The sequence below is a fragment of the Hakea prostrata genome, chromosome 10 (genome assembly GCF_041222555.1).
Source record: "Hakea prostrata isolate BN-2017 chromosome 10, UWA_Hpros_2, whole genome shotgun sequence".
Lineage (NCBI taxonomy): Eukaryota > Viridiplantae > Streptophyta > Magnoliopsida > Proteales > Proteaceae > Hakea > Hakea prostrata.
In genome coordinates this window covers 25,495,984-25,568,072 of record NC_142609.1, presented here as the reverse complement: position 1 = coordinate 25,568,072, position 72,089 = coordinate 25,495,984, and the positions used below count along the sequence as shown (strand labels likewise).

General features: G+C 39.0%; 1 protein-coding gene across 2 annotated transcripts; it reads left to right on the top strand.

Moving 5' to 3' along the window:
* Positions 1-20,449: 20,449 nt before the first annotated feature.
* On the top strand, positions 20,450-69,089 carry LOC149002356 (uncharacterized). Of its 2 annotated transcripts, none has more exons than XM_089137918.1 (5): positions 20,450-20,784; positions 38,101-38,249; positions 47,192-47,278; positions 67,513-67,671; positions 68,194-69,089. In XM_089137918.1, the coding sequence occupies exons 1-5, from the start codon at positions 20,652-20,654 to the stop codon at positions 68,290-68,292; spliced, it is 627 nt and encodes a 208-aa protein (XP_088994044.1). In that variant the 5' UTR covers positions 20,450-20,651; the 3' UTR covers positions 68,293-69,089. The 2 variants fall into 2 exon arrangements, with proteins under 2 accessions (XP_088994044.1, XP_088994043.1); XM_089137917.1 differs by having other exon boundaries at positions 38,092-38,249.
* The last annotated feature ends 3,000 nt before the right edge of the window (positions 69,090-72,089 follow it).

The following is a 72,089-nucleotide window of genomic DNA, read 5'->3' as shown; positions in this document are numbered from 1 at the left end:
TTAGTTTATTCTCTTTAGAGCTACTTTTCCGCTGGTTGTAAAGTGGGATCTTTGCCTCACTTTACTTATCTGTTTGATACTCTGATTACATCTATTATTCTGATTCATTTATGATTCATTCTTTCTTTATTAGATCTATGATTTATCTTCCGCACTCTTGTTATGATTGTTCATGATTATGTTATTGTTTATGTGGGAGGTTGATCACTCGATACCTGATCTTCGGGCTGTGGATCACACTCTCGGGTATGCCAGATAGGGTACCGGCTGGGAGGGCGTGACAGATCCAATTGACATCCAATCTTCCCGATTCCTTCTCTAACTTATTATTGATGTCTGTTTAGGGCCTTAACAATTATTTTGGACTATTTCTTGGTACTCTCAATTCATCATCAACTCAACCTAAGGTAAGGATGGTTATCTCCATAAACATATAGATCATCAACTTATGATTTATGTTCTTATTTATGAATAGAATCTCTTGATTTCTTTTAATCGTTATAAGACTGTGATATATGTGTTAGAACAGTAGTATTGAAATCTTTATACTCTTGTCATGTTACATTACTATTCTTGTTTACTTATGTCTATGATGATTCATTTCAATATCATGATTTAACTTGTATTATGAAGATGTATTGGATGCATGAGAAGTGATGAACTTGAATATGTGATTGCCTACGTATAACTTGGGATTGGGGAGTGTCCTATTGACGCTTCTGTCCTTGGGCACCGGAGGGAATAGTATGGGATGTTCTCCAAAGGTGCCTATCGACTCTTTCCCGGGTTATTGGATGACATACATAGGACTGTCTAGTGGTTTGGCTAGGATGTCCCTGTCGTATCAGACCCGAATCGGAAGGGCATTGAGACCGAACGACCCGTGGAAGCAAGTGGGGATTTGTGGGCACTCAAGACCGGTAACCAACCCGTGAGAGGTCATAAATCTCATTGTGGGAACCATTTATTGGTAGGGTTGCAAATGGATAGACTTGGGCTCACGGGCGCTCAAGACCGGTAACCAACCTGTGAGAGGACGTGAGAGCTTCCCGTTTACTATTTGTGGATGACCAATAGGGTTGATGAGTCCGTAATCCGGGATTACGCTGACTCTAGTGAGAAGGATACCGGAAAGGATCGCCGGGGGCGAGGAATGGACGTATCTGGATCTGAGTTGATATGACTGAGTAGATGACTTGCATTGGGCTAGGCTTTACTTGTGACATGCGCCAATACTTATACCAAATGGTGATGTGAGAGAGTGGTGACTAAATCCCCAACCATGGTTTTTTTTGAGGACTTTACCGATATTCCCCTGGGCATTCCCAAGATATGGAACGGGAGAGAGACGGACGACCCAGAGAAGTATGGTGCTATGACTTAAAGCATGTCTACCTTAGAGACTAGCATTCATAGAGTTAGAACCATACTTGCATCATGTGTTCCATATCATATTGCATCATGTTATGCCTTGTATCATATGGTTTATATTTTATGGAATGACTACCTTGCTGAGTTCTTTCGAACTCACTCCTTTTTGCAACATATTTTGTTAGACTTTCCTGTAGGCACTACCACTGTTGACTGTGGCAGTCAACCCTCTGGAGGCCGAGTTGAAGACTTGTATCATACTGGTGGCGATGAACCAGTTGATAAAGACGAGTAGACCGAGATCGGGACTTGTTTGTAGCAGTTCAGTTTTATATTTGTGTGTTAGGGATGGGATGTCACCTCATTCCCTTTTTAACATTTTATTTGGATTGTCGGGACTATAGCTTAGTTGTTTCACTTGTTATTTGGTGAATCGGTTGTAACCTTTACTTTTAGTCGTCTCATCTTCCGCTATTATTATAGGATGGGTTTCCTCCCTCCTTTTCACACTTGATTGTTTATACTAATGAAATCCTTTCCGCACTCTGATGTTATTTGTGAATCCTTCTGAGGTACTTTCTCGACTTTTATTATTAAATTATTTGGATACAAGGAATTGTTCTTGCTTTTGATTATATTATTGCGCTAAGTGACTATGATCGTTCCTAAACTTGATCGGCGGGACTGTAATTCACTCCCCGGGTAATCCAGATAGGGTATCCCCTTGGTGGATTTAGGGCGGGATGTGACACTCACGGTCCCATCGGCGAACAAGACGATGCCGATTGCCATCAATAGGAGCTGTCAAAGTAGTCCAAACTTGTGAGCTGGCTGGCCCATTGGTCATAACCTTCTCCAGAGACTTTTGAAGTTGCACCAAATGAGGAAGGGTCCTCCGTATCATGGCACGGGTTCTCTTCCGAACCTGCAAAGTCATCTAAAAACAAGTCCCGAAGGGTAAGTTCAAAAAGAACTTAGCAAGTATCCAGTCACAATAAATGTCTTCACACACACAATCCAAGGCAAACATAAATGCAATGATATGAAACAATAAATGCAAGTATGCTTCTATCTCTATATATGTATGTTGGTCTCTATTGGCAGACACGCTTTAAGTCATAGCACCATACTCATTTGGGTGGGTCTCAAATCACTCTCCCTCAGCCTTCCCGGCATCTTGGGTTTTACGTTTGGTAAATGGGTCCTGAAACCTTCCTGGACATACCTTGGCTGGGGTTTTTTAGGTCACCACTCTCTCACATCACCATTTGGCCTGAGTATTGGCGTGTGTACAGGGTTCATCTTAGCCTAATGCAAGTCATCTACTGAGTCACATCTACTTAGGGTTAGATACGTCCATTCCTCGCTTCCTGCGATCCTTTCCGGTACCTTTCCCACTAGAATCACTGTCTCCTTCCCAGCTATGTAGACTCTTAACCCTATTGGTCATCCACACATAGTAAACGGGAAGCTCTTGTGTCCTCTCATGCTTCCCGCAATCTCAAGCGCCCACGAGCCCAAGTCTACCACGTGCAACCCTACCAATGAATGGCCCCCACAATGTGATTCATGTCCTCTCATGCTTCCCGCAACCTCGAGCGCCCACAAATCCCCATTGTTGCCATGGGTCACTCGGTCTCAATTCCCCTTCCGATAGGGTCAGATATGACAGAGGTTTCTTAGCCAAACACTTCTAGACCAATCCTAGGTATGTCAACCAGTAGTCAGGGAAAGAGTCAAGGGGCACCATAGGAAAGCGTCCCATACCACCTCCACTGGTGTCCAAAGACAGAAACACCAAAAGGGCATTCCCCATTCCACAACTACAACCTAGGCATTCACAACATATCATGATTCCATACATATCACATCATAGTCCAAATCACATCAATTCAATATGTAAATCACAATATGAACATGCTACTGTAGTTACAGAAGTGATACAATGCTAAGAAAGTAAAACAACAGTAGTTAAGTCATGCATACAAGTCATATCATAACAAGTATGAAAATATGCAAATTGTGAGCAGAATACTCACCTCGTATTCTGAAATTATAATCTTCAAGTAAGAGATCAAAAAACAAATCCAAAATCACCTAAACAAGCTTAAGAAAATATGCATAGACCATAAAAAACAAATCCAAAGGATATGAGTCGAAATGGAGCAAAACAGAGCAAAATTGGAGCTACTAACTCTGTGGTTCGATTGGCTGGCAGCCTGGCCCAGTTGACCCACCATTCGACCCAGTGAACAGTACGGAATAACAAACCCTAAATCGGTCATAACTTCTTCGTTTGAAGTCGATTACTCCAAAATTCGAAGGGAAACTCCACAAAAAACATACTAAGACTATCTATGAAGTTTTAAACATCTAATGAGGTCAATAGAATAGAATTATAACAAAACCTGTCATATCCATCCAGCCGGTACCCTATCTGGCAATACCCGAGTGTGTGATCCACAGCCCCAAAGATCAAGTATCGAGGAAATCATCCTCCCACATATGCAATAACATAATCATGAACAGAATATAATCAATGTATAATAATAATATAAACAAGAGATCCAAATAAGGAAAGAAATAATAGTATAATCAGAGTGCGGAAAATGATACCGGATGTATATAAAATCAAAAAGGAGTAGAGTGAGGTAGAATCTCACTCCACAGATACATCGGAATGTAGCTCATAAGTCTAGAAGAAATACAACTGTCTCAAAGGGAAGTAAAGAAAAGAAAGTCAAACTAAACTAAGAGTCTTCTATTTTATAAAGAACATCTTCATAGATGTAGCTTCGTCAATCAAACTCGGACGTTCCCACTCCAAATTAGGGCTAATCATGATACGTGTCATGATCACACGAGGAATCATTAATGTAATCTTCATTGTTGCCAACACCGTGCGTGTAGTACGCTTATTTAGCTTGCCCTTCCTCATATTGGCCTTCACAATATTCAGTACCTGCAGAGTAATCTAACAAAAGAGATTGCACAAAAGGAGTGAGTTCAAAACAACTCAGCAAGGCAAGTTAATCCACAACTGCAGAACATAACATGATGCAATGCGTTATGAAACAGACAATGAATGTATGAATCTAACTCTATGTATGCTAGTCTCTATAGGCAGACATGCTTTAAGTCATAGCACCATACTTCTTTAAGAAGGTCTCATCACACAACGCCGTTTGGTAGTGGGTCCGGCATCCCTCGGGACAATCCATGGCTGGGGTATAAGTCACCGCTCTCTCACATCACCATTGGTCTAAGTATTGGCGCATGTCAAGGTAAAACCTAGCCCAATGCAAGTCATCTACTTAGTCATATCAACTCAGAACCAGATACGTCCATTCCTCGCCCCTGGCGATCCTTTCCAGTATCCTTCACACTAGAGTCAGCATAGTCCCTGACTACGGACTCATCAACCCTATTGGTCATCCACAAATAACAGACGAGAAGCTCTGATGTCCCCTCATGGATTGGTTACTGGTCTTGAGTGCCCATGAGCCCAAGTCTACTATTTGCAACCCCACCAATAAATGGCCTCTCACGAGTAACCACAATGTGACTCATGTCCTCTCACGGATTGGTTACCGGTCTTGAGCGCCCATGAATCCCCATTGCTACCACGGATCGTTCTGTCTCAGTACCCTTCCGAATCGGGTCTGATATAACGGGGTATTCCTAGCCAAACACTTCTAGACAAGCCCTAGGTATGACAATTAGTAATTCGGAAAAGTGTCGAAGGGCACCATTGGAAACGTCCCATACTATTCCCACTGATGTCCAAGGATAGAAATGTCGAAAGGACACTTCCCAATCCCAAATCATACCTATTCAATCACATTCTCAAATCAGTCATACATAACTGATATCTCATCATATAGAAAGAATCACATAAACATGATCAATTGCATATGTAACTGATAAGAATGAGTATTCATAACCAAGAGAATACATGAACATGATGCTACTGTAATCAACATACTTACATCAATAATAGAATAATAAAATAAATACATTTATGGTAGTGAATCTAAGAGAATCCAAAAATAGAAACTAAGATTCACGCAATCTATGTAATTATGGAAATAATTGTCCTTACCTTAATAGCTTTGATGAATATCCAAAGATCAAAGAGAGAGGTTCCAAACTTAGCAAATAAACCCTAAACAATCATAGATACAACATTAGGAAAGAGGCCTAAAAGATTGAAGATCAAACAAATCAAATCGAGCGAAAAGCAGAGCTACTGCCTTGCTTGGTCGATTGGTTGGTAGCTTGGTCCAGTCGACCAAGCAATCGACCAACCGAAGCAATACGAAGCAAAAATGTGAATTTTGATCCGAAACTCAATCTACAAGATCTGAAACACTACGAAACTTGGAGGAAACCTCTATAACAGTATTCTAATACTAAAGTAATATAGATTAGCCACTAACAATGATAAAAAACACTACTTACTAATTTGGAATCATGACTCTCTAATTTGGTAAAAATCCCTAGTTTTCGATGAAAGTATACTATGAATCCAAAGGAAAAGTAAAGAAGATTAGATCTCATTCTAGTAGATGACAAGCAAGAGATCATACATGAAAACATCATGCAAAACAGATCTATCATGCTTAAGAAATCGAATCTAGAGAGTGATCATGGTTTCATGAGGGTTTTACAAGGATCATGGCGAAGATCAATGTAAATGTCATAAAACCTTGAGAATGGAAGGAGATCAATGAAGTGATGGTTGCTAACAGAGAATGCAGCATCATCTTCATAGTCTCATCATAGAGATTAAGACGTAGTAAGAATAAATCACAACACAGAAGAGATCACTAACTTTTGATTGAAGAATCGAAGATGAGAGGCTTGAGATCTTGCAAAAGTTCTTCGAATTCACCAAGGAAAGGCTTTGAGAGAGTCTTCCCACGTTCTCTGAGAGTTTTGGAGGCAGAGGATACTAAGAAATACGAAATTCACTTAAATAGAGAGCTAAAAATCCTAAACAGAGGATTTTCTCGGACTTCTGGCTCTAAAGGCTTTGAGAGAGTCTTCCCACGTTCTCCGAGAGTTTTGGAGGCAGAGGATACTAAGAAATACGAAGTTCACTTAAATAGAGAGCTAAAAATCCTAAACGAGAGGATTTTCTTGGATTTCCGCTCTGTTGGTCAATTGGTTGGTCGATTGGCCCAATCGACCACCCAATCAACCAAGCCAGTCAACAAGGCCAAATACAAGGATTTGAAGGCCTAACTCAAGTCCAAACCTAATGAGCTTCTCCTAACACAACATATGACTTACCTAATATAGAGAAATGCCTTCGAATCATGTCTAACTATACATCAAGTCCATCAACTAGACCCATCTTCATCAAGGTGCAGTTTCCTTTCTAGTTCTGAACAAGCTTCCAAGTATGGAACACCATCATCAACTTCCATGGGTTCTGGGTCAAACACCATGTCTTCCACTGAGATGGCCCATAATTGGCTTCTTGCTTTACTTCGGGTCTTCGGATCTACAAACAACAGGGTTTCCGGGTCAAGGTCAGGGTTAGGATAGGGCTGGATTTCACAAAACCCCTATTAGGCTAAAACCATGGATCAACACAAAAAGGCTAGAATGAAAGGGGGTTCATTCAAAGAGGCAGTCGACAAAAGATTAGTCATAGAAAACTAATAAGAAATAAGTCTAACACTAATTAGAATAGAAAACTACAGTAAGAAAAGATCATGCCAACAAAACCCAATCAAAATCATGAAGAATCACCATATGGCTTCAATGAAAGCATAGAGTGAATGAGGATTCAATCTAAGACAAAAGAGATCAGAGGTTCGCTCATTGCAGTTGCGCAATACCTTCCTCATAATCAAAACAATAAGAAACAACAGTAGAGAGAAGAGATTATAGATAAAAGAGGTAGAATACCAACCTTGAATGAGATGAATCAAAGTAGAAGCTCTTGGTTGAAGGCTTTGGGATCTTCCTTGGCTTGAGGAGGAAGCTCTAGGGTTCTTCCACATTCTCTAGAGGCTTAGGAACATAATGGGGCTGATTACCACGAAATTCCAATAAAAAGAGCACCAAAAACCTAAAAATCCGGATTTGACACAAAAGCCCCTGCCTGTGGGTCGATTGCGGGGTCTACTGGCCCAGTTGACCCACTAGTCGACCCAGGTTGACAACAAGCCCAGAAATAGGGATTTCAAGCTCCAAACCTCAAAATTTTGCATGGAGCTTCTCCCAACTCAACAAGCAACTTACCTAGCATTGAGGGGTACCTTCAAACCATGTCTAAATAGGCATTAAGTCCATCAACCAAGCTCTTCAAACCAAGGTGTAGTTCAACTCCAAAACAGAAAAGGTTCCAAATAGGCAACTCCATCATCAATCTCCATGGGTTTTGGGTCAAACACCATGTCTTCACTGAGATGGCCCACAAGGTCTTCTTCCTTCACTTTGGGTCTTCGGATCTACATTAAGGGAGAGGTCTGACGTGACTTCCTAGGACCTTCCAAAGATATCAACACTGTACTCAAGGTCAAAACAAATAGGGTGTCCAGGTTAGGGTTTGGGCTGGATTTCACTGTCTCCTTCTAAATTTCTACTCGTGAAACTTTTATTTTAGAGTAGATCTTTGGTTTTCTCATGCATTTAAACTTAGATTTGCATCCGTTCATCACATCTACAGTAAATTTATCAACGGTTTTCTCACTTCTTTTTCCTATCTAACATATTCAGATGCACACCACGAGGGTAGGCCTGCACTGATGGGTGGTCCTGGAAGTGGTTTGGGTCATGACATGGCGTCCAAAACCTAGACTTGTTTGGCATTGAGGAGGCAGAGCTCCTTAACTACAACCACTCCAGAAACTCTCTAATAAAGTAAGATAGACTCGTAGATGTGAGAGCCATAGCACCTTTTAGAGTGGAGAGAGGTTCCACACACTTGGATGGGGTTGCATGCTCAATATGGATGAGTCAGCTTATCCTAAGCTCATTAGGTACTTCTACAGTAACTTGACCTTTGAGGAGAACATTGGTGGGGATGGTACACAATTTACCATCACCTCCCAAGCATGAACACGTTTCTATTGTGACACTTTCACGTATCCTTGGTGTGGCATATGTTCCTGGAAAGAGAAGATGGATCCCGCCAGGCGGTGATAATGACACACTTCGCTACACTAAACACTTCTTGATCTTCACCATGCTTTGTAATCAGGAATGCGACAAAGTCCACTGAGGTAGGTACATGCTTCCTTCTGCTAGAGTCATTTCTCTTATCGTGGGTAGGAATATTGTACCCATGGGAGGGCACTGGGATGAGATTTCTCTTATACAAGCTTTCGTCACCTTCACTCTATAAGTGGGGTACTCCCATTGACTTGGCCAATTAGTATTGAGCTTACCTAAATACCCATGGGAGTGATTCGCTACCTTGCCAAGATCAGGTTTACAGAAAATCCATAACCACACACAATCAATAACATAATAAAAGGAGCAAGGGTTTAAAGTATTAAATATTATAGTCATTTTTTTAAAATATTATAGTCATTATAGTTATCTAAAAAGTTAGTCAACTGAAGTCAAATATAAGTATCAAGAAGTAAATGTGTTTTAAGTGTGTTTATTGATACTATCTTACCAACCAAACAAAAATATAAATAATCCCAATCAAAGCCACCACATTCCTAACACAAACCATCAACACTCAAAAAGATTGAACTCCATAGGAATAGTCCAAACACGGGCACAAGTCTCTATGTGCCTCAATATCTTCTCCTGCTAGTTCTCATAGCCCCCCCCCCCCCCCAAAGCGCTGAATTCTCTAGGAAAGTGGTGTCCTGATCATAACCTGTATAAGAATTTTATAAAAGGGTTCTGTAAGAGAATCTGTGACTCAGAAACTCATAACTCAGTAGTTACCCATCTTGACTCGGGAGTCAACTCAATAGTTACCCACCTTGACTTGGCAGCCAACTCAGTGTTAGCAATTAGTGCGCTTACTAGTTTCTATAAAATTGTATGACCTGAATATCTTTCAATATACGAAATTCTAGTTTCATCATGGTATCAGGTTCGTAACAGGGCCTCTGCCCTTTTCTTTTTCTTTTCGATCTTGGTTGGTTTCATCATCTCCGTGATGTCTCTGTCGCCTGCTATGCTTCCAGCGTCCTCGCAGCTGGTTTTGTTACCGAATTTGTCATCGGCGCTTCCGATTAAGCTGAATGATTCCAATTTTCCTTTGTGGAGAGCACAATTTCTCCCTTTTCTCATTGGGTATGATCTGCTGAGGTATGTTGATGGGTCGTTTCCTTGTCCCTCTCTTCCAGCCACTGATTCGTCTCCAGAGGTTCTTGCATCTGGTTCTTCGACGATTTCTCTTTGGAAGCGACAAGATCAATTGGTGTTAGGATGGCTAATTGCATCGTTGTCTAAGGGCACTCTGCCTCACATCGTTTCTGCTAAAACCTCGTCTGAAGCATGGGAAACATTGAACACAGTATATGCATCACGCTCCAAATCTAGGGTTCTTGATTTGAAAGAACGGTTGTTTCATGTGCAGCGTGGCTCCTCTTCTATCTCTGATTATATTCTTCAGATTCGAAGTCTTGGTGATGCCCTAGCAGCAGCACCGATACACCCGCTTCTGATGTTGATTTAGTTCTTGCCACTTTGAGGGGTCTTGGTGAATCTTTTGAAAGTTTTTCAACGTCTGTAAGACTTCGTGCAGATCCTATTTCGTTTGCAAATCTTTGTGGTCTTTTGTTAACTCATGAGTTGCATCTGAGTTCTTCGGCCTCTGCTTCTGTTAGTTCTATTTTAACTGCAAATATTGCTGCTATGAATGCCTCTGTTGATGGGAGATCTCGACCTTCTACGAGTCGAAATGGTATGTCATCTTCTGATTTTAGGTCTGGTAGGGGAAGAAGACCTTGGTTTCATCGTTCGTATGGCAGAAATTCCGGCCGCTTTATAGGTGGTTGATCTGCGGGAAGATCTGTTTCTTTCTCTGATCATTCTAGTGCAAATGGTTCTAGTTCTGGTGAGAATTTTTCTCCCTCCTTTTTACATGAGCATCGGCCAGTATGTCAGTTGTGTCAAACACCTGGTCACTTGTGTACCCAATGTCCTCAACGCTTTAATCATGCGTTTGTTGGTGAGTTTTGTTGTGCTTCTACCATTTCTTCATCAAAATTGCTCAGTAATGGTTCTGCTAAGAATTTTTCTTTCAATTCTTTGACATGGATTTTGGATACTAGGTCTAATAGTCACATGACTGTAGATCTTGCTCATCTGGCCATTCATGAGCCTTACACTGGTGCAGAGAGTGTTTTTGTAGGTAATGGTTGTCCAATTCTAATATCTCATATTGGTAGTTCAGTAGTTGCAGCTTCAGGACATCAGTTTCTTTTGTCAAATGTGCTGTGTGTTCCTGATATTAAATATAATTTGCTATCTGTCTCAAAGTTCTCACTGGATAACAATGTATGCTTTGAATTTTTCTCCAATTCCTTTGTAATCAAGGACAAGAGGACACATTCGGTGCTGTTGAAGGGGATTGCTATTAATGGTCTCTTCACTATGCTCTTTTCAAGTGTTGATCAACAGCCATTCTCCAAGTCTTCTCGTGCAGCAAACTGTTAACAATTTTACTAGTCTTGTTGTGTCTCTCGTTGATTGGCATCGGCGGCTAGGACACCCAAGACCTCCAAGAACTAAACAAATTATGCAACAACTTGGTTTGCCAAACGTCTGTTTTTCCTAGTTGTGATGCTTGCAAGTGTTCTCATAGTCATAGACTACCATTTTTGTTGTCTTCTTCTGTTAGTCGTATACCACTTGACCTCATTCACACAGATCTGTGGGGACTGCCCCAATCATCTCTTTTGATAAGTTCAGATATTATGTGGTGTTTGTTGATGATTTTACTAGGTATACATGGTTGTATACTCTACGGAATAAATCTGATTTGTGTGATGTCTTTTTGCGGTTTAAAGGCCTGGTTGAGAATTATTTTTCTTTGAATATCTGTTGTTTACAAAGTGATGGGGGCACTGAGTTTCAATCTCTCTCTCGGGTGTTAGTAAATAGTGGCATCACTCATCGTCTCTCTTGCCCATATACACCGCCACAAAATGGTGTTGCCGAGCGCAAACATCGCCATATTTTGGAGTCTGGTTTGGCATTGATGTTTCAAGCTTCTTTACCTCAGAATTTATGGACTGCTTGTGTTAGAACAACTGTATATCTTCTTAATAGATTGCCATTGGATAAGTTTGGCACTAAGTCTTCTCTTCAGGTTCTATTTCAGAAACAGCCTGCTTACAATGAATTAAAAGTATTCAGATGTCTCTGTTATCCTTGGCTTCGGCCCTATACAGCTTCAAAGCTTGAACCTCTTTCCAAGCCATGCGTCTATCTTGGGTATCATTCTTCATATAGAGGCTATTTATGCCTAGAACCCACAACTGGGCGAATCTATACATCTCGGCATGTTCAGTTTGACGAGAATATTTTTCCTTATAGAAAGCTTGTAAATTCTTCTTCATTGCCTTCTGCACCTGAATGGCTTTCGGTTGTCTCACCCACACTAATACCTTGTAATTCCAATTGTTCTTCTGTAACTGAAAAGTCATTTTGTTGTAGTGGGCCAAATCCTTTGGCTAGGCCTTCTATTTGTAATCCATATGATGTATTTTCCCCAACCCCATTACATATTAGTGAAAATACCCCAACCCCACTTGTTGTTGTTGGGCCTCCAGCTGCTGATGGGCCTACTATTGGCTTTCCAGTGGGCTGTTAGGTATCTCTGCCTAGTCCGAGCATGGTTGAAGTTGGCCAAAGCGATGCTAATCCTAGCCACATTTTGACTAGTGGGCCTCATTCTACACCACTTGATTTAGTCAATAATCATGTGGATTCCTCAAATACTCAAGATATTCCCACGGGTCCTTCTACTATAAACAATGATCCAGTTGTCTCTTCTCACATTCCACTTATTCCATCTAGTTCTATGAGTAATTTGGATTCAGTTCATTCAATGACTACTAGATCTAAGACTGGGTCGCTCAAACCAAAGGTCAATTTTAGTCTTGCTGCCACGGTTCAAGACTTGGAAGTACCCACTTGCTACTCAAAGGCTGCTTTATCTCATCATTGGCGACATGCCATGCACGAAGAACTTAATGCACTTGTTCAAAATGGAACATGGATTCTTGTTCCCTCAACACCCTCCCAAAATGTCATTGGTTGTAAATGGGTGTTTCGTGTTAAGAGAAAGCCTGATGGGTCCATTGAGCGTTATAAAGCTCGTCTTGTTGCCAAGGGATATCACCAACATCCGGGCTATGAATTTGGGGATACATTTAGTCCAGTTGTGAAGCATACAACCATTCGCCTTATCATATCCATGGCTATTCAACATGATTGGCCTATAAGACAATTGGATGTTTCTAACGCTTTCTTGCGTGGAAATCTTGATGAAACTGTCTTTATGGCACAACCTCCTGGATTTGTTGATTCTGCTTATCCATCACATGTTTGTCAACTTAAAAAGTCCTTATATGGGCTTAAACAGGCACCTCGAGCTTGGTATCATCAGTTGACTTCGTTTGTTCTTTCTCACGGGTTTAGTGGAAGCAAGACTGATACTTCGTTGTTTTATTACAAGACGGATTCCGTTACCATCTATTTTCTTGTTTACGTGGATGACATCATTATCACAGGGAATGACCTGTCTGCTATTTCTTCTTTGATAAAGGCTCTTGCTACAGAATTTGCCATCAAAGATTTGGGAGACTTACATTATTTTCTTGGGATAGAAGTGACTCGTTCTTCTGAGGGTTTGTTTATGTCTCAAAGAAAATACATTACTGATTTGCTTGCACATACTAGCATGGGTTTGGCCAAGTCAATCTCTACTCCTATTGCATCAGGTGTTAGTCTTTCTTTAAGTGATGGGACCTTATTATCTGATGGGACTGAGTAATGTCATACGGTTGGGTCATTACAATATCTTGCTAATACCCGTCCTCATATTGGTTTTGCGGTCAATCGCGTGGCTCAATTTATGCATGCTCCCACGGATACTCATTCGAGTGCCGTAAAGCGGATTCTTCGTTATCTTAGTGGTACTTCTACTGTCACACCCCACCCAGCCAGTTTCCAGACACACCCGAATACCCGTGGGGCGATACTCTCCGCAGGATCTCGGTTCGCGGCCAATCCATAACAACAATATTATATAGCATAATCCAAGAGCAAGAATATAAAAGAAAGTAAATCTAAGGTTATTACAGCGGAAGTCTCAAAGTCAAACGACGTTCTAACAACAAAAAAAGGAGGAAACAACCTAAACCCAACCCAAGTAAAAGAAACTCCAAGCCTCAGAATGGCTAGAATCCAAAATCACAATCTGCACAAGTACACATCCCATCATGCATCTCCGTATTCTCGCTCGCTAGTCCCACATAGGACTCTACCAGCAGCAGACTCTCCAAGTAATATGAGTCGTCACAACCTGCAACAGAGTCTAAAGAAAAGACAATATTCACAGAGGATGAGTTCCACAGAACTCAGTGAGTCTAACATATCATACATCATGCATTCATCATGTACACACACACATATCAGCATATACAATCGATGAATAAAAGAATGAACATGAAGATATGATTATAACTTTTACCATGTAGTCTCTACAGTAGACATGCTTTAAGATAACACACCAGCCTCCTCTGGGTAGTCTCATCACTCACCCTCAACAAGAGACGTCTATTGGGTTCACCGCGGTAGTTGGGTCCTGTCACATCAACCATGGTTGGGGATTAGGTCAACACTCTCTCACATCACCATTGGCCTGAGAACTGGCGCGTGTCAATGATTTACTCTAGCCCAATGCAAAGTCACTATGTCTCGTGCTACATGTGATCTGAATACTTTTCCTCATGCCTAAGCGCCCTTTTGGTCCAATATCGTTCTCACCTATGAATGGAATCCTCAACAGGAGGCATCTATTGGATCCCATTCCTTAACCCTGTAGTCATCTACATATGCTAAGGTGGATGCCGTCATGTCCCCTCACGCCGCCTAACCGCCGTCTTTTGGGCGATCACGAGGTCCGTTCTAACACATGTCACTATACCATTGCATGATACCGTGGGTGTGTTTGATGCACACAGAACCCCATCCACTGATATCACGGGTCACTCAGCTTCAATACCCCTACCGAAAGGGTAGTAGCACTCATGGGATTCTTAACCACATGCATCTAGACAACCACACCGACTATGAAAAGTGCTCTGGACATCGAGGACAAGGGTCCCATACCACAACCGCTGATAACCCAAGCTAGGAATACCAAGATATATAGGTAAACCCCATTTCACAGTCACATACATTCATATGCATCAATCAAGTGAAATAACCAATCACATAATCACATACGATTTACCTTTAATCATTCAATCAGAAATACAGTATGATACGCAGGATTATCGAGATTATAGAAGGTAACAGAAATTATCATGCAATACTACATTATTCACAGTCCAAATACACAATGAATTACATAATATATGCGATTTTATCCTCACCTGTTAATCGAGAATTCATGCGTAAAGTCCCACAAATTCACAAAATTAAGGAATGCCCAATACCCAATTAACCTAGCAAATAAACAAGCTAAATTAGATTTATATCGGGATTCAATTTGAACACAGATAAAATGTGGGTTAACCGGGTCTTAATTCCAATCCAACAAGGTGGGTCAACTCAGTCCCAAATCGACCCGGTTAACTCGGCGGGCAGCTCACCGAGTCAACTCGGTCGAAAATGCTCGGTTTCGCACGAGGTTCAAAGTAGACGTGTGCAACGGCCGTGCGAATCTTTCTATGGAGTTAGAAAATTATTCCCTCAACCTAAGCCCTCCCATATCACATTTAAATGAAATTACCCATAAAAAACCTCATAAATTTGGGCCAAAATTAGGTATGTTGAAGCAGACTAACCTCTTTACGCTATCTAACTTCCAAATCGCGATTCTGCACCGTCAAACCACACAAACTCTTCCTCCCCAAGCTTTTTCTCCTCTTCTCTCTCCTCTCCCACGAGTTCACCCTCCTTCAAATCCAAAAATCCCGAATTGGGTGATTGGGGTGGTTAAAAAGCTTTTAGGAGGTGAAATGACCATTTTGCCCTTCACTGAAAAAGGACCGGTCAGATAATTTATCTTACCGCCTCCATCCGACCGCCCCCATATCTTCTTCATCCGAAGATCGATCGCGATGAGTTTCGGAGGGTAGGTACCTTATACAATTACCAACTCAATGGTATATTTTATTTGAGATTTGAAGTCCTCTTGCATAAGTTTCTAGGCACACCAAAATGTCACTTTAATGCCTTCAGGAGTACTTTTGTCTCTCCTGGTGAAGTCAAACAAAGTGCCTGGGTCTTCATCACTGTCATTCAAGTCCATATGATCAATTTCTGAACTTTTGGGCTCAACTCAGATGATCAAGAGTTGACCTCATCCTGAACTTCGGGTACACGGACCTGAAATGCCGGGTTTTTAGGTTAGGATTTTTAGGGATCTCACATCTACTATGGGGATCTTTTTTTCTTAGAAATCTTCTATGTCTTTATCTGCATATTCTGATGCCGATTGGGCGGGGTGTCCTGATGATCGGCGGTCTACCACAGGATTTTTTGTTTTTCTTGGCTCTCATCTTATTTCCTGGTCCTCCCGGAAACAATGCACAGTTTCTAGATCTTCTATTGAAGCTGAATATCGTGCCATAGCATCTGTGTCTACCGAGTTGATTTGGATTCATTCCTTGGTGAGATTGGAGTGTTTCTTCCATCTGCTCCTCAAGTTTGGTGTGATAATATTGGAGCCACTTACATGACCTCTAATCCTATCTTTCATGCCCGTACTAAGCATGTGGAGATCGATTTTCATTTTGTTCGTGATCTCGTTTCTTCTCGCTAGCTTATCGTCCGATACATTTCTACTATTGATCAGTTGGTAGATCTCCTCACTAAGGGACTTCCTCGTGTCAGGTTTACTTTTCTTCGTGACAAACTCACGGTGATTGATCCATTACGCTTGAGGGGGTGTGTAAGAGAATCTGTGACTCAGAAACTCATAACTCAGTAGCTACCCATCTTGACTCAGGAGTCAACTCAGTAGTTACCCACCTTGACTTGGCAGCAAACTCAGTGTTAGCAATTAGTGCGTTTACTAGTTTCTATAAAACTGTATGACCTGAATATCTTTCAATATACGAAATTCTAGTTTCATCAGGTTCTCATGAGGGATGAGTTCAAACGAACTCAACGAGATCAACAATATAATATACCACACATTAAACACATGTATAAAGTTATGAAGCACAAATGAAATGTAAACATGTAATGTAAATACAAGTTTTCTCGTATGAATCTAATTGTACCTTTTCATTCTTCTTCCTATTGCCTTAAGTAATCCCCCCTTCTTTTCTATCTTCCCAAATTTGACTTCTTTGTACCTTTTCATTCTTCTTTACTTATTTCACTTTGACTTTCTTGGTTTTTCAAATCTGGGAGTTTTTGTTCAAAAAGGGGGAAAAAAAGAGATAAAATTTGAAAAACCCTAAACCAACCAAAAGCTATAAAATATTTGTAAAAAAGCACAAATAAGTGATTCACCAATCAATTTATAATTCAACAATTTAACGTTTTGAGGTTTTTTGTGCCCTTTTTTGTTGATTTTCTGCCACGTTTTCTCAGTGTCTTGGCATGGAAGACTCGTAGAGGATGGGGCAGAGAAAGGGAACTGTACATGAAGTAGCGCTACCAAAGAATGGGAATAGATAGGCAGCGGCTGTAATAGAACCTTGTCTCCCTAAAACTCGATCACTCTATATCAACTTACAAGTCTCCAACTAGTGAGGAACAACCCTACCTTGTTTCCTCTTGAATTTAAGTAAAAGGTTTGTAATTTTAAAGGATTATTGATGTCTTCATCCATTTTGAAGACTTTATTGCAAATCAAATTACTCTTCTGATAATGGAGAAATCTCATGGCTCGAAGTTTGCAGTTTCGATCCAAAGAAATTTTGGATCTTCTTTTTTTTTTTCCCTCTACTTTCTTAAATAGAAAATCTTAGATTCGAAGAACCAAGAAAATCAAGACGAAACAAGGAAGAAGAAAGAAAAGGGTATTGTACAATATAAATTTAATCTAGGAAGACAAAAGAGAGACATAGAGAAACTTAGGTCAATGTTCAACACTAATAAAAGTTCAATGTGTGGGTTTGAAAATGTAAATCTTAAACATTAGAAGCCCCAATGATGCAACTTAAAAAATTGTTATTCACACTTAAACCCAACGTATTCATCTACAAGCATTGAATCTTTTGTTTCTTACCGCATGATGCGTCCAAAATTTGCTCAGCCCTTGGATCTCCACGTGATGTCCTGCAAAACGAAAGCGTCAGATGTGGCCCGACCGCTGGGGTCGGGAGTCCACCTCCGAAGGCTAAGTCAGTTCATGAACTTAATCACAAACGGCTCTGCTAGAAGCACAGAGCTAAGGAATGAAGAAAAGGGAAAGGTGATCTAGATAGCAGATCGCTGATAGTTTGGGTCTATCAGTATGTATCTGAATTCGAGTCTCAGATAGTATTCTTTTTGATCGATTGATCCGTCCCTCACCTTGTATGGTAGTGAGGTTTATATAAAGTGTACCTTCGAATCTCCTTCGTTGGATGCACTTGAGCCTTCTTCGGGTAGTCGTTGGATCTCATCAGTTAGATCTGTTGAGCGATAGACTTCTACTAGTTTGGGCTAGTAGAGGACTCCTGAGATAACCGTTAGGTTATGCGATAGTTATCCCTTTGATAATGATTATCCGCAACCGCCCCCGCTTTGAGTCGGCCATCATCGGGTGATTACCCTAATCCATAAGTAAGATTAGGGCACGCTTGCGTCACGAATAAGCTTTCCTCTTACAAAAAGCCATCTTCCGGATCCGGTTCGCTCGGGAGCGATTCGGTTTTCTCCGTCTCGACCGGAGTCGAGGGTCGGACCAGGTATGAACCCGGTTCGATCATAAACTCTCCATATCACCGCAAAAAAAAAAAAATCCTTTTGTTATATATGTATCGCAATCTTAACAGTGGTGTGACTATAAAAAATGTTAAGGCATTTTTTTTAATTTTTTATCCAAGGTTAATCCGGGCCAGCTTGCACGCACCACAACTACATCCTCAGGGGAGCTTTTATAATTATATAATCCATGAAAATGTTAAGGCATTTTGGCTAAACCCAAGGGGTGGTTCAGTTGGTAAAAAGAAACAATATCTCCAAGTAAGAGGTCAAGTCAGAGTTTGAATCCCCTTGAGACCAAGGGCGAATCTTCGCTTATATTATATAATACTCGTATCCCAATATATAAAAGGGTAATTTTCATACGGACCTCTTGAAGTTTCATCTATGTCATTTTTAGTCCAAATAAACGAACACTTTGCATTTACCTCCCCTGAGGTATCTAATAAGATCAATTTAAGACAAATTGAGATTTTTATGACCAAAACCATCATATCTATTCTACCATAAGATTCATATCATGTCTTCACAATTAAATCCAACGGTGAAAATTAAAAGAGTGGGGTATTTGCATTTTGTAAATTTATGAATTATTAAATTTTCGAATATAAAATCAAATAGGGGTGGGTTCACTTGGAAACACTATTTTTTATTTCACACTTTAAGGACTTAAAGTTTTTTTATTTACTTCACCAAAAATTTTTTTCTTCTTAATTTACAAAACCAACCCCTTATTTACATTCTCAAATCCGTCTTGATTTTGCTTGCCCAGATTCTCCGTCACTAAAAGCTCGAGAGCCTAATTAAGCTGCTGACGCTTTCATGGGTGATTTTGTAGCCTTCGAAGGTGACTTTGGCTCTTTACTAGCAGCTTTCTCTGTCTTTTTCTTAACATAAGAGGGTTAATGTTAAGAACACCTCCGTATGCAATCGTTACACCAGCTAAAAGCTTCCCAAGCTCCTCATCGTTCCTCACCGCTAACAAAATATGGCTTAGTATAATTCTATTCTTTTTATTGTCCCTGACTGCATTTCCAGCCTACTCCAAAACCTAAATTCACAATTGAAATATTCAAATCAAAATCAAAACAGAAATAAATTACACAAGTTAACTTCAATCTCACGCTTGAGAAGTTGGAATGTGGGACAATAAGCAGGAGTAAAAAAAAAATTCTTCCCCAAAAAAGAAAGGGTCAAGAAGTGATCAATCGCGCCAATAAAACTTATTTATAGAACCAAAGGTAAAAGATTGCTATAAGTAGAGCATCAAAAAGAAAAAGCAGTTGAAACTGGGAAGAGATCTACAGTAGCTTAGCTGCTAGATATTCACGTACGGTTGCCAGATACACCGGCGCACCAGTTCCGACGCTAAACAAGAGGGATTTGAAAGTCGGGTGAATGAGGGGTTGATTTTGTAAATTAAGAAACTGAAAATCCTTAAAATGTAAAAACAAAAAATAGGTTTTATACATACTATTTGATTTTATATTCAAAGATTTAATAATTCATAAATTACAAGATGTAAATCACCCCACTTTTTTGATTTTTACCATTAGATTTAATTGTGAAGACATGATATAAATCTTACAGTAAAATAGATATGAGAGTATTTTAATCATAAAAATCACAATTTGTTCTTAATTATTCTTATTGGATATTTTAGGGAGACAGATGCAAAGTGTTTGTTTATTTTGATTAAAAATGACATAAATCAAATCTCAGTAGTCCAGATGAAAATTACTGAATATAAAATTTGTCTGTTTTCCCTCTCAAAAAAATGACAGTGTATCTTAATTGACTTTTCCAGGACCACTTGAAAAACAAATGCAAAGTATCATTTTATTTTGGCTGAAAATGTCTTTTGTCAAACCTATCGGACCCAAATGAAAGTTACCTTATTTTTACCCAAAAAAATATATATATATAAAAAAATGAGATACTCGTTTAATCATTCTGATGGCCAGAATTCCAACGTTATCTTTCTTCGAGTGGTGGTCAGTAGCTCCCTCATAGTCACCAGTAGTGGACAGTAACGGCCCAAAGCCTCAAATGTCAATGTAAAAGAAAGTCGTTAATTTCTTTCTTTTTGGTAAACAAGAAGTCGTCAATTAATCACACAGATTTCAGTTTCTGCGGTGTTTACAACGGTTGCTCTGATCTTTCTGCCTTTTGGAGCAGTTCTTGTGAAAACTCTAATGGCTGTGGTTTTGGGTGTTAGTATTTCTCCATCACTGCTTTTATTTGACATTTCTGCCCGCGGGTTGTCTTCAATAGCAGGATCAGAAAGAGGCCTTCTTCTTCCCTCTTCATTGTCTCGTAGAGCTCTAGGTAACTTGTTTTTTTCTTTTTCATTCCTTATTTACAAGTGCGTTCCTCTTTTGGTCTCGAGCGTGTAATATGGAGCTATTATAGTGAGAAATGCTGAATGATTTACGATGGAAACCGTCTCTCCGGGATAGAATTGAATAAACTTCTTGAATGCATTTTCATTCTGCAATAGAAAATTGGTCTGCGCCTTGAGTTCAGATGGGAGGAGAAAGATTGCTTGGAGCTAGAATCACCATTACACGCTCAGTCTTAGAAGCCCGAGCCTTGAGGATGTTAGTGGATATGGTTGTAATGGGCAACAGTGTGCAAAATCTTGTTATTTTGGTTTTAAGTATGGTGGATGCAGTGGGTATGTGCTTTGGTGGATATGGCTGATGCTAGGATTGGAGATCCCCCTTTGGGCCTTCCTTTTCTGGGCGAGGTTGGGATTGGGATACTAACTTGAAAGGCTAATATTAGAGTTCAAAAACTTCTCCTGATGAATAAGTGCAGAAGCTGCACAAGTTTTAATCTCTCACTCAGACTTAAGGTAGTGAAGGAAATAAGAAAATGACACAAGAAAAATACAAGACTTTTACAAGACTTTTGGGGTGGTTTGCCCAACTTCCATGTGTCTACTATCATGAAGGTTAGAAAAGCTCTTGGATTTCCATGGCTTTCATTGCTTTCCTATTAATGTAGCCCTGAATTGAGACGCTCAATCAACGAAGCTGCCAAGACTTAATGAAAAACATAACCAGCTTAGGGTTTTTGGGTAGGGGCTGTAAAGGGTTTATGGTTTCTAGGTCTGATATGGAGATTTGGCTTTTTGGAATAGGCACCATAGCTGTTAGTATAGGTTGAAGTTTAAGGCTCAGTGGAGGCTTCCTAAAAATTATAAGTTGAGTGACGATGGGAAGGACAATGTCAAAGGAGGGGTTTCTAGGGTGATATGGCTGGGTTTTGATTGAGTGAAGCGGATGATGAGGTATCGATAAAGGTGATTCTCATGGTTGGCGATGAGTTATGTTGATTTCAGTTTCGGGAAGGAGAGATAAAAAATCAGTGCCTTAATGTCATAAAAGAAGGAATAAAAAAAGGTGAATTGGTTCAAGATTACCTTGTTGGAGGGGGGTGGGGCTTGTAGTTGATAATTGAGGGGTTGGAATGGATAGTGAATGCTGAATCCTCGGCTACAGCAGGAGCTGGCTTAACTTCACCAAGATCCCTAAAATAGTCCTCCCTACTTGGAACTGATGAAGGCTAACCCTAATCTTACTTTGATTAATCATATGCAAAGGAATTAAACAAAAGCTGACAAAAACTGAACTAGTGGTCTGCAATTCTTCCCATCAAACTGGGGGGGTTTAGATAGGCTTACAACTGAAGTCCTAATAGAATTAGTACTTTGTAACTTATTCCTAAAAGGACTCAACACCTATTCCCATAAAGACTCAAAACTAATGACTCATGATTGGACTAAATAACCAACTCTTCCAAGTAGCCAGCCTAAATCACAGTCTGCTTTACATGACTGAAAGACTGTAATCAGAAGATTTAAATAGAACACTGATAAGACCTAACAGGACACATGTCCCTGACTTAAGTTGGGAGTCATGTAAAGCTTTGAAAAGAGAAACTATGGAAAATCGTACATACTTCTAGTCTTGCTGGCTGGCAAGCTTGCGTCTTCTCTTGATGTAGGTCTGCGGGTTTTCACCTCCTATACAGCAGTTAAACCCTTACAAGTTGTAGTTTTTGCATGGCTCATGATGAACCCAAAGTTCCCTAAAATCACACAGAAACTTGTGAAATTATCACCATGTGATACTTCTTGTGTACCTGAACCTCTATATTACGGAAACAGCAGTTTCAAAACTTTTATACAAGTGAGAGAACAAGAATACAACATAATAAAAAAGAAGATTTTAATGTTTTATAAGGTCATGAATAGAAAAGTAGAAGAACAAATCTGTCACAAACGTTAAAAGCCAAAATATTGAAACAAATACTTGATGAAAAACCCATTGACAATGTTGTAGCAGTTGCTATTTGAATATCTGGGCCCCCCTTTACTTAGACCAAAGGTGTCATGAAGTAAAAACCTGAGGTTCAAGCAAAAGCACTGCATAGACAACTGTTCAGGTAACTGCTGCTGACCTTCAATGGTCTAAAATGTGGTCATTCGATCTCCAACAGTCAGAAGTGTATCAGTTGGAATTTCTGCCATGCAGGTGTCTCTACTGGTTTGCTGACATTTGCATGAGTCAGGCAGACATCTGCGAAGGATCTTGGACATCTTGCAGATGTGCTCTGGCTCAGAGACCCAATTTATGCCTGACATTTCTTAGGCATCTAAATGACCATAGAGCTTTGGACAACTGCAATTATAAAGAAAAGCTAGCTGGATGGACATTTACTGAGTTAGGTACTGTTTACGCTCCAAACCACCAAGCTGAAATTGACCGTGAACAGTGGGTTCAGAGACGGTCCATAAAACCAATACTGGCTAGCTTGAGTGAGCCACCAAACAAACAAGGTTCATGTAGTAGGTGGTTTGGAACTGTGCTTTCTCCATTTCCACAATTAAAAGGGGTGAGGGAGGGGCAACTATGCACACTACCAAAAGGAAGTGGAACATGATTTCAATTCAAAATGGTGTGCAAAAGAACTTGACTCTCAAGGATAACTACCCCAAAGTAAGAAGAAGAAGAAGGGATCAATCAATCAGTGGTCAAACTGACTTATTTTATTTGTATTCCTTCCCTTTTTATTTCATTGCTATGGCATTCTAGGAGTAGGTGATGTCCCAAATTCTAGGGTTAGGGTTTATGGAAATATTTCCCTAGATTAGGGTTAGCCCAGAATCCTTCTTGTTGAACCAGCAGTTGGATACCCGAACCTAGGGTTTAAAGGTTGCTAATAAACCTAAATGGGATGGATAAAATTGTTAAATATGAGTTGGATTGTTATGGGTTGTGGATATGGAGAAGAAGATAAATTTTGGGTCTAAACAGATATACTTTGAGATAACAAGAGATGGGCAACTGTGTTATGGGTGAGGTTGATTTGGTTTAACAAAACTAAATAGGTTGGTACGAGAATAGTTAGGGTTTTGACAAATCCCTATGGGATGACCTTGAAGTACTGATGTATCCAGCCCCAGCCAGCCTCACTCAAAAAGGGTCCAAGCCCACCCGTGAGCCGGGCCCAACCAAGGGGGCCGAATCCATCCAAGGGTAGATTGGTCATTTCCTACCCCTGGATGGAGTATTAATGGTGACTAAGTCCAGTCTAATTAGTTAAGTCAGTTTGTTTCCTAACTTGGAGTCTTACTGTCTTAGTGGTTTGAGTAATTGTGGTATTTGTTTGTTTCCTTTTGGGTTTGAAATTCCAGGTTGGCAAGAGTCTTTTTGGGTTGTTTTAAATTAGGAAAGAGTTGTTTCCTTCAAGGAGAATCTTGAGTTGTTATTTCCTTTTAAGGAGTCTTATCTTTAGTTGTTTTTAATTAGGAAAGAATTGTTTCCTGTAAGGAGACTTATTTGGAGTTTGTTTCAAATTAGGAAAGAGTAGTAGAGTCTAGTTGGGTATTGAGTGGCTATAAATATCCTTGTCCTCTATTTATTTTGGCAGTCTTGAATATTGAATAAAGTTGAGTTTTGAGAATTGTGAAGTAGTGGGATCTTAAGGGACACCCTGCGGCTGGGTATTGAGAACCATTCTTCATCCTTCAAGCTTCATTCACTGATTCAAGCATTCAACACAGAATTTTTTGCAAGTCTTCAATCACAAGTGAGTAGAAACCCCATCCCCAACCCCAGTCTTCTCTACTTCTGTCCGCAATCTCCCAGCCCTTCCCCCTCAGTTTTCAGACCTTCAGAGCAGCCTTAATCCCATCGCAAATCACCTCTTCCCCTTCTCCTACTGTCCTAGCAGGTTCCAGCCCCTTTCCCTTGCATCGGAAGCCCTCCCCTCTCCTTCTTTTGTCCCACTGTCTTCATGTCTTATCACTAGTAGGATTACCCCATTCCTTAGTCAATTCATGACCATTCTACCTCTAACAGAGTCATCCTTACCTGTAGAACTAAGATATAATCAGTTTCACCATAACAGCCCCTAGTTTTGGAGTTGAAAATTTTCTGCACTTCATCTTCCTCACAAAGAAGTTGCAGAATTTTGGAAATTTTCAGAATTTTCTAAAACATCCCAAACCCTCTCCCCACCTTTCCAATTCTGTCCTAGCCTATAGATTACCAGCACCTAAAACCTACAGAGCCAGCAGCCTAGCCCCTTTTAAACCCTAGCTGAAATCTCAAGAAAGCCTAGTTAGTTGCTGTAATTCTAATTGAAGATCCTGGAAGCTAACCCTAGCCCTGGGTTTGCATCAGGTACCCAAAATCAACCTAGGGTTGAAAGAAATAGTGGGGATGGTTTTGGGAAGGTTTAGGGAAACTATGGGCTTAATCTCCGATGGAAGGAAGGGTTCTTCGTAGGTTCTTGGGCAGTCTTGTTTCTCTCTTCTTTCTTTTCTTTCTTTCTTCTTTTCTTTTCTTTCCTCTTTCTTCTTTCTTTTCTTTTTCTTTTCTGGTTTTTCAGATCTGCTGCAAGACAAAGAAGGGAGAAAGAAAGGGGACCGAATGGAAGAAAAGGATGGGGAGGGGTGACGTAAGGTTAGGGAAGGGGTTTCATTGATGCCGCAGGGGTTGGGAAAGGTTTTTTTGGTGGCTGCGATGGATGGGGGAGGGCTGCAGGTGAGAGAGGGGGTAAGGGGAAGGGGACAGGGGTTGCTATACTTGTGAAGGTGCTAAACTGTTGACTTGATGCTGGAGATTGGAAGAAGTTGGAACATGAAGAAGATCTCTCAAAACCTCGATTGTAGCCCTCGCTAGAAGGCCATAATCCTTTCCCTCAATTCTCAGATTTTTATTCAATTCAACTTGAGTTTACAATGAATAGGGTGGTCTATTTATAGCCTTAAAGTGGAGGGAATGACTTAGACTCCAACTGGGAATTAAAACACTGACTCAACTAGGGAATCCTTTATAGATTAAGATCCGTCCTTACAACCAATTATATAACAGCCACACAAATAAAGAATTTATCTTGCATAAATATACCTAACTATCCACAAGGAATCTTAACAGATTCTTAGTGGCATTCCAACTCTAACTAGGACTCACTTGACCAACTCAAACAAGGGATTAAAAGCAGACTTGGACTCCAAAATAAAACAAAATTACTGTGAATAAAATAATCTACTAATAGGAGGGGACAATGATCAAATTGTCCCTAGGGAGTTTTGGCCAGCCCCCACTTGGGTTGGGCCCCAAGGCCCAAAATTAGGGTTTCGGCTAGGGGGGAATTTCATGCTTACATCAGTAGGCGTCATTTAATCTTCTTCGAAACCCCCTCCTCCCCTGTACTTATCAATACCTTAGGATGATTGATTAAAAAAATTAATGTTTTGGTCATTCAAGCTCATAGATTTCTTTATTGTCTGTTGAAGTATACGTAAGTTTGGGATTTTTACTGTTCGCGTTACTGTTCACGTGAACAGTAAAAAACAGCTTTTACTGTTCACATTACTGTTCACGTGAACAGTATTATGCTATTGTTTTTATTCTATTTTCTATTTCTGATGTGGGAGATTTGCTACATAAGTTTTGGGAGTTTTTAGAAAGCATAGTTTCTATTTTGGTGGTAGTTTCTATTTTCAGAACTTTCTATTTTAGGAGTTAGGAAGTTATTAAAGCTGTAATTTTTTGTTTCCTTTTTCTAGAGGACAATTACTTGTCTCTCAAGTCGTATTAGATTCATTGGAAACTATAAATAAAAGGGCTCTGTGATTCTAGACTCTTTAGCTAAGAATTACAGGCCTTTTCTACTGGTTCTTCATCTCTCTTCTCTTCTTCTTCTTCTTCTTCTTCTTCTTCTTCTTCTCTCTTTTCTCTGTTCAAGTTCAACTGCTATTTTGATTATTTAAAGCTTGTTTTCTAACATGGCATCAGAGCTTTTTGGAATCAAAATCGTGTTGTTCTCAATATTCTCTTTTGAAGTTCTTTTTTTTTTCTTCCTGTTTTCCTTGGTGTGCAGCCACTTAATGCTGTATATTATGGACTGTTAGATCAGATATTCATGTAAACTAATCTTCTCTACCTATTACCTTACTCTTACACGTTCCAGAACTTGGATACCTTTGTTACCTCTTTTTTGCTGCAAACTTTTTTTTTTCTTCTCCTATTCAGTCCTAAGGTTGCAGATTTTTTTTTCTCCTATTCAGTCCTAAGGTTGCAGAATTTTTTTTTGTGCTCATTCTACTTCAAGTTTTGGAAAACTGATTTGAGTAATATCTACCTCAGTTTAATGTCTTCACTTACACGTGACTCAATCATGAGTACGGCTGAATCAAAAGGATCTCAAGGAGATCATGTAAACGTTCAAATTACATCTATCAAGCTCAAAGTTAGTTCTAATTACTTGTTGTGGTCACAAGCAGTTCGGGTGTACATACTTGCAAAAGGTAAGCTTAAGTTCATTAAGGATGAACTTCCTGCTGAGACTGACGAATCCTATTTTAGTTGGATCCAAGATGATGCAATCATCAAAACTTGGATGTGGAATAGTATGGAACCTGATATTGCAGCGAATGTTATGTTCCATAAGACTGCAAAGGGAATATGGGATGATTTGTAAGAGACTTATTCCCAAGCTAAAAATATGACTCGGATTTTTAGTATTTATGAAAAGCTATTTCAATTTCAGCAAGCTAACAAGTCTCTGCAGGATTATTACAACTCCTTTAAAGGCATGATGGAGGAGTTGAATGTCTTTCAACCTCTCACCACTGATATAGAGAAGCTTAAGGCCCAACGGAATGAATTTTTTGTGTCTAAGTTTCTTGTAGGATTGAACCCTGAACTGAAATCTGTCAAAGGACATCTTCTTGCTGGTGAGCATGTCCCTAATCTTAATGAAGCATATTCTAGACTTCAACGTATTGCCTTGCCTGAAGGGAGTTCTCCAAAAAAAAGTTCTAAAGTAGAAAATTCAGCCTTCACTACCTCTCATGGAAGGGGATGTGGTCGTGGTTCAGGGGGAGTTAGCAGGTCTTCTGGAGGTTGTGGTGTTCAATTGTCTGATAAAACATCTCGACTTTGTACTCATTGCGGTAAAACAAGGCACTTAGTGGAAGCTTGTTGGGCCAAACATGGAAAACCAGAGTGGGCCAAGCACCTTGCCAATCATGCCGTTTCTGATGGTGGTACTAATACTGTAGCCAACAACGATAGTGGTTCTGGATCTTCTTCAGGGGACTTGTCTAAGACTCTAATAGATGATGTAAGCCAAATCTTTCGTCGATTGCAAAATATTGAAACTGGCGCTTCCACATCCACTAGTACTTCTGCTGCCACACTTTCTCATGTAGGTAACACAACACTTCTCACTTCTAATCCCACCCCTTGGATCATTGATTCAAGGGCCTCTTCCCACATAACTGGTAAGTCATCACTTTTTAGCTCTTTTTCTAAATCTACCACTAAAAATTCTGTTGTCATAGCTAATGGAACTTCCACACCTATTCTAGGCTCTGGAAGTGTTTCTCCTACACCTCTTACTTTATCATCCGTACTTCATCTTGCTAACTTTCCTTTTAACTTATTATCTATTAGTCAATTAACTAAAGCACTAAACTGCTCTGTGACTTTTACTCCCACTTATTGTGTTTTCCAGGACCTTCACACGAGGAAGACGATTGGTGGAGGGTGTGAAAGGAATGGACTCTACTATTTGGAATATGCTACCCATATTCCGGCTTTTTCTAATGATTGTGTAGATGCTCTCCAGTAGCATTGTCGTTTAGGCCATCTGTCTTTACCTAGATTAAAAATTATATTTTCTTCTTTTAAATCAGTGTCTAGATTAAATTGTGAAGCGTGTGAGTTAGGGAAGCATCATTGTGCCACCTATCCTCCACGCTTTATCTCTCGTAGCGAGTCCTTATCTTCTCTTGTTCATTCCGATATTTGGGGCCCTTGTAGAATTAGTAATAGGCATGGTTTTCGATATTTTGTTACTTTTGTGGACGATTTCTCCCGTCTTACATGGTTGTATCTTTTAAAGGATCGGACAGAGTTCTTAACTACATTTAAAAGTTTTATTTATGAAATTCGGACTCAATTTTCTCTTTCTATTAAAATTTTTCGGTCTGATAATGCTTTAGAATATGTGCAACATGATATATCTAACCTGTGTGATTCTCTTGGAATGATTCATCAAACCAGTTGTTCATTCACTCCCCAACAAAATAGAGTGGCTGAACGCAAAAATCGTCACCTCTTGGAGGTTGCACTCGCTATTTTGATTTAGATGAATGTTCCCAAAAGTTACTGGTGTGATGCGGTTTTGACTGCTGGTCATTTAATTAAACGCATGCCTATGCTTTTGCTTTCTGAAAAATCTCCCTTTTTAATTGTTTTTCCCGATAGAGAACCGTTTTCAGTTCCACCCAAAATTTTTGGTTGTGTGTTTTGTTCACATACCACATCCTTTGGATAAACTTTGCCCCCGTTCTATTAAGTGTATTTTTCTTGGGTACTCACGTACTCAAAAAGGTTTTCGCTGTTATGATCCGATTCTTCGTAAACAATTTACAAGCGTGGATGTGACCTTTTTTGAAGACACTCCTTATTATCCTAGTCAATCTGTGTCTGTTGAAAACTGTGTTTTGGATGATACTCCTCCTATTCCCTTTAGTTCCTTCCACTAACAATGTTCCTCTACAGGTTTATCAGCGAAGACATAAGTTGGCAGAACATATTGTGGATAGTAGAGTTCCTCCTAACAATATTAGCGGCTCTCCTTTAGTGGAGCCTGAAGCTGGCCTACGGATGTTCCTTCTTCATCCTCTCCACCGGCGGATTCTTCTAGTGGAGATCCCACTCCGCCTTCAGATGACTTACCAATTGCTTTAAGGAAAAGTACACGTACTTGCACTTTACACTCTAACATTGTCCTGTTTCCAATTTTGTTTCTACCTCTCATCTCCCTCCTAGCTTTCGTTGTCTTGCTTTGTCTATATCTGCCGTTCATATTCCAACCCATCATACCGAAGCTTTTAAAATTCCTGGCTAGAAAGCCGCTATGGATGTGGAAATGAATGCTTTACATTCTCATCATACATGGTCTTTAGTCAACTTACCTCCTGGGAAAGATGTGGTCCGCTGTTGGTGGGTGTATACTATTAAGTACCATTTTGATGGTACGGTTGAAAGGCTCAAGGCTTGCTTGGTGGCTAAGGGCTATACACAAACATATGGTGTAGATTATTTTGAGACTTTTTCTCCTGTGGCAAGACTTAATTCTGTCCGTGTCTTGATATCTTCGGCTGTGAATTATGATTGGCCTCTTTTTCAGCTTGACATAAAAAATGCATTCTTATATGGTGATCTTCATGAAGAAGTTTACATGGAGCAACCTCCAGGGTATGTTGCTCAGGGGGAGGACAATGTTTGTGTTTACAGGCTTCATAAAGCGATTTATGGACTCAAACAGCCTCCACAGGCTTGGTTTAAGAAATTTAGCAAGACTGTGGAGTCTTTTGGTTTTGCACAATGTTATTCTGATCACTCTATGTTTGTTAGACGGTAGGGTGATTGTGTTGTCATTATGGCAGTTTATGTTGATGATATTGTCCTTTCAGGCAATGATGTTGATGCAATCCATATAGTTAAGACACTCACAAAAATCTTTCCAAACCAAAGATTTAGGTGATCTACCATCCATTTTTTCCTATAAAGAAACACAACAAAAAAAAAAAAAAAGTTAATAAAAAAAAAAATATGATTTTTTTTTTCTTCCCCCCCCCCCTCCTTCCTACCCAACCCCCCACCCCCCCCCCCCCCCCCCCCCGATAAAGCGCCGGATGATGGGGCTTTTTTTTATAATGCCCCCCCCCCCCAACGGCCTTTCTGGGAAACTTATTTATCTTTGTTGGATTCTATTAGGAGTCTAATAAGAGTTTGTATAGGAGTTAAGTTAGAGTTTGTATTCATATAGAATTCTATTCCTTGTAATATTCTACTTTCCACTTAATTATAAATAAAGGGCTTGAGATCATGGATCAATAAGCCATTCTACTACAATCGTTTATTTCTACATGGCATCAGAGCCTAATCTCGATTAGGGAATTAAGAAAAAAAAGAGAGAAGAGTGTCAAACTTACCTCCTCCCCTCTCTTGCTATCTCTGTCGTAGAAAAGAGAAACCCATCGTTTTTTTAGCAGTTCTTCAAACCAATCGATTCTTCAAACCAATTGAGTAACCATCGAAACTCATCGTCCTCTCTGGCTGATATTTAGTACCGCTGCATTCAAATCGACAACACCAAGAACAGAAAAGAAGAAAAAGAAAAAGAGAAAAAAGATCCGCTGCACTCCATCACCATCGCAGTTTTTTTTGGAACGATATTCTGAATTTCTGGAACCAGACTCCTTCAGCCATCGCAAGAAATTCTGCTTTCTGAAACGATATTCGGAACCAGACTCCTTCAGCCATCGCTGTCTTCATCGTCTTCAGCCATCGCTGCCATCATCGTCTTCAGCCATCGCTATTCACCCACCTCTGCCATCGAACCAGACAATTTTTTCAACATGGCAACTATCGATGGTACTACTGCTCCCGCCGGCCCTGAACATTACCCAAATTTTCATCCTCTTTCGGTAAGATTTGATGGGACAAATTATTTGATTTGGTCACGATCTGCTTACTTAACTATTGCTGGAAGAGGACTTGTTGGATACATTACGGGCACCACTATCAAACCTTCTACCACAAAGCGTTTCCCGGGGAAAAATGGATCTCGAATGACTCTCTTATTATGTCCTTTCTCTTGAATTCCATGATTCCAAATATTGCCCGTGGATATCTATTACTTGATACTCTTGCTGCCCAAATCTGGAAGGCTACTCTCGAAACATATGGACAGTTGGGGAATGATGCACGGGTTTATGAGCTACGAAAGAAGCTTCATGAGACTACCCAAAAGGAACCCGACTTGTGGCCCACTATTATGCTTTGAGTTGCGATCTCTTTGGCAAGAGTTGGATCATTATGGGGATTATCACCCCACTAATCCGGATGATGTGGCGACTTATAAGAAGCACATTGATAAGATTCGAGTATATGACTTCTTGGCGGGTTTGAACGTGGAGTACGATCAGATCAGAGTACAAGTCTTAAGTCGTTCTCCCTTTCCTACACTAGAACAGTCTTATGCTCTTGTTCAGTGTGAGGAAAGTCGTCGATTAGCCATGCTTCATACTCCTATTTTGGAGAAATCAGCTTTACAGTCTGTTCGCACTAAATCTGATCCGGCTAAGGAGATTGTCAAGTGTGAGCACTTGTCACAAACCCTATCATACTAAGGAAAATTGTTGGAAACTCCATGGGAAGCTGCTGATTTTGAGAAAAAAAGAGCACAAAAAAAAGGAAAATCGAAAGCTCATATCTCTGAGACAGTTTCCACAGCACCCTCTGCAGATGTTGGTCTCTCACAGGAGGAGTTAACTTCTTTGCGACGTATTCTGCAATCTTCTACTGCCGGTACAACCTCTACCACTGCTTCCTCTACTAATCAAACCAACTCCTACCTTGCTACTTCAGGTAAAACTTTTACAAGCTTCCAAGTTTCTTCGGTTTCTCTCCTTGGATTATTGATACCGGAGCCACGAGATCATATGACGGGTTTATCCTCTTTTTTCTTACAATATTCTCCAACTTCGGAAAGGATAAAGTTCGAATTCTTTGATGGCTCCTATTCTTCCATTCTTTGGAAAAGGGACCATTCAACATTCTCCATCCCTGTCTTTGTCTAAAGTTTTACATGTTCCCTCTTTCTCTACTAACTTGCTCTCTATCAGCAGTCTTACACATGACTTAAATTGTAAAGTGACATTTTTCCCATCTTATTGTGTCTTTCGGGATCCGGTAACGGGAAGGAGATTGGACGTGGTAAACTAGACAATGGACTTTATTTGCTCGAGCCGATTGAAGGATCTATTCTGCTCCCGACTACATCTTCTAATCGAGTCCATCGGTAATATCGGACCTTCATCGGTGGCACCGTAGGCTAGGTCACCCCCTCTAGGAACTCTTAAGAAAATATTTCTGATTTAGTTTCTTCTTGTAATGAGGATGATTTTTTTTGTGAAGCTTTGCATTTTGGCGAAGCGGGACTCGTTCTACTTATTTACCTTCTCTTCATAATAGAAAAAATATTCCTTTTATGTTAATTCATACTGATGTGTGGGGTCCCTGCCGACGTGTGTCTATCACTGGCCATAGGTACTTTGTTACTTTTATTGATTGTCACTCTCGTTCTACATGGATTTATCTTTTAAAACAAAAAAAATGAAGTTTTCCGATGTTTTCGTGATTTTCATAATATGATTAAAACTCGGTTCAATGCCACCTGTGAAGATCCTTCGCAGTGACAATGGCACAGAGTATATTGATGGTGAATTTCAAAGATATCTCTCTGACTCTGGCATAATACATCAGACTAGTTGCGTTGATACGGCTGCCCAAAATGGGGTGGCCGAAAGGAAGAATCGGCATCTCTTAGAGATAGCCCGTTCTATTATGATTGCTATGAATGTACCGACCGATCTTTGGAGTGATGCTATTCTCACTGCTTCTTACCTTATGAATAGGATGCCCAGTAGGATACTTGGTTTTAAATGTCCTAATGAGATTCTTCTAGGAGCCTCTTCTTTTGTTATTTCCCCAAAGGTTTTTGGATGCGTGTGTTATGCCAGAATCACAGCCCACCAGAGTAAGTTGGCTCCCCGCGGCCTACGCTGCATATTTTTGGGGTATTCTGCTACTCAGAAAGGGTACAAATGTTATCATCCTCCCTCCAAGAAAACCATTGTATCCATGGATGTACTTTTTCATGAGTTTTGCCCTTACTATACACCTCTCCAGGGGGAGAGTCCTAGAGGAGAGGTGTTCTTTCCGACTCTAGATCTTCCTTTCACACACCAACACAACTTAAGAGTCCCAGAAGAGTTTCCTGACCAGGGGGAGACTTCGGCCAGTATACCTGAGGACTCTAATCCTCCCCCTTCAATTTCTGAACCATGTGAAGAACCTAGCCAAGGGGAGACCACTCTGTGAGACACACTTGTTGGGGTCTTTCAAAACCAGATTGACCAAAATAAAGAGGTGCGGACTTATCGGAGGAAGAAATACAACCGGCTAAAGCGGGTGGAGAAAGGGGATACGTTACCACTTCGGTCTCCTACTCCGGAATCGGATTCTCCTGAGGTATCTTCTTCCGATCTTCCTATTCTTTGTTAGAAAAGGGGTCGGATCTTGTACTCAACATCCCATAGCTAAATATGTTTCTTATAACTCTTTGTCGACTCCTACCGTGCTTTTATATCCTCTCTCTCATCATGTATCTGTTCCTAAAAGTTGGCGGGAAGCCTATCTTGATAAGAGATGGAAGGAAGCTATAGTAGAGGAAATGCGAGGCAATGAAGAAAAATGACACTTGGGAGCTGGTTACACTTCCTCCAGGAAAAAAAACCGAGTGGGCTGCAAATGGGTATTTGTGGTTAAACAAAATATGGATGGATCGATCAACAAGTTGAAAGCTAGACTAGTTGCAAAGGGGTTTACCCGGACCTATGGGATTGATTATCGGGAGACCTTTGCCCCGGTTGCGAAACTAAATACTTGTCGAGTTACGGTTGTCATGTAGGCTGTGAACAAACACTTGGAACTTGCACCAACTAGACGTAAAGAATGCCTTCTTACATGGGGAGTTAGCGAAAGAGGTCTATATGGAAATCCCACATGGTTTTTCCGATGACAATCTGCGGGGAAAGTCCGTCGGTTGAAGAGGTCAATATATGGGTTAAAACAGGTCTCTAGATGCTTGGTTTGGACGCCTTCGAGAAGGCAATGACTTCTATTGGGTACAAGCAAAGCAATGCTGATCATACACTATTTGTCAAGAAGTCAAATACTAACATCACACTTCTCATTGTCTATGTGGACGATATTGTCATCACGGGGAATGATGGTGAAGAAATTCAAAAGTTGAAGAACTATCTTGGCAAAGAGTTTGAAATTAAAGATCTAGGGAAGTTACGGTATTTCTTAGGGATTGAGGTGGCTCGATCAAATAAAGGTATATTCCTATCCCAAAGAAAGTATGTCCTAGATCTATTATCGAAGTGGGAATGTTGGGGTGTAAAGTAGTTGATACCCCTATTGAAGTCGGAGCTAAACTTAAAGAAAAGAGGGAGAACCGGTGGACAAAGGAAGATACCAAAGGCTGGTAGGGAAGCTTATCTACTTGTCTCACACCGGGCCGGACATTGCTTATCTTGTAGGTATAGTGAGTCAATTCATGCATGATCCATATTTAGCTCATATGAAGGCTGTTATCGAATATACTACGGTATTTGAAGGGAACTCCTGGAAAAGGAATACTTTTGTCACCCACTGATAATCTAAAAGTAGAAGCATACACCGATGCGGTGGGCTGGATCTCCGAGACAGGAGTCAATTTCAGGTTCTTGTACCTTTATTGGAGGTAATCTAGTCACTTGGAGAAGTAAGAAACGAGAATGTGGTAGCTTTATCTAGTACTTGAAGCTGAATATAGGGCTATGGTTCGTGGAGTTTGTGAGCTACTATGGTTGAAAGGCTTGCTTGCAAGATATTGGAGTCCAAGTTCCAAACCCCATGATGTTATATTGTGACAACAAGGCTGCTATTAGTATTGCTAATAATCCGATGCAACATGATCGAACTAAGCACATTGAAATTGACGGGTTTTTTGTCAAAGGAAAGTTGGAACAAGGGCTTATCTGCATGCCTTTTGTAAGATCCGAAGACCAATTAGCGGATGTTTTCACTAAGGGATTGAAAGAAAGAGATTTCCTTCCTATTGTAGGCAAGTTAGGCATGAGTAATATCTATGCCTCAACTTGAGGGGGAGTGTTGGATTCTATTAGGAGTCTAATAAGAGTTTGTATAGGAGTTAAGTTAGAGTTTGTATTCATATAGAATTCTATTCCTTGTAATATTCTACTTTCCACTTAATTATAAATAAAGGGCTTGAGATCATGGATCAATAAGCCATTCTACTCAATAATTTAAATTTAAAAAAATAATAATAACCAACAAACTCCTTATTATTATATTATGTTGTGGAATCAGAGGACACACCAACCCAAAAAAAACCCCCGCGCGGCCCGAAGAGATGCGTGGGGAGCACCAAAAGGGCGCCCGGAAAGGGCCCAACTAACCACCAAATCGGAGTATGGACTTTGTTGCCTTTTCTGATGCAGATTAGGCTGGATCCGTCATTGATCGCCGGTCAACCACAGGTTATTGTACTTTTCTTGGTGGAAATCTTGTGACTTAGAAGAGTAAGAAATAGTCCACCATTGCTCGATCTAGTGCTGAAGCTGAGTATAGGGCTATGGCCCACACCGCTGCTGAATTGATGTGGCTTCGTTCATTGTTAGAGAAATAGGATTTCCAGTTTTTGCCCCTATGAAAATGTTTTGTGATAATCAGGCAGCCACTTACATTGCTAGTAATCCAGTGTTCCATGAGAGAATGAAGCATATAGAGGTAGATTGTCACTTTGTGCGTAATGCAGTCAAGAAGAAGCTTATAGCAACTCCTTTTGTGAGCTCTACTGACCAACTAACTGATCTGTTCACCAAAGCTTTGTTCAAATCAAGTTTTCAGTCTATCTGTTGCAAGCTGGGCATGGGAGATTTGTATGCTCCAGCTTGAGGGGGAGTGTTGAAGTATACGTAAATTTGGGATTTTTAGTGTTCACGTTACTGTTCACGTGAACATTATTATGTTATTGTTTTTATTCTATTTTCTATTTCTAATGTGGGAGTCTTGCTACATAAGTTTTGGGAGTTTTTAGAAAGCATAGTTTCTATTTCGGTGGTAGTTTCTATTTTCAGAACTTTCTATTTTAGGAGTTAGGAAGTTACTAAAGCTGTAATTTTTTGTTTCCTTTTTCTAGAGGACAATTACTTGTCTCTCAAGTTGTATTAGATTCATTAGAAGCTATAAATAAAAGGGCTCTGTGATTTTAGACTCTTTAGCTAAGAATCACAGGCCTTTTCTACTTGTTCTTCATCTCTCTTTTCTCTTTTCTCTGTTCAAGTTCAACTGCTATTTTGATTATTTAAAGCTTGTTTTCTAACATTGTCTATTTGAGATATTGTAGAAAAAGTTCTTGGAGCAGTTAAGGCTGGAGTTTTACCTGCAATCAGCCCGTTCTTACATCCAGACCTTTTTTGGAGACTAGCTCCCATTGATTGGCCTGTCAGCTGGGGGGGGGTCAACAGGTATAAAACCTTTAGGTCTTTACTAACTTATAGTTGAATTTAAGAATATGAGAGATTTTGCAATAGGGGATTAAAGGGATTGTTCAAATCCTATGCCTGTTGGTGTTTCCTTGTTCACAATGCTTCCAAAACATGGTTTCTTTGGCCTGGGTATGGGTGAAGCAAATGTGAGGCTAGAATAGCAAGCTAACTATCCCCAATTATCCACAATAAATTGAATCAGCCATCTAACAATGAATCCTAGCTGCAGGGTATAAACCAGACCAAAAATTAGAATTCAGGAATAGGCTGGAACTGTTCATTTGTTAGCTCAACATAACAGCTCGGTGATTTTTCTATGAAAGCAACATTTAAAAGTGTGTTTCTTCATAGTCATCGGCCTGGGCTTGAGGAGTGAGTTGAGAGTTACTGCCATTGTTATGAATTCTCTTTATTGTTCACTGCTGAGTAGGTTATGTGTATATTCACATAAAGGTATACTCCAATCGGTAGTTTATTCCTCTGCACTCTCTTCCTTCTTCTTGGACTTTTGGTTGGTTGTAATCTAAAACTGTCAGAAATAGGATTCCCAGGCTATAGGTGTAGCTGGAGTAGTAGTTGAACTTTGATGAGAGTTATCAATTCATTGAGGATGAGTTAAATCACCTTGTGGATATGTTCTTTCTGTTACCTGAGACATTTGCTTAAGAAACCTGTTATTTGTTTTATTTTTATCAAATGAATTTTTATTATCTTTATGTTCCTTGCTTGCTTGCAGGTTCATCCTATGATGAAGTAAATTCTGTTGCATATTTAAACAAAATACCGAAAAAGTCCTTAGAAAGTACCTTACAGTAGATGGAGAAATCAACTCCTTTGAATTACACAAGATTATGGCCCTGTTGTGTCCTTTCTTTTACTTGGTCTACTCTGACTACAGACAGTTGCTAAACTAGTTCTCACAGGAAGAATAAATTTTCAAAGCTCACATTCAACAAAGGATTCAGCTTTTCGAGCAAAAGACACCTTCAGCACGATATCAAGGAAACCATTCTGTACAATCCCAAGAAGCAGCAGCCAGTCATCATCTAATGGCACAGAACAGGACCCAAAGGTATGTGTAGCTGAACTATTGCTGAGCACGACTTGAAGTTTTGTATAGCAAAGTATTCTCTTGATTGATCCAATTTATTCTACAAAATTGGGACAATATTTGTGCAGTTTGGTGGTGATCAGCTTTAAGCTATTATTTTTTTTGCACTTAAACAGATAATTTAACCAGAGAGTTCAGGATGAGGTTTCTTGGTGTATGCTTTCTACTAATAATATTGCTTTGGTAAATGAGAAGCGAGTAGAGATTGGCACTAACTGAATCCAGGTCAAATGGGGTGGGGGTGGGGGAGTGATTTAGTTTCTCAATTTCTGTCGTTAAACAAAAATCCAAATTGTTTTTGCAATCTCACCTCACCTCACTAGAATGTGGCCAGCTCCACCAAGATCGCAAATCCACTTTGCACAATAGGGATTGGACTTCCACGGTAAAATAGATAGTTGCACGTGATGTATGTGGTTCAACTCACAGTGTCTGAAGGTTACTCCATGGAGTAATACCCCTCATGGTTATCTATTGGCTCAAGAGACTTCTCATTTTAACATGCAGCCTGTACGGCCAAGATATCCTTACCCTCCTGCTTCAACCTATACCTCAGGGAGGCTAGGACTTCACCCCGTTTACAATAAGACATTGGCCATCCCAACAGTCAAAATAATAATTGAATACAAACCCAACCCAATCAACTCTAGGCTTTTCAGAATATGATCAAGAATAAAAACAATAGCCTAGAACAACAAGGATTTATAAATGTATTTTTACCTCCTTAGAGATAACACCTTGTGTTTGACAAAAAGACTTGGGATAGATGAGCCCTTTTTGGGGCACACTCTTGAGGTACTGAAGATTGCTTCATCCCAGTGGGCCTTCCTGGGAGACTGCATAAACTGACTCAACACACCAACAAAATAAGAAATATTAGGACAAGTAACAATAAGATAAATAAGTTTCCCATTAAGACTCTTGGAGGTTGCTCCATGTGAATATTCTTTTTCACCGTATAAGAATGTATTTTTGATGTCAAGCTAAAAAATAGGTCAATCATAATTCATAGCTAAAGAGATCAAAACCCAAACATAATTTAGTCTAGCCGCAGGAGAAAAAGTCTTAAATTAGTCTACACCATATGTTTGTGTATAACCCTTAGCCACCAAACGGGCTTGAGCCTTTCAAACGTACCATCAAATTGGTACTTAATACTTAACAGTATACTCGGTGGGTCACATCTTTCCCAAGAGGTAAGTCTACCAAAGACCATGTATGACGAGTTTGTGAAGCATCCATTTCCACATCCATGGCGGCTTTCCAGCTAGGGTTTTTAAGGGCCTCGATATGATGGGTTGGAATTTGAACGGCAGACAGAGAAAGAGAAAGGCAACAAAAGTTAGGAGGTAAAGTTTATCCAAAAGATGTGGTATGTGAACAAAATGAACACAACCAAAAATTTTGGGTGGAACTAAAAACAGTTCTCTCCTGGGAAAAACAACGGAAAAAGGAATTTTTAGAAAGCAAAGTCATAATTCAATTAATTAAATGACCAGCAATCAAAACTGCATCATACCTGTAACTTTTTGGAACATTCATCTGAATCAAAAAAGCTCGTGCAACCTCCAAGAGGTGGCGATTTTTGTTTTCAGCCACTCCATTCTATTAGGGAGTGAATGAATAACTGGTTTGATGAATCATTCCAAGAGAATAAAAATGTTATTTATATCATGCTGCACGTATTCTAAAGCATTATTAGATCGAAAAATTTTAACAGGAAGAGAAAATTGAGTCCAAGTTTCATGAATAAAACTTTTAAATGTAGTTAAGGACTCTGTCCGATCATTTAAAAATACAACCATGTTAGATGGGAGAATCATCCACAAAGGTGATAAAATGTCAATAACCATGTGTGTTACTAATTCTGTAAGGACCCCAAATATCAAAATGAACAAGAGAAAACGAAGACTTACTACGAGGGACAGAGCATTGAGAATAGGTGGCATGATGATGCTTCCCTAACTCACATGCTTCACAATTTAATCTAGACACTGACTTAAAAGAAAGAAATAAATCTTTAATCTAGCTAAAGATAGATGGCCTAAACGACAGTGCCACTGGAGAACATCTACACCATCATCAGAGAGAGTGCCATAATAGGGGCGGCATAGTTCAGATTGTAGAGTCCGTTCCTTTCACACCCTCCACCAATCGTCTTCCTTGTGTGAAGGTCTTAAAAAACATAAGGAGTGGGAGTAAAGGTCACAAAGTTGTTTAATGCTTTAGTTAACTGACTAACTGATAATAAATTAAAAGGAAAATGAGCAACATGAAGTACGATTTCAAAGTAAGAGAAGGTGTAGAAGAAACACTTCTAGAGCCTAGAATAGGTGTGGAAGTCTCATTAGCTATATCAACAGAATTATTAGTGGTAGATTTAGAAAAAGAGCTAAAAAGGGATGACTTACCATTCATGTGGGAGGGGCCCTTGAATCAATGATCCAAAGGGGGTGGGAGTATAAGTGAGAAGTGTTGTTAACTTGCATTTATAAATTAAAAGGAAGAAGAAATTACGTCCAAATCCTGTCAAGTTACATGCCTCTATCACGATGATAACCATCGCAACAACGGTTAGTTTCGTTATACACCACTTTGGATGCCAAGTCGCATGAGAAGGGTTTCAAACTCCTCTCTATCATCCCAGTGTCAATGCAGGTTAAGGATGAGAAGATGGGCAAAGGGGGAATTCCCTTACCCATATCTTTTTGGGTTTTTTCAAAAAAATATTTGATGGCGAAGATACCACTTAATTGAGAAAGTTAATGGAAGGGAGGGATTTGTTGTCACCTTTGCCAGCTAAAAGGGATGTAACTGTCAACATCCAATGAAGAGGGAGTCTAAGTGTCATTTGGCCAATTAAGAGGGAGGTAATTGTCGTTTACCCTTATTAATTTCATTAAGAAGAGTGAACAGGTTAGACTTACCAGTCATATGACATGAAGTATCAGAGTCAATAATCCAAAGGGTAGAGGTGGAAGAAAAGAAGGCTTCCTTGTGTGTGCCAAGGTTGCAGTGGAGGTGGAGACTGTGCTGGTTTCAAGCTGTTAAAGGTGTTTGAGGAGGTGGTTGTAGTCATTAGGAGTGATGCAGGGGGGAACCTAGAACTAAGGACCTACAAGGTTTGGTTACAAGTCTTATTAGATAAGGCAAATACTAATAGAAGATAACAAATAAAAGAGGGAACTATAGCTGCTAGCAATTTGATAAACATGCAAGTTAAACAAAATAACAATGTAAATAGCAATATCAGCCCTACACTAACTAGCAAGACTAAACAGAAATCAATAGGGAAGCATGGGGATCGGGGATCATGACAATGTAACGCTTAATTGAGTGCGAGATTATAAAAAATTCCTAAAGAATAGAGCCTATAAAGAAAATGAGGAAGAAAAGTATTATATGGGAACGGAATTATATTGAATGGGGTCACAGGGAATAATAGACGAAAGCAAAGAAATGAAAAAACTGTATAGGGGAACCCCAAGGGAACCCAGTAGTTAATAAAACTGTTGATGGAAAATAAATGCAAAATTTTTGGTGATAAAGTCTAGATTATTTATTATTATTTTTTTTAATGGATGTCAAAGGAAAAAACTTACAAGCATGGTGGGAGATCTTGCGAGATCTTGCTCAGTTTTTTCATAAACAGAGACAAGATCGAGATCAAGACCTGCGAAATGGGATATCTCGCTTGAGATCTCGCCATATCTTGTTATATCTCACCATATCTCACTGGAACTCTCAATTTTTGCCCCATTTTTTTGCGGATTTCAGCCAAATTTTCACTTGCAACTACTTTTAGCACATCTACAACATCAAAGGAAGCTCAATCATTCTCTACTTGTCTTATGAACTTATGCGTTAATTACTTATATGGAACTTCTAACAGTTGTATAATTTTATAATTCTATAATTCTATTCTTGATAGTCAAGATTGTAATACTCATATGGATGGAATCTTGATGACATTTAAGTTATTTGATGTATTTGATACACTTGCCTTTTTATTTATATGCCTTAATGGTTTTATATTACATTTTATATAACCTTGCATTCTCTAATCCTATAGCATTTCGGTTTCACACTATGGATAGAAATCATTCTTAGGGCTGTTTTCTCACAAATTCAAGGCTACTAGTGTGTTCAAAAGGCCTTAAATAGGCTAAATACCAAGTTTTAGCCCAACTGGGACCCTAAAACCCACCAAGATGAACTATTGAGTTGACGCCCAAAAAATGGCATATCTCGACCGAGATCTCGCTAGATGGTCGAGATCTTGGTATTTCATGGTAGCGGGATCTCGCTCGAGAGCGAGATCTTCTACCATGCTTACAAGAAATTAATTTTTGGATGAATAAAACTTCACTAGGATTATTAGGGGAAAGGGAAAGGAATTTTTTTGTGACAAGAGGGATGAAAGGGAAAGGAAACTGGGGTTGTGAACTAGGAACAGATGACAAAAAAAATAGGACAGCAGGGCTGTTGCTAGGCTGAAGAAAGAAAGAAAAGACAGAAAATAAAGAGGATTCAGGGGATAGAAAGAGGAAAGGCTGAAATACCTTTAGCTCACTGATCTAAAGAAGAGGAAGAAAGATTCAAGAAAAGAAAAGAAAAGAAAGGCACAAGAAACTGCCAAACAGAAAGAAAGGGGATTGGGAACTTCTTTCCAGCAAGAAAGAGGAGAAAAGAAAGACTTACTGGGTTGCTAGAAGATTTTGTTTCTTCCAAATTCCATGATTTTCCATTGGTTTCAATGTAGCGTACAATGCCTTTTTCAAAAAAAAGAAAAGAATCGATCAATGAATCCTACGTATTGAATCCCAAAAGAAACCCTGCATGACTCACTGCTAATACTTAGGGTCAAAAATGGAAACCCCAAAACTACACTGAAGTGAAAATAACCCATGGGTCAACCTAAAACCCAGTTACTGATGTAAAACCAGATTTAGCTAACGGTATTTTGGGAATTTTCCTAAATCTAAGGGCTGCCCAGGAATTCTAGCAAAGAGGAGGGATGATTCAGGGTGTGTAAGGTAATCTAAAGCTCTGAAAAAACCCTGCTGTAACAGAAATTCAGATCTGAACTTCACTAAAATTTAAAACTAGGGTTTGGAGGGAATTTCGGCTAGGGTGATAAAGGGAAACTGTCTGGGTGTTTTAGAACTGGTTTTCATGCTATTCTGCTATTGATCTGGACTACAGGATATGATCAGAATTTTGAACAGAATCAGATTTTCATAATTTAAAAAATTTGCAAAAAAATTCTAAGGAAGAAGAAGATAAGCAGAATTTTTTCTAGTCCAAGGAAACTAGGCTGAATTTGGCAAATAACAATAGAACTAAATCCTAGGGCTAGGTGCAATCCTAAGGGAAGGGAAAAGAGAGCTAAAGGGGATGGGGGAGAGGGGTTAACAGGGGGTGGCGTCTGCTGCAGCGCTGCTATCACAGGGAAGAAAGGGGTGGGGTGGGGTGGGGGAGGTCTTGATATTACTTGGGGCTTTTGTGATTGCTTGTGCACCACTGTATCTCTTGAAGGAAGTTGCTTGATTGCTTGAATATCGCTAGAATGGAAAAGAAGATGAACTCGAACAAACTTTTCTCAAGCAGGATGCCCTGATTTCAAACTCAAAAACTTTATTCAGTATTCAAATCTGAAAAATTGCATAGAACACTTGGCTATTTATAGCCTTCAAACGACTCTTAACTTAGGTGGGAATCCTTAATAGACAAGGATCCCACCACTTGACTAAAGCTCTTGAATTGGAATCTAATTACTTAAGGACCTCAACTCTTGATTTGAAATATACTAAAAGACACATGCTAACAATTAAACTTTAAGTGAACTTGAATAAGCATATGCTCAATTCTATTTCCATTAAAACTCTTAAGCACATGTGCCAATTTAAGATAACTATAAACTCAACAAAACTACTTTTAATCAAAGCAAAACTCCTAAGACGACTCCAAACTCATCTCAACTTAAGAATTCAAACTCAAATAAAATACTAGAATTAATTTGGAAGTAATTCCAACATTAAAAAAGGGGCAAAATGCCTAAAATACCCCTTATAGGGGTTTGGCCAACTTGATTGGTGGGGCTTAGGGCCCCACTTGAGGGTTCGGACAAGGGGGTCACTGTGTTTAGATCAGTTACATTAAAATAACAATAGAGTTACATTAAAATAACTCAAATAATATAAAAATTGAGCCAAATGGACCCAAATAACCAAAACCTAAATCAACTAGTGAAATTGCCTATAGATGGTGCTCCTTGTCAAATGAAAGGGCTCCGGCAATCTGAGAGCAATTTGATAGCCTCTAAACTAGTAGTTGACCCACATAGTTGCTATTTGGGCTAATCTCTATGCATAGAACTAAATTCAGTCGAAAGTTGCAAAATTTCGACTGAAATTTCCCATTTTGGAAACCTCGAAATGAAAAACTAGGGGACCGGAAAAAAATCCTGCATTTTGATTGAAACCGGCGAGATTTCGTCGAAACCTCAAAATCTGGTTCAACCTAGCTGGACCACCTGGTTTATGAGAAAAAAATATTCCCAAATTTCGTGGGAAACATGGAAAATTTTGTAGAAACTTGGAAAATTTCGTAGAAACCTGGGAAATTTCGTGGAAATCTGAGACTTTTTCTTGCAAGTTTCATAGCTTTCCCAAATTTTCTATTTTTTTGTTTCTTTCATGTTTTCCCAAATACCATGACAAATACCCCCTCCATCAAGACTTCCCTATCCAAATTGCGTATTCCCTCAGATTGGTTATCTTAGGTATGTTGATGACCAGACTTATAAAGTTATAGTTGTCGATTACCTTGAGAACCATAGGCATAAAATGTCATGGGATGTCTATGTTCGTTGGTTGGAGGAGAGGATATTACAGGCATAGTACTACTCAACTCACATGATGGATCCATAGAGGCACTCCTTTTGACACTAAGTTGTACTTTCCTTTTATTGTCAGTTACTTTGTATTTGATGTTTTGAAGTTAGAAATTATACATTGAATGTTATGTACTTAAAGTAGTTAAGTTTATAATGTACTTCTTGGACAACTCTACATTGAATGACCTATTTACATTGACTTTTTTAGCAAAATACAGCCAATGTGTTATTTATACTCTAATTAGCTTAAATATAGAGTCCCACCCTAAAATACTCCCTAAAACCTGTTGAAACTTGCACAAAAAAGTCCTAAATTTCCTTGAAATTTCCCAGTTTCCCATTTTCACTTGGTCGAAACTTGAGTTTCTCTCGAATTCTTTTCTCTGTCTCTATGGTGGCGTTACTGATAGATTCAAAACTATCACCTGGGATTGATGTGCTCATCCAAGGAGACATTCTCTAGTAGTCATTTGAGGACTTATCTCCGTGTAAAGTGAAATAGTTTCCCATAAAGTTCATATGTATAGGAGATATTCTTTTCTTAGGGATAGATCTCATAAAGATCTTCCCACTCACCCTTGACAAGAGTTTGAAACGTCACTTGGCAGCAATAGAGGGTTCAACACTGTTCTATAGCCAAATTTAAATTATTGAATTTCCATGCATCCACTTTACATAATCAACAATAGTAGTAGGATCATCAGTGTGGTACTTACTTTTGCCCTTACCATGTATGTATGGCTTGGAATTGCTTGAGTCTAAAAGGGCGAACCGGTGCTGAAGGCTTTCGGACAAGCAGAATCTCGGGGAGCAATTTTTCTATGCAGCCTTACCCCAACAATTTTTGCTGAGAGGTTGTTTTGATGCCTTGACCTCAGGCTACTACTGTGGTCCAGCAACCATTGAGCCAAGGCCTGCCTACTGTGAGCCCAAAGTAGATGATTAGAAACACTACTCAACTTCATAGTCATCTGAATATACGGAGAACTAGTAGTAGCCTTTGAGTCAATCATTTTTGGAGCAAGTAAGGAAAACTATGGTGATGGTCCTTACAGCAGAGGCACACACACACTAGGCAGCTGTATATTTTATTGAAAAGGTACTCTCACAGAGTACTTAGTTGCAGCAACAATGTGAACCCAAAAAAAGTTAAATTACCAGAAAATTTAACCAAACGCTTAGTAAATGGAGCCGTAAACCCAAAGTAGAACAAAGCAAAGTAGAAAGCACAAGGTTACCGGCACAAATAATATTGAAAATGGAGCATTTGCAGGTCTAGTTGGAGAGGCAACAGTCACTAATTAGGCCATCCAAATGATCCAGGATGGATTGACTTCTCCATTAATTGTGTACGAGCATTTCGCAAAGATACGGCTCATGCAATATTAGGTACCTTGGACTGCAGAATAAGCAGCACTCCCTCTTGATTCATATACAAAGTAAAATAGGACAGTTTAGGAAAGAAATCTCTTAATATAATTAATAAGAGCCAAAAGAATAAACTGATTACAATAACAAAATAGAAAGAAATCTCTTAATATAATTAATAAGAGCCAAAAGAATAAAAAAGAGTCCACTCCTTATGGTAACTCAAATCTGGGGTGGAACCCACTTAGAGTGGTTACCATTGAAGTGGTAAACCATGTTAAATCTTAACTTACATACATATTCACTTTCTACCAACACAGTATATTCACCAAATACTGCTGGACACAATACTTAATCTTTATGTTACAATTTCCTATAAGGATCGTGTCTAACAAGTCATTGAAGAAAACGGGTTGCTGCCTTATGGAGTTTTTGTATGAATGGACTGAACTGAGTATTATAATGCAATTTTGTGGAAGTTACCTGGATTTTCTCATTTTGATTGTGTGTTTTTTTATTTTGCATTACTCTAATATAGATCTCTTATTAAAAAACTAAAAATTATCATTCCCTCTTGAGGCTTATATTATTTTTTATTTAGTGTTAGTTTCTTAACCTAAACATGTTGCCATGGCAGGTATCTTTTGGATATACAAGGAAGGATGTACTATTGATTGGGCTTGGAGTAACAGTGCTTGGAATTGGCTTAAAGAGTGGGTTGGAGGTACCTTTGCTTCATCTTGCACTCATTTTCTTTGTGTCAGATATAATGAGAGGTAACATGATATAACATGATAGGAGTCCCCCTTCGTATATTGGTATCTTAGTCTAGGTGAATTTTTTGTTAAGCTTCAAAATTAACTAGATAAGCGTTAGGAGTCATATTCCTTGTATAATTCTATTTTGGTTTATTATATGTGGTGGGTGGTACGTTAGAATATAGATTCTATCTCCCAGGCTTGTTCTCTAATTTTTATCTCTTCTTCTCCCTTAATATCTCTTTCTTCTTCTCTCTACCTGGCACTAGTTACAGATCTTGGGATTGTTTATATGGTATTAGAGCCAATCAATTGCCGATTTGAGAGTCATTTTAAGGCTTCTAGGTTGAAGAAATAAGTCCTAGTTATTCTTTGTTGAACTAAGATTTCATGCTTTGATTTCTTATGGGTTTCATATGCTGAAGATTATCATTTGATTGGGGTTCTTTTTATCGTAAAGTGATAAGCCCCTGGTATCACGAGTCTACACTCGACAGGGAAAGCAAATCCCAAAATTCTAGGAAAGAAAATCCCTAAATTCTAGGGAAGGAAACGATTGGCAGATTTGAAGAGTCCTATTGCATTCAGGTTACTTTTTAAGATTAGATTTGAAGAGTCATATTACATTCATGTTAGAGTCATATTACATTCAGGTTACTTTTGAAGAGTCCTATTCGAATTCAGGTTACTTTTGAAGAGTCCTATTCGAATTGGGATGATTGTGTTAATTAATACTGTAGGAACGTAATTACTATAAATAGGGGGAAGGAAGAGTAGAAGAGACATGTTTTGGGAGTTAATTGGGAAGTTGAGTGAGAGTTCTTGCTCTGGGGTAGCCGTAGGATTCACCTATTGCTAGTAGAGTGTTTTGTTTGAGATTCTTTTGATTATATTGGAGATAGCTATTATTGTGGTGTGATAATTTTTCCATTACTCTTCTGTTGATATCGGGTCATATCATAAAGTCATCCCCAAATAATGGTTCTATCAGTTGCATTTCATAGTTATCATTGTATTACAAGGACTGATGGCATCGAATTGATTCATATGGTTCTCTCATGGAAGTTGAAGAAATCATATATTCTGGTTTATTGGCGTTTTAAATTTGCATGAAAAAAATCATTGGATTCTTTATCTTCAAGATTGGTTGAGTCAAGGACTTGTTTAGCATCTGTTGTTTAACAAACTATCTCAGATTTCATTGAATTTGCTGAGAACATCTAATTATAATAGGTGTCTCTTTTCTCAACTGGTCTATCTTTGTGTTTCCAGTCTTCCGATATTTGGTCTATGCATGCTGTTTATCTTCCTGATTGATCTTCACCTCAGCAATATAAAATATTGATTTCATCTTCTTATAAGTTTGCTTCCTCCTTTCTCTCATTTCTTGGTTGAAGTGTTGAAGATGCAACCTTCTCTCCTTTCTTTCTTGGCTGGTTCTATTAGTTGAAGGGCATTCCTTGCTGATTTTTTTGAAGGATGTAGATCTGGCTTTCGTGGGTTATTTTTCCTTGAATGATGGTTGAAGATGAAACTACCTTTCCAAGGTTTCCACCTCTGGTTCTCAATACAGATAGGATAACTTTTTTTCTTTTTCCCGATTTGTAACTTCCTTGTTTTCGATTGCTAGCTTCCCTTTTTTCTTGATTCCTAAACTTACTTTATTTGGTGTTTCTATTATTATTTGGGTTAAATGTCTAATTAGGATTGGTTCCCTCTTTGTTGCTTTAGCTTTATCTCATCTTATTTACCCCTTTTTTCTGCTAATTTTCCTTTCTTTCCTTTTTCTTTCCCTTTGCGTAGTTTAGCTTTGTTGAAAGTGTGGACTGAGGTTTTCTAATTAGACTAGGATTGCATTTCCTAGTAAGTCTAGAGTTAGTTTTTTAGTCTTTTTCTACCTTTTCCCACTTAGAGTGGGACTTAACTAGATTGCAACCATGGTGGGAGATCTCGCTCGAGAGCAAGATCTCGCCACTCCAAAATAGCGAGATCTCGACCGAGGGCGAGATCTCGGTCGAGATCTACCAAAATTCTGGCATAATCTCGGTGGCCCATCTTAGTGGGTTTTAGGGCCCCGGTTGGACTAAAACTTGGTATTTAGCCTATTAAGGCCTTTTGAACACATTGATGGCCTTAGATTTGTGAGTAAATAACCCTAAGTATGTCTTCTAAGTCGACCCTATGTGTAAAACCGAAATGCAGTGATGGTCTTAGATTTGGAATGTTGAAATGGTCAAAATTTCTATCGAAATGGTCGAAATCTCCAAAATTTCGATCAAAATTTGACACTTTCTGAAATAATTGGAATTTCGTTTCGTTTTTTAAAAATGCAGATATTTCGACTGAAATTTCGACAATTTTGGTGGAATTTTCTTCTATGTTTGATACACTTGCTTTTCATTTATGTATGACTTAAATGTTCTATATTATATGTTGTATAACCTTGCATTCCCTAATCCTAATTCCTACAACATTTCGGTTTCACACTATGGGTAGATTCAGAAATCATACTTAGGGTTGTTTTCTGACAAATCCAATGCTACCAATGTGTTCAAAAGGCCTTATATAGGCTAAATACCAAGTCATTTGGACCCTGAAACCCACCGAGATGGGCCACTGAGTTGATGCAAAAAAATTGTATATCTCGACCGAGATCTCAGTTTTTCAAGGTGGCGAGATCTCGCTCGAGAGTGAGATCTTCTACCATGGTGATTGTTGATGGAGGGCCTTCATTGGGATAGGATTTTGTACACTTTGAATGTGGTTTCTACTTATTTTTATTTATTATTCATGTTTTACAAAATATGACTGATTTCATGTTTTACAAAATATGACTGAACATGTGAAGAATATAATCGCTGTTAGGGCACCCACATATGGGAAATAAGAGACTAGGCTAGTCTTAGGGTAATTCCACCTAGATTGGTCTAGCTTGGCTTTTTCCCCCCGTTCTAGAAGGACTTATTTGTTTTTATAATTATTGAGTTTCATCACCCGAAAATGATATGCTTTAGGCTTTGCCATTGGTTATCCTTTCTGTTCCATTTCACCATCTTCAAAATGATTAAGTAATTGAGAAGCAATTTGGGTTAGAGAGAGTAGTTTGAAAACGTGGGTGGATCCATGTGAAATCCAAACATGGGTGATGGAGGCGTGAGATGGGTAGAATTAAGTGAATTGGGATTGGATGTTTGAGGAATGGGTTTGATTGAACAATCGTTTGCTCGTCTTTTTCTTCTTCTTACACTTTTGGTGGTACTCAATCCATTTATGAGGACAAAGGAGGATCAAAGTTTTTGATATGCTGCATAGGCGACAAGGTGTGCTCACTCTTACTGTATGGGTGTTTATTTTCCTTCCCTAGTCTTACTTTCATCTCATCAACTGGTCCAACTTCCTCTTCTTCATTGTAAACTGGTTTCAAGGATGTTTTAGTCATGGAGGATATTTAAGCTTCATTGTTTGTGGGGAGCTTGGATGTCAAGGTGACTATCAAGAAGGCAGCACATAGGTGGCACCATGACAACTATGCCACAATATTGATCGACTGACTAGACACAGTTAAGATGAAGTTTCATGGTTTATGCTTTTCACCAATGATAAGAGTTTAGGTTGCCAAAACAAAGAAAAAGTATGGTATATCTCAAATTGGAATGATTGAAATGTCAATATAACAAACGTAAATATAGGGGTGAGAGAAGTGGTTAGGAAAGAGGTAGGGAGATCTTAGAATGGTGTGGAATTGATGGGGATATCACACCACGACCGCCCACCACTCGTTTCTACCAAAGGCGGAGGCAGTACAGCCTTTCCCTGTGGTTCGGCCACTAGAGAGGGTTGTCTGGACCTCGAGGACTGTTGTCCACATGCCACTTTATATATATATATATATATAGAAGATTTTGTTTTGTAAGGGTAATTTAGACCCTTTGTTTCCACAGTTTAGAGTTACAGGTTTTATTTTATTTCTTTGAGTTATTGAGGATATTTGTCGTAGTTTCAATTATTTATTTCTTTTAAGTATGTAACCAGCCACAAGAGGAAGGCACAAAGGAAAGAATTAGAAAAAAGGAACTCACGCTGCTCTCTCTCTCTCTCTCTCTCTCTCTCTCTCTCTCTCTCTTGGCGGAACCAGCTCTTCCCTCTCTCTCTCCAGGTAACCTCTCTTCCCTCCTTTCACCCTTGTTTCCCACTAGAAAAATTCTCTTGCTCTCCTCTACTAAGACCTACTCTCTTTTTTTCTCAAAAAAGACCTAGTTCCTTTCCTGTAAATCTCTTCCCCAAGCCCCACGGTTGTTCGGTTTTCCTGCAGAAAAATCTTATCTTTTTCCCCCCTTCCCTCTTTCCCTTATTTCTCCTTATTTCCCTACCCTACGGCGGCCTCTGTTTTTCTGTCATTAGTCTCCCTTCCTTTCTCTTTGTTTCTTTTCTTTCTCTTTATCTTCTTGCTACTATGGAAGTCCCACTTGCTGGTGTTATTTTCCTCTTGTCCTTTTAGGCATTCATCTTTTCTCCCCTAGCCATTTCCTGCTGGCTATATTGTTACTGCAGCCCTGTTCCTAGTAGTCATATCTATTTATATTTTCTGTTACATCCATATTGCAATTCTTCTGTGCTGCCTTCTTGTTCAACATGAGAATATCTGCTGGTTACGTATTAGTTGATTTGGGTTTGGGAATGTGAGTTGTCTTTATCTTTTACATTCGTTGTAACTCACTCCTATATTGAATAAAAGTTGGTTATATTATGTCTTGTCTGAATTTCTTTATTTCCTTGAATGTAATGCCCCAACCCCTCTAAGCCTAGTCTTGTGGATTGGATGATTAAATCTTAAAATCTGATTTGCTGCTTCCACAGACTTTAAGTTTGATTCTTGCATGCTAGTTATAATTTTCTTTGCTGGAATTTTAATTTACTAGAGTTCTTTGAGTATGAAAATTAATTGAGTGTTGTGCAAAACCCTTCCCTTCTTGATTTAGGATCCTTTGTCTTGTAGAATACCTTAACCTAGGGCTGTCCTACATCATGAATATTTGGGACTATGAATGGAGGATATATTGAGGAAATATTATTTTTCAGACTGAGGGTTGAGGAATGGATAGGTAATTTGGGAGTATTATGATGTCCCAACATAAAACTCAAATAGATTTATGTAAGAAAAATCAAGACTATAATATATGGAACTTGATGGTTAAGCACTAAAGAAACAAATAGACAAAAATATGTGTGTTTGCAATGAATTTTATTTGCAGCAGCTGCTGGCTGCTGCCGACGGTGCTGATCGTACCATGTAAGCAAAATATGATCTAGTGGTTGATAATCAAATTGGCGGGGTTTACTTGTAAATACTCAAAAAAAAATTTATTTTTACATTTTAAAGGTTTAAAGTTTACTAATTTAGAAAATGAGGTCCCTCATATACCCAACTCCCAAATCCCTTTCTGATTCTTCTCAAGGTTCCTACAATGGCCTGACAGAGCTGAAGCTGCTCAAAGAATAGGACCTGCACCACTGTCTCAGGTCAGCGTCTTCATCGACGACGGCGGCTATCTCCATCAAGGCCATAGCGGAATTGTATTGGACCTCATTGGTGTCCTTCTCCAGGAGGACTGCGAAGCAGAGCAGGGCTCTAGACTCTGTGATGCTCCTACATATGGCAGAGTTGCCCTAGGCAAGATGCCATAGGGCTTTTGCTGCCATAGCCTTCATGTTGGCTTTGGTGATTGGGTCTTCAAGTTCCCTTGCGTTGATGCTACCTCCGGCCAAAGCAACATGGTGCTAGTGATGATGTTGCTGAAGATTTTGTTTGGAGTTCTTGACCTGATTTGGTTGGTGACTGTTGCTAGCTTGTGTTTGGGATGGCTTTGAGGGATTCTTCATGGCTATGGTGTTAGTCACCACGTTATGCATCTGGTTCGGCTGCTGGTGACCAAGTGGGTGAGCGATCTGACTCTCATCCTCATTGTGATGACTATGATGATTATTATGGTGAATGGCGGCGGGTGCTGTAGCCGTCGGCATTGGGGTTGTTACTAGCCATTATCACTGAATGGATGGACATAGGCACCGCTCTGTTGCTGGTCACTGAATGGATTATATGTGGAGTGTGGGACTATTAGAAGCTAACATTCGAGGCATGCACTCATGCGGCACAGAATGAGCGCCTTCCACTAAGGTTGGTGGTGCAGGTCTTGTTCTTTGAGCAGCTTCAGCTCTGTCAGGCCATTGCAGGAACCTTGAGAAGAATGAGAGAGGGATTTGGGAATCAGGTATATGAGGAACCTCATTTTGTAAATTAGTAAACTTTAAACCCCTAAAATGTAAAAATAAAAATTATTATTTACAAGTAAACCCCTGCCATTTTATTCTCAACCGTTCAATCATATTTTGCTTATGTGGCACGACAGAACCGTCAGCAGCAGCCAGCAGCGGCTGCTGCAAATAAAATTCTATCCGGAATTAGGATGTTGAGTTGGATGAGTGGAAAACCTTGAATAAAGAAGACAAAATATAATTTGGAATTGTTTTGGGATGCTCTGAATTAGATAAACTGAAAGAGAGGACATATGATGGCATCTTTAATATAGGGCATCAAGTGAATTGTGAAGGAGTAATTCTACATGGACTAAGTTAAAGATTGATGATTATACTTAACTTACTTGGGATAAAATGGGAAATATGAGAATGGCTGTTGTTTTCACACTAAACGTGACTTTGTTTGGCATATGGAAGTAGGATCCGTATAGTTGATCACATTTGATCGGAAAATGGTATAGTTTATTGTTATGATGGATTTATTCTTTGAGAGAAGTAAATATGATGAGGGCATCAGTCGTAGGTGACAATTTTGAGCAAGGTTATCAAGGTGACAAGGCGATCACAGCAGTTGGGGCACCACTTAAGTGCTTAGGAGATAAAGCGCTGCCTAGACGACAATATGGCATCCAAAATGGTTGGGGTTTATTTTTAGTACAAATATTTTACGTAGCATAAATAGTATACCAAAAATTGATATAGTTCTATTACAAGCTAAATATTAAAGAATCATAATTATGAAAGGTTATCATAATATTAAAAAAATAAAAAAACCATAAGTTCATCTTATCATAATATAAATATGCAATAGCAGTTAGCAACATAATTAATAGCATTATAACAGATGATTATGCACTATATGTCACACCCTGCTCGACGGTATTGGGCTACTCGACTGCCTGCGGATGTGATCCACAGTCACAAGATCATCGGTGATGAGTACCATAATCATAAAAATCAATATAATATAATAATCAAGAGCAAAAAAAGAATATAAATGTCATATATATGAATAAAGAATGAGAATTGTCACAAGGAAAGGAAATACGCATCAATGTATTATTAGATTCTTTAATCAAAATTAATTTAGAATCAAAATTAATTTAACTAACTTCGTCCCAAAAGGAATCTCAAATCCAAATAATGAAAGGAAATTTTAAGGCGACTAATGAGCTCCATATAAGCACTCCATGCAGGCACATGAGCTATCGTGCAACTCGTAAAACTCTATAGCTGGTACGTGATACGTCTCCACAGGAGTAGGGATCTCTTGTTCAACAGGTCTGTCATTACCTGCATTTAAATCAGAAAATATTCCCCAAAGGGGTGAGTTCCAAAGAATTTGCTAGGGAACAATCAACACATGGACAACATATGTTTAGATGCAAGATGCAATGATAACCTAGAGTGCATTCTAATATGCTAATGACACCGGTCTTTATCTAGGTAACACGCATTAAGTTCATCACCAATCTCCTCTGGGTGGGTCCACACTCACGATGACCTCTCACGGCTCTTAGTCGTCTGTTGAGCGTTGCCTCCCCTTATGGCTCCTAACCATCTATTTGGCGTCACGACCAGGTCCAAAGGTAGGACACCACTCTCTCTCCACAACCAAGGTAAAGGGGAATAGATCCATCCTATCCACATCACGGCCTTTAGTCTAAGACTGGCACATGTTAGGCAAATACCTAGCTAGTGTAGTGTACATCTACTTATCATGCTACTTATAGTCATGGTATCTTTCCTTTTGCCACATGCCCTGGTGGTCTAGTATCCTTCCCTATCTAGGAATTTTAATCCTCACGGCTCTTGATCATCTGTTGGTTGAACACCCCGTAACACTATGGTCATCCACGTATACTATAGTGATGGCATTCCATGTCCCCTCATGGCTCTCAATTGTCTATTGGGCGCCCGATGAGGCTAAATCATAACATATGCAACCCTACCATGAATGATATGCTGGTAGGACTATGCCTCCTCATGCTCTCAACCACTGTTGGACGCCCATCAATCATGTCTACTTCTATCACGGGTCACTCAGCTTCAATGCCCTTGCTGAAAGGGTAGCAATGTGTAAACGGGTTCTTAACTATGCATCTAGACAATCATAGATATATGCATAAACCATAACCCCCGATATATTTATAATATGGATGCAATATGTCAACTCCTAGCCCAACAAGCTTGCCATCATATAATCAGTAAGAAGTAAATAAACAACATGATAACATAATTCCCATGATGCACCCAATGCATGCATGTCCTGAATAGCATTTAAAGTCATACAACACATCATAAGCATGGTATTAAAAGGATATTAAAACATATATGCCAATCCTAATACATGTGTATTGTTCCCTCACCTGAATGATCATCCAAAACCTTTGAAACAAATCTAACTTCTCAAATAAATACACTAGCAAGTCGTTGAAACTTCTAAAGACATGATGATGTAGTTACATTTCGGGTTAGGTATCAATTAGACCAAAAAAAAAAACCATACTCTAAGACAGCAAAAAGAGCGACCGGTCTGGCCCGTATAGGCTGGTCGACCTCCCCTGATTGGCTGCCCAAGTGCGCGAACAGTTGCCCATATCCAAAATTCATGTTTTCGATCCCCGATCCCAAAGGGTTCTAAGCTGATCTTCGGCATGGATTTTGACTTTGGTGCACATCCAAACACTCCGAATGACGAACAACAACCACAACAAGATCTGAAGATATAACAATCTGAAAGTTGAGAATCCTATTTTGGAAAATTCTGCAGTTAGGAAAGATGTAGATCTCATCCCTTATGCTAGTTTGATTAGGATTGAGGAAGAACAATGTTCTTCCAATCAAATCTGATTCCCCATCATAGTTCCATCACAATAATCTCTTTAAAGTAAAGGAAAAACAATATGGAATACAAGAGATTGATGTTTTACCTTCACGACTGAACATCGCACGATGATCCAAGCTTCTCACTGCAAATACCGCTTCTTTGCTCTCCAAAACGCATCCTCTGACTTGATCTAGAACCTTTGGCCGACTAGCAGTAGAATAATCCCGAAATCAAGTAAACCAATAAATAGAGGTTTTAAGATCATAGAAACCCTGAAATTCTTGTACTGTCCTGACCAACTGCCTATAAAGGGTAGAAAGTTGCAAGCAACCGCCCTTGATCAACCACCTGTCACTTGACAGCAACAAGGTGGTCAATCAGTCTAGGGGTTGTTCTAGACATAAGTACAAGCCAAGGGGATGGCCTAGGGGTCATACCTGGACTTGGGCACCACCCAACTTCATCTCTCGGAAGATGGTAATCCACCTTCCAACCCGTTAGGGTTTGAGGCCAATCTTCTCTCGAACTCCAACAAAGCGGTAGAACCTTGATCTTCACCATCCAAGTCCATGGATTCATATGCTAATCCAGTGGTCTCTAATTGGATGGCCCACGACTTCTACTGGATTCATGGGTCTTCGGTTTTGCAAGTAGGGTTTCGTGTTAGGATCCTAGGAGATATCACACTATGTTAAAATTATAAATATGAAAATGAAACTCTGGGGAAAAAAATATACACGATGTGGTTTACAATGCATACAATTGTTAGCTTGTTGCTCAAATTAAACATCCAATTTTTTTTTTTTTTACCCAACTTTAATTAAGTAAATAAAAATTCTCGAATCCGAACCAAAATTTATTTTGTCCATTTTTTTGACTGACCAATAAATTAATGTCACATTATTCCAAAAATTTTCCATCTAATGATCCCTAAATCCGAGATGAATAACTATTATATTTGTATACGGTTTTGTAGAATAAAAATTTCAGGTACAAAATGTCAAAAAGTGACCACTTCAGCGCTTATGGTGCACAAGGTGACAGCACCTATGTGATAAAGCAACTGAAATCTTGCATGTTAAAAAAGTGGTTCATCGCCTAGGTGGTCAAAAAACCGCTGCCTAGGCAGATGCCTTAATGACAGTGGTTTCGGGTATGTCGGTGAAACCGGCGTAGAGATCAACCCACAACAACATCTCGTGTGGATCTACGGTGAGTTCAGAGACTACTGGATTGCCAGACTCCTATGGTTTGAGTAGGAGCATTGTCTGGAGGCAATTTTATGAAATCATTATTTTCTTGGGTCCCTGTGGTTGCATATGGTTTGCTATTAATTCTTTTCGATTTAATTTGATATGTTTTGAGTGGTGTGGGTGGTTATCAGTTCAATTTTGGTTTGGTTTGGTTTGATCCATGGGTTATTTTTTAATTGTACTTTGGGGTTTCCAAATTTTCCAGTAAGTATTACATTTTGGTAGAGTTATTTAGGGTATTCTTGGGGATTCAAGTGTAGAGTTGGTATCAGTTAAGTTTTTTGAAGTCCTTGCATGCAAGAATTATGGGGTGATTGAATGAAAAATTATTTGAATTCTTGGAAGAAGCAGAAATCTCTACTGACTCTCTCTCGGTAATTTTTTCTTCACTTTTCTCTCTTTCTTGTGTGAAACAAGCTCCCCATTCCCTTTGTTTTCTGTTCAGCAGTTTCTTGTGCTTTTCTTTTCTTTGACCTTGCTTTCCTCTTCTCTGAATTGGCAGTGAGGTTAGGGTGTTGCTGCCTTTTCTCCTTTCTTTCTCCTGAATCCTTCTTTTCTCTCTTTAACCTGACGGCAGTCCCCTGCTGTCCCTTATTTTGTTCATTGTTCCTAGTTCCCTACCCTAAGTTCTTTGTCCATTTTCCTTTTCCTTTTGTTCCCTTGTTACCCATGAAATATTTTTGGTGTCCTCTGTCACCAGAAAAAAAAACTTTCCTTCATTTCCCATCAATAGTTTTAATATTTATTGGTCTCCCTTGTTCTCATTGCATCTACCCTTCCCCTATTTCATCACTGTTATTTACCTAACCATTGTTTTGTAGCACCTCAGAACCAGTAGGCATATTTATTTCCCTTGTTATCTGTCTTTGGTTATTCACCATCCCATTTTCCCTCTATTTTTTCCATAGATACACTTGCATTATTCCTAGGTTTCTCCATGTTGTTATTCGCTGTTTTTTCTTGTTAGAAATAAGATACTGACTAGGACAACTACTATTTTTTTGGATTCTTATAAACTTGCATTCGAATAAGGGTTACAATGTTATGATCGCTCCCATGTTTCCCTGTTTGATCCTTGCTTAACTATGTTATTAGTTAATGCTGAAATTGACTTTTATTTCTATGCTATGATTGTCTAATTTGCTTGTCTAATCAGACTAGTACTGCTGGAATTTCCTTTTTTATTTATTACCTACCATGAATAATTGTCTAACCTAAAAGTCAAGTAGCCAGCCTTGTAGTTTCTCTAGTTTCTAGGGTTCCTTCTGCATAAAAAATAAAACAAAAATTGATGCTTTAAATGGACAGTCTGATGTTTAATCACTAGATTCTTGAACATGGTCGCCATGCAAGTATTAACTTGAATGCTTACATCAATATACATCTACTAGGCTTAATTGTAAAATTATAGCCTGATTTTGCCAGAGACAAGAATTATGTGGAATATCACACTGTTAGATATTTAAATCCTGCTTGGTAATGTGTTTTGTAGTGTTCTTGTGTGTTCTACTATTCTCCCGAAAGAGAACCACACAGCCTTTTTGTGTTTGGCAAATTGTTTCATTTTTCTGTTCCCTAGGATTAACTGGTATAGTATCTGGGCTCTGGAGGTGTTCTGCAAAACGCCTGAGAATTGTTTTCGTTCTTAAAAACCACTAAAATACAACACAAATTGCACTTGAAGGGTAGAAAAGTCTTCTCGAGGATGGATGAAGAAGCCACCTCCAAGTCTCTTTGTATGTGGGCCTGAGCTGAGGTCTCTATTGCTTGAACCTTAACTGTTAGCCCTTTTCCTACGGCAGGAGGAAACAGGGTTTTAAAGACCAAAACCTAAAAGAATTGCTGGGAAAACCTAGATCTTGACAGGGGAGAGTTTGAGCAATCCTTCCTGAAGATAAGTGCTTTTGAAGGTCATAATCCTCAATGACACTCATGAAACTTGGATTCTACTTTGATTTCGTACATTTCCCACATCTATTTCTTGTTGTCCCTTATTTCTAGGGTCTTGATTACCAATTCAGAGTGCCATATCTGAGCAGAACAAGTCCTTTATTTAGATTTCTCTGTCAGTTGTTAGGGGGGGGGGGGGAATGCACCCCGATGCATAAAACCCTGTCCAAATCATTTATCTTCAACGCCAAGCCAGAACGATGTAGAGGCTTTTCCTGTTGCACGATCACGTTTTTCGTCTGGTTTTATCTTTAGAATTTCCATTATCTTCAGCCTTTATAAGTGAAGACTAATTGAAAATTAATCAATTGGACTGAATTTGGTTTATCTGAATGTACAGCACACTGGACATCTGCTCTACCTTGCACAATGCACTGAGAAAAGAATTGCCTAATGTACAGCTTCCAAAAGCTATCCTGAAAATTGCTGAAGTGAACCTTCTAGATAAATGCAACTGTATAACACTTAATAGCTGTGCCTTGGTCAACTGATAGACAACATAGGTGGTGGCAACCAAAAGACATGGCTGCTAACCGGTGAAAAAATATGAAACATATTTTACTAGAATATCCTGCTTTCTGGTTTCTGATTGTTGCAGATTCTTATCAGGAAAACTCCTCTCCCCAAATTTTGCTGGTTTCTTTTATACTGGATTAGAAAATTTTGTTGATTAATGCTTTCAGATCCTTGAACATACTGACTTTTATTATCACTTTTTTCCCGCTTACTAATTTAGTTATTTTCTACTCCATTCCTCTCATGATTTTGCTTCTTCTTCATATTTTAATGAGATTATCCTTGAGCAGAATTAATGTGTTGCTTTAGAGCATTTCCTGTATCCTTCTGAAGATAACTCATGAATTGGTGAGGTTTTCGGTGGGAAAAATGTCAGAAACTTAACATGGCAGAAATGCTGCGAACAGAAGGGAGATCCAAGCTAGATTAAGAGTAAAGCAAGATAAATATGTAGGTGCTTTGAAGGATAATGTTGAAAACATGGACTGAGGTTTTCCTAATTAAAATAGGATTATGTTTCTTTATAAGTCTAGAGTTTTATTTCTATATTTCCTTTTCCTACTTAGTATAGGACTTAACTAGGTTGTAACTATAAATACCCTATTGGGGTCTTGTGAATAATATATTTTTAGAGGAGCAATTCCTCACATTACAACATGGTATTAGAGCAAGGTTTTGTTTTCATCCTACAGAGGTGCTATAGAATTTTTTTTTGAAGTTGCTATTCACGTGTTTGTTTTCTTTTCGGGTATCCTGGAACTGTATATTGGGTGGTTAAGTGCATGTCTAGAAAATTTTTGTCTAACGAGTCTGGTATTTAAGCGGACCGGTTGTGCCCCTCCAGTCTTTCCTGGAAATTTCCTGGTGTACTTTGATTCAACAATATACTAATTGGAGGTAACCTGAGGAAATACTTTTCACGTGAATTAGTGGGAGTAATTTTGAAAATATTTCAGGGACTTTTTCGTAATTCTGAAAAAGTTCAAGGATTTTTTTTGCAATTTGCAACAATTTTAGGGGACTTTTTTGTAAATTTTGAAAAAGGTCAGGGACTTTTTTAATTTCTCCTTGCAATTATGGCTGATCCCATATCTCCTTTATCTAGTACATCTGAAGAGTCTCCCATGTCTTCCATTCATAAGGATCGTGAGTTTTCTCCGCTTCAGATAACCACTGTGAAACTTAATGAGACAAATTATCTTAGATGGTCTCGTTCAGTTTCCCTAGCTGTTGGTGCTCATGGTCTTACTGGCCATCTTGATGGGACTTCTACAAAACCTTCCACACCTGGTCTGCAACTTTCCAAGTGGTATACAAATGAATGCTTGGTCATCGGTTTTCTCATCAACTCCATTGAATCTAGCATAGCAGAGAGTTATCTCCTCCTTCCTGATGCGGCAACTATTTGGAAAGTTACTAAAGATACATACTCCATAGTTGGCAATGATGCACAGTGCTTTGAAATTAGACAGAAAATCAATCAGTTATAGCAGAAGGACCTTCCTCTTTCTCAATACTATAACACTCTTCGGGGATATTACCAGACTTTAGATTTCTATAGGAAGTTTACACCGAAGAATGTTGAAGATGCTATCGCCTATCAACAATAGGAAGATAAACACAGAGTTTATGATTTTTTGGCAGGATTGAATATAGAATTTGATCAAATTAGCGCACAGATCCTTTTGAGAGAGACTTTCCCTTCTCTGGCTCAAGCCTATGCCATGGTAAATACCGAGAACAATTGAAGGACAGCTATGGTACACACTCAAACATCTGATAGATCTGCATTGGTGGCTGGTTATGGCAATAATAAATCTAGTTCTGGTAATTTTTGCCCTCCAGTAAAGTGCAAGTATTGTGGAAAAGAGCGTCATACAAAGGACAAGTGTTGGAAGTTGCATGGACGTCCAACAAATTCCCGTGGAGGAGGTAGAAATGAAATCAAGGGCAGCAATCAAACATCTGCACATCAAGCCAGTTCTGACACCTTGAGTACTCCAACACCTCTTTCCTCAGATGAGCTCCAACACCTTCGCTAATTGATGTCCAGACTTGACTCATCTTCTCCATTACAGACTTCCAGTACGAGTATAGCCTCTGTCATTGATCCCTTTGTTGATCCACAAATACCCACAGGTATTTTTGGTTGTCACAATGTCAATTTGACTTATCCCTCCTGGGTAATCGACTCTGGGGCAACCAACCATATGACAGGTTCACCTACTTTGTTTCATACTTATTCATCTGTCCCTATTGCTCAGGATATTCGAACGGCTGATGGGTCTCTCTCCCCTATCTCTGGGAAATGATCTATTATTTGTTCGCCTTCTCTTACCTTATCTAATGTCATGCATGTTCCTAAGTTTTCGGCTAATCTTTTATCTATTAGTAGCCTTACTCATGATATGAACTGCAAAATAACTTTCTTTCCTTCTCATTATGTGTTTCAGGACTTGGAAACATGGGCTTACAATTGGCAGTGGGAGACAGAAAGGGGGGCTCTACTTAATGGATGGGTCCCCATCAACTCTTTCTACGGTCTCTAGTTCCACCTCCCTTGCACTTTTTACCTTATTAAAGTGGCATAGTCGTCTTGGCCACGTTCCTTTACCTATTTTGTCCAAATTATTTCCTGATCTGATTAAAATGTGCAATTTAAATGATTTTTATTGTGAGGCATGTATTTTGGCCAAACAGACCAGGCATGTTTACCCTATTTCAAATAATCGTAGTAAAATTCCTTTTTCAGTCATTCACTCTGATGTGTGGGGTCCTTCTCGGACTATGTTTGTATTTGGTCATAGATGGTTTGTTACCTTTAACGACTGTTGTACTAGGACCACATGGGTTTACTTACTGATATGGAGAGTTTATGATCAGACCGGGTTCATACCTGGTCCGACCCTCGACCCCGGTCGAGACAGAGAAAACCGACTCGCTCCCGAGCGAACCGGATCTGAAAGATGGCTTGCTTATTCGGCTGCAAGCGTGCCCTAATCTTACTTATGGATTAGGGTAATCACCCTAATGATGGCAGACTCAAACTGACGGCTGCGGATAGTCATTATCGAAGGGATAACCATCGCATAATCTAAAGGTTATCTCAGGAGTCCTCTACTAGCCCAAACTAGTAGAAGTATATCGCTCAACGGATCTAACTAATAAGATCCAACGACTACCCGAAGAAGGCTCAAGTGCATCCAACGAAGGAGATTCGAAGGTACACTCTATATAAACCTCACTACCATACAAGGTGAGGGAGGGATCAATCGATCGAAAAGAATACTATCTGAGACTCAGGTTCAGATACATACTGATAGACCTAAACTATCAGCGATCTCGCTATCTAGATCACCTTTCCCGCTTCTTCATTCCTTAGCTCTGCGCTTCTAGTAGAGCCGTTTGTGATTAAGTTCATCAATCGACTTAGCCTTCGAGGTGGACTCCCGACCCCAGCGGTCGGGCCACATCTGACGCTTTCGTTTTGCAGGACATCACGTGGAGATCCAAGGGCTGAGCAGATTTTGGACGCATCACTTACTTCACCAAAAAAGTGACGTTTTCTCGTGCTTTCAAAATTTTCATAATATGATTAGGACTCAGTTTGGGGTGACAGTCAAAATCCTTCGTACGGATAACGGAACTGAGTACTTGGGTGGCGCATTCCCTTCCTACTTAGCAAACCATGGCATCATACACCAAACTAGTTGTGTCGACACTCCACCTCAAAATGGGGTTGCCGAACGCAAGAATAGACATCTACTTGAGGTAGCACGTTCCCTCATGTTTTCTATACATGTGCCTCTTCGGTTTTGGGGTGAAGCCGTTTTAACTGCGGCATATCTAATTAACCGAATGCCTTCCCGAGTTTTAGACCAACGCTGTCCCCTTAAGGTTCTTTTAGGTACAACAGTCTTTATAGTCTCACCTAAGGTTTTTGGACGTGTTGCCTTTGTCCGGAACCACCATGTTCTTGGAAAGTTAGATCCTCGTGGGTTAAAGTGCATTTTCTTGGGTTATCCTCCTACACAGAAGGGGTATAAGTGTTATCATCCTAGTTCTCGTTGTTTTTTCGTCTCTATGGATGTTGTGTTCCAGGAACAAATTCCCTTTTTTTTCCCTACACCTCTTCAGGGGGAGAGTTTTAGTGAAGAGGTTCCAATGTTGATTCCTCCTTTTGATATTTCTCCTGAGATTCTTACAGATGATCCTCCTTTGGAAGATAGAATAACCGAACAGGAACAGCTGGTGGATGATATACAGGGGGAGACAGACCTCTGAAGACCTATAAAAAAAAGCAACAAGTGACCCCTTCTGAACCAAGCCAGTCAAAAGCTTTGGTTCCTGGCCCTGAACAATCCATTCCTCCAGGTGAGTCTGTCTTTGACCCTTCTTCTAATCCTACTTTAAACTTACCAATTGCATTAAGAAAGCAGCCTCAAACTTGCACCAAACATCCTATTTCCAATTATGTTTCATATCATTCTCTATCTCCAGAATTTCAACGTTTTATTTCCTCTTTGTCCTCTAATTCTATTCCTAACACTTGGCAGGAGCCATTATCTCACTCAAACTGGAAAGAAGCTATGGATGAAGAAATGCAAACTCTGGAAAAAAGAAAAAAAAACATGGGACTTGGTGACTTTGCCCATAGGAAAGCAGACTGTTGGGTGCAAATGGGTGTTTGTGATCAAGTACAAGGTAGATGGGACTGTTGAAAGGTACAAAGCAAGATTGGTGGCCAAAGGTTTCACTTAGACTTATGGCGTTGACTACCAGGAGACATTTGCCCATGTTGCCTAGATGAACACAGTTCGTACTATTATTTCATGTGCAATTAATAAAGGGTGGAGTTTACAACAATTAGATTTGAATAATGCATTTTTGCATGGAGAACTCCAAGAAGAGGTATATATGGATATACCACCCGGGTATTCTACTACAGAGGCTTATAGGAAAGTGTACAAGTTAAAGAGGGCTTTATATGGGCTGAAGAAATCTCCAAGAGCGTGGTTTGGAAGGTTCCATAAGGCAATGATATCTAATGGCTACAAGCAGAGCAATGCAGACCACAATTTGTTTATTAAAAGAGATGGTTGCCACACTATTATACTTTTAGTATATGTGGATGATATTGTGATCACAGGCAGTAGTGAGGATGAGATTTCAGCAGTAAAGACTTTTTTGGGAACTGAATTTGAGATCAAAGATATGGAAAAACTAAGATATTTCCTAGGTTTAGAGTTGGCATATTCTACTAGTGGTGTATCTCTATCCCAGAGGAAGTATACATTGGGATCTTCTTGAGGAAACTGGAATGCTAGGATGTAAGCCTGCTGAGACTCCTATTGAGCCTAACCTACACTTGAAGGCAAAGGAAGGAGAACCAATTGACAAGATAAGATATCAAAAATTAGTGGGAAAGTTGATCTATCTATCTCACACTAGACCTGACATCACATTTGCAGTTAGTCTTGTTAGCCAGTATATGCATGATCCCTATTCCTCACATTTGGATGCAGTATATCGGATCTTGAGATACTTGAAGACTACTCCAGGAAAATGAATTTTAATTTCAGCTCATGGACATTTGAAGATTGAGGCATATACAGATGCAGATTGGGCAGGATGTCCAGATGATAGGAGGTCTACCTCTGGGTATTGTGTATATGTGGGAGGTAACCTTGTGACTTGGAGAAGCAAAAAACAGGTTGTAGTTGCGCAGTCCAGTGCCGAGGCCGAGTTTAGGGCGATTGCTCAAGGCATTTGTGAGTACTATGGCTTAAAGGGCTGCTTTAAGAGGTTGGGACAGATTTGGAAGTTCCTATACAGTTATACTCAGATAGTAAGTCAGCAATCAGCATAGCTCATAACCCAGTACAACATGATAAGACTAAGCATGTGGAGATTGACAGACATTTCATCAAAAAGAAGCTTGAGGCTAGGCTGATCCATATCACCTTTGTTACTTCAAACGAGCAACGAGCTGATGTGCTCACAAAGAGCTTGAGCACGAAAATATTCAACTATATTATAAGCAAGTTAGGCATGATAAATATCTATGCTCAAACTTGAGGGGGAGTGTTGAAGACATGGACTGAGGTTTCCTAATTAGAATAGGATTATGTTTCCTCATAAGTCTAGAGTTTTATTTCTATATTTCATTTTCCTACTTAGTATAGGACTTAACTAAGTTGTAACTATAAATACCCTATTGGGGTCTTGTGAATAATATATTTTTAAAGGAGCAATTCCTCACATTACAACATTTAGGATAGAGAAAGACTGATCATATTTTTTTGGGTGTCATTGTGAACAGGTTTTACCATACCACCTTAGTTGTTTCACGACTGTGCTAAGAACATTAAACAGATTTGCCAAACAGTGAAATTGGGGTCAACCCACTGCTCCAGACCAATAACACCAAAAAACTTTCTGGGCAGGAAAATTGTTCTTTAAAAAGAATGTCTACCCAGTGTAGCCCTAGGGAATTGCCTAGCTTGGACTCATGTTAAAGTTCAGCATAAGGTTCAACCATTTACCTTTTGATCTAATGGCCAACCTTGCAGGGTGTATCCATGCACCCTCTTGTAGTCTTGAACTCCATTTCACCGCATGACAAGTCTGATCAGTCCAGAATTTTTCTCCGTGATCATGAATAATGGCTACAGACTATTGTGAAACCAACATGGCTATACTATTTAAAACCCTATAATATTATTCTTACCCATCACCACTACTATTACTTATATGCATAGTTGAAAATTTCATCTTATCTCGATGTCTCGATTAGGGATCGAGACATCGAAATTTCAACTGAAATTTAGGTGAAACATGGTGCAATTAGGGTTTGCATGTTTCGTTGGGTTCTTAGTGAATTTTAGGTCTGACTTTATGTGTACAGTCTAATTGGAGATCAATAAATACATTGACAACATTATTCTTTATTGAAACCTAACACAAATTGGTCTTCTTGATTTCCACATACCCAGCTGTATGTGGAAGAAACTGGATCATGTATTTTCACAAATCTAACATGGATAAAATTGAATCACTCATTAAAATGTAAGAACAAATATTGAGAAGTAGTCCAGTACAATTTACAATTTACAAATTACAATTTGCAATTACAACCCCTTGAAATTACATACCATGCTTATATGTGTGTATCTATCTATATATATATACACATTTTTCTTTTTCTTTTTTTTTTCCCACTAAATGGTGTATGCAGGTCTGCCTGCTCTTTTGTAAATTAATGTTGTTATTATTTCGGGGCAGGTATATCTGGTTGTTCTTAAGATCTAACCTCCTTTTTAACTTCTTTCTGCAGTTTGTTGGAGTTGATCCATTACAAGCTGGAAATGTTGTTCAGCTGGTACTGGTGTTGGGGCTAACCATTGGGTGGATATCTACATACATTTTTAGAGTCTCAAACAAGGAAATGACATATGCTCAGCAGCTCCGTGATTATGAGAACAAAGTCATGCAGGTTTACTCTCTTAAATGCTGCTTTTCATTTTCTGCCTCCAATGAAAATGTTTAATGCATTTTGTGGACTCTACCTTCCTCATTTGCCATACATACTGAAAAGGTTTAAGTTATAATGACGTGTTTGTAAATCCAAACCCTATTATTGCACTAAAAGCGTGGACTGTCCTTGACTAAGAGAAGCAGTGGGTGTAACAGGATTATATGCCTTGTCTAATGATCACCTTTCTGTCCTCTAGTCATACTTGCTGAATTGTTGCTTCAATTTTAATAACAGAGAAAGAAGCATTGTTTTACTAAATGCAATAAACTAAGTCGATTTTTGCGTTGTCCTTTTTCTGCTTTCTGATCATGGCTTGATTCTTAAATTATTGATGTTTTGCATGGTTGGTCATGCATCATTACTTTGATGATTAACCTGATCAGTTATATGCATTTGATACTTTTGGAAACCAAATAGTAAAATTTTTGAATCTTAACTTTCTCTTGCAAAAATTCATTAAATTTGAGATGGATTTTGCAGAAACGGATAGAAGGACTAACAGAAGCAGAGCTTGAGGCATTGCTGGAGCAAGTTGAGGAAGAAAAACAACGCCTAGCTAGTGGTGAGAAGCTTAACTGAAAATGTCATTATCTGATGACTTTTCCGTATACAAGTAGCAGTTGAAGAAGCAGCAAAGGAGTGGAGGTAAAATAAAGCTAGCATAAAGAAGATTACTCTCTATGTCATGTGGAAGATGTGAATAGAAATGATATGATCTATAGAGTATTTCATTGTGGAAGATGTGGATAGAAATGATTTGATCTATAGAGTATTTCATATATCTCCCTTATCTCTTCACCCTTCCTCCTACCAACTTCAAACCCTTGGACCTCCAGTTGCACACACAATAACTCAACCATTGAGGAACCAAGAAGCTGGTATCTCCTTTGTCATTTGTTATAACCTAAAGAATGTCATTTTATAGTTATAGTCTAAATTGGCTTCTTCTTATTTGACCTATTTGGACATCTGATTCTCTTCCCTGATTTGTTAGCGCCAGAAACTTGACTAATGAAACAAGAGTGGGGCTGCCCCGTCACTTGTGTAACAACCTGCCCCAAAATGGGTTGGTTCGTACCTTCAGATCACCATGGGGTACCACAATCAAATACAACTTTCAACCCAAAATTTAAGAGCATGGTAAACAGTCATAATATCATTAGTTACATAATAAAGAGGTCTAATGGTAAGTTTACTGACTCGATTACTACCCAAGTTAATTGCAAAGCTTATACTAAAAGTTTATAAATTTCAAAGTAAAGCTCCTTCACGAGTAAATCAGTAGTCCAAACAATCCCGTACTACACAATGCAATCAAATTTCATCCCGAAAGGAATTCTGCAGGAGGTGAGAAAGGCCACTAGAGCATTTGTGTGAGGAGATATTGAACACAAAAGAAAAACTCTAGTTAATTGGGAAAGTTTATGTAGTGACAAGAGAAATGGAGGTTTAGGCTTAAAAAATGTAGTTATTATGAGCAAGGCTTGCATCATGAAGCTAGCATGGGGGTTATCCACCAAGGTACTATGTGGACAACACTTTTAGGGGAGAAGTATGGCTCCACAAGGAGGAACAACCCATTAAAAAGTTCAATGACCGACTCTCCATTCTGGAAAGCAATAACAAAAGAAGTTGTAATCGTCAACAAACACGGTGAAGCGGTAGTTGGGAATGGTAAGTCTATTCTTTTCTGGAGGGACAATTGGATATAGAGCTGTAACAAGGCCGGACTTTTGCAATTCCAAGCCAACCCTATATGTTCTAATATGAGCTCATTCTCGCCCTGACTCTAATTCAAGGTAAATGATTATTATCCCTAGCCCTAAGCCCTACAGGGTCAAGCCAAGCCCATTACTGCCTTGATTGACCTTGCCCCTAGCATTAATTGGTCATATCCTTAGACCTAAAATATAAAATGTAAATTCAACAAAAAATAAATAAATAAAAGATCACAAGTAAACTAAAATAAAATTCATAAAAATATAAGATGATTCAAGATTCCTACAAAATGATAAAATAATCAATAAGTTGATAGTGTTGCCTTAAACATAAATAAATTAACACTCCATAATTCTTTATTGAGCTCTAAAAATCTCCCATTGCTTTGGTGATGGAAATTGAAAACTTCTCCCATTATTTTGGTGATGGAAATTGAATACCTCTCACATTGATATCCTTATTCAACAAAAAAAATCCATATTCAAAACATTGTTAACAAGTAAATCAACAATAATTTAGTATTGGTAATTTGGTATTATTTTCGTAGCTAAAGAAAATGATATTTTAGTTATAAACACATCCGTCCTTAATAAGTTTTTCTGAAATATCACATTAGAGGCTAAAGAAAGGTGTCAATATTCATGATGGGAAGTTGGGGTGTAGATTTGTTAGATATTAATTCTCTATATACTAGTTTTTATTATTTATAATATATTATCTCGCCTTAGTCCAACAAAAAAAAAAGTCAATGTTTTTTGGGAATTAAAAATGACTTAGTTTGAAAAATAAAAATTTCCTTAAAAATAATATAAAAAGTAAACTCATAGTCTAATATAATTAAAAATGACTGAAAGTCAAAATCGAGACTTATAGTTATATCAATGTTTTTTTTTTTTTTTGTAAAATAGTTATATCAATGTTAATATGAAGATTAGGGTAAAAATCTAGTACATGATTAGAGTCAAATTAACATTAAGACTAGAGCCAAAATTAGGATTAGAATCAAGGTCAAAATCAGATGGATGCTTACTACATTAGTAATGAGGATATAATTTATTTTTATTAATTTTCTACAAAACATTATCATGTTTTAAAATTTTACACGTGTCAAGTATTTATCCATGTGGATTAGAATTAATTCCTCTCCATATAGGTGGAGGGTCTAGACTTAAATCAGGGCAAAAAATCATGGGCCTAGATCAGGGCCAATATCAGTGTGAAATCTAGCCCTAAACCTAGCCTGGACTCCCTATCTGTTTTGGAATAAAGAAGTGACTTGTGGATATTAGACATGTAAGTTAGACCCAGAGTTCAGTGTGGATAGGTTTAGAAGGCCCTAGAAAGTCAGTTTAGACCTTTCCTTAAGTTGGATATAGGCCCAAGTGTTGGGTTTAACCCTGGAGACAAAAAAATTCAGCAATTTGAGTGTGGAAGATCCTTTGGTCGATCCCATCGACGAAAGTAGCTGCTAGGACAGAATATCTTATTTTTGGAAGTTTTGATTTTGGGATCCTCTATATAATGCAACCTCGTGCTAAACCCTATTGTCTTGCCTCTCAATTGCTAGTGAACGTGGAAAGAACCCTAGAGCCCTCCTCCTCAAGCCAAGGAAGATCCCCAAGCATTCCTCTTTGTTTCTAATTTGATTCATCTTCATCAAGGTTAGTATCCTAACTCCTTCTTCCCTAATCTGTTCTCTCTACTGTTCTAGTTTATTGTTTTGATTGTGGAGAAGGTATTACACTACTGTAACTACCTATTCTCTAATCTCCTTGTGTCTTAGAGTGAACCCCCAATCACTCTATGCATTCCTTGAAGCCATATGGTGAATTTCCTTGACTTTTCATTGATTTTGATTAAGTTTTGACAGCATGATCATCCTACTGTAGTTTTCCTTTCTAATCAATGTTTGACATGTATATTCTTAGTCCCTGCTACTGATCTAATGTATTCCATCTCTTTGAATGAATCCCCATTCATTTTAGCCATTCTAGCTTTCTATGTTGATCATTGATTTAAGCATTCTAACAAGTTTCTCTTTTACTTCTTCTCATTCAAAGTTAGTATTATCTTAATGTATTATTACTCTTGTTGTGATTATAAAGATGGTATTGCATCCTTGCAAACACCTCTTCTACGATCTTCAAAGTTGTGAATCCAGTCATTCTAATGATGCTATGATCCCCCTATTTGATTTTCTAAAAGAGATAATGGATATCTTCATGAATGCATGTTTGATCTTATTTCCCTAGCATGATTTGATCCATTCTTATGATAATTCTTATCTCTGAATTGTTACTGATATTCCATTAGAGTGAAGCCTTGTTCTCTCTAATTCCTCTTTTGAATCCATGGTGTATTTGCTATGAAAACCATGTTGTTTCCAAATTAGAAAGTTATGATTTTTGACCATGGATGGTGTCTAAACCATGCTAGATAGTCTTAGTATGTTCATGTGAAGTTCCCCCTTCGAATTTCGGATCAATCAAACTTCAAACGAAGAAGTTATGACCAAAACAATGTATTATGTCCGTACTGAATCTGCTTGGTCGATCCCATCAACCAAGGCCATCGACCAAGGCTGCTGCTGACAGGAATTTTTCTTAGTTTTGCTCCGTTTCAACTCCAATCTTTTGGGAATTGTTTCTTATGACCTA

Coding starts and splice junctions, on each gene's coding strand:
- LOC149002356 (XM_089137917.1), top strand. CDS start 20,652: ATGGCTGTGGTTTTGGGTGTTAGTATTTCTCCATCACTGCTTTTATTT. Junction 38,250..47,191: donor GCACAGAACAGGACCCAAAG/GTATGTGTAGCT, acceptor TTGCCATGGCAG/GTATCTTTTGGATATACAAG. Junction 47,279..67,512: donor GCTTAAAGAGTGGGTTGGAG/GTACCTTTGCTT, acceptor TTCTTTCTGCAG/TTTGTTGGAGTTGATCCATT.